The sequence below is a fragment of the Vulpes vulpes genome, chromosome 4, assembly GCF_048418805.1.
Source record: "Vulpes vulpes isolate BD-2025 chromosome 4, VulVul3, whole genome shotgun sequence".
In the NCBI taxonomy this organism is placed as follows: Eukaryota; Metazoa; Chordata; class Mammalia; order Carnivora; family Canidae; genus Vulpes; species Vulpes vulpes.
The window spans coordinates 42380535-42452623 of record NC_132783.1 but is presented as its reverse complement, the minus strand read 5'-3'; the positions used below and the strand labels follow the sequence as shown (position 1 = coordinate 42452623).

At 35.5% G+C, this 72089-nt stretch overlaps 1 protein-coding gene and 1 pseudogene across 1 annotated transcript; one reads left to right on the top strand and one right to left on the bottom strand.

Annotated features, from left to right (window-relative positions):
* Positions 1–11557: 11557 nt before the first annotated feature.
* LOC112908376 (small ribosomal subunit protein eS24 pseudogene) lies at positions 11558–19580 on the bottom strand (annotated as a pseudogene).
* A 5726-nt stretch (positions 19581–25306) lies between these two features.
* On the top strand, positions 25307–41820 carry LOC112908378 (small ribosomal subunit protein eS17-like). The gene is made up of 2 exons (XM_072757272.1): positions 25307–25315; positions 41443–41820. Exons 1-2 carry the CDS (start codon positions 25307–25309, stop codon positions 41818–41820), a joined length of 387 nt encoding a protein of 128 aa, XP_072613373.1.
* The last annotated feature ends 30269 nt before the right edge of the window (positions 41821–72089 follow it).

Below are 72089 nucleotides of genomic sequence, written 5' to 3'. Positions count from 1 at the left end.
CTTCTTCCTTTTACCACTAATCTTGTCTATTGCTGTTTTTTTTGTCATTCTCTATTTACTAACTGAAAGGTTCTCAATATAATAGTCATTTGTATCTTGTTACTTTTGATCCTTCTCTTCTGCCAAGTAAGAAAAAAACAGAACTCTCAGATGGTGTCTTTTCTCACACTATAGCTATTGCTCTGATTTAACTGATTACTGATAAAATTTAATAACCATTCCTTTAAACACTTCAGATGCAGATTCACTTTCATTGTTACCTCTTGGTACTTAGGTTTACTTCATATTCACAAACTTCAGTCTAATAAAAATTAGACTTGACTTCATGTCAACAAATGCTTCTGCCAAAGCTATTACCATCCTATCAGCAAAATCTTGTTCATTGGGAATGAGAGCTAATTTAGAGCCATTCTTTTATAGTCGTTAGTTTATTCTCTCACGAGATGCTACAAACTGTTTCCAGAAACCTTTTAGCTGTACTCAGGAATCTGCCCATCTTGAGGCAGAAATTGATTTCCTTCTTGTGTTAGATGATGTTATTAATCCCAATACAGTCTGTGTCCCACCGGATTACTACTTCTTATGCGGACATCAAGCTTACTCCCACCTGTCACACACTAACTTATGCTGTGTATTCCAGATGACTGTTCGAGATTTTCAAATGTTTATAATTAGCAATCTTCAGTGGATTATGTTTCCCTGAAAGAAATACTCAGAATCCTCAGGCAAACACAGGCTACTTAGGAAAATCCTAGGAGAAATGACTGACTCTTTATGCATACTACAGAATGATAAAGTTGGAAAAAATATTCTGACCCTGGAAGACAAAACAAATGACACAAATTCTGTCTGGAAGCCCCCCAAAATCATTGCTTCTATGATGCTACAGGTCAAGTGGAACAGTGCATCATAAACTAAAGAGAAACAAAACCACCTGGTTCTCTAAAACAGACACAGGTGGATTCTGGGAAATATCTTTATTGCCTGGGTTTTATAATTTTTCCCTGACTTTGAGATTTTTTTTTACAAAGAGTAATACCGGAGTTAGCTACTTTTAGAGGGAAAGAGGCTAACCCGTATTGTAATTGAAGCTGGCAGAGCAAGCCATAACAAATATAATTGTTACGAGAAATAAGAACATCACAAAGACACTTTAGTTTGATGTAGTGAGGACAGAAGCTAGACTGTAATGGTTTGAAGAGTCAAAGAGGAGTGAGAAAGTAGAAAGCAAAGCCTAGACCACTTTTCCAACAAGTGTGATTTTGAAGGAATGTGAAAGAGAGAAATCTAGAGATGTGAGTTGTAGAGATAAGAATGCCATCCAGTGCCCTGATGAGAGGTTAGGCATCAATAGGAATGGACCACATTTGGTAACACATGAGGAAAGTGGCCTAAAAGATGAGTGATTGTGTAGGCATGTTGTGGGCAAGATAAATGGAGCAGGAAGTAGGTATTGTAGGACATCAATGTTTTGTCTGTGAATTAGGAACTGAGATTATCTGGTGAGACTGAAAGTAAAAGTAAAGGGATAGAAGATTTAAAGAGTAAATGGAACACAGATGTTGAGGTTAATGGAAGAAATACATGAAGGCACATAGAAGAAATTTCTGAGGAGCCTCAAGTACTGTCTTCTATTGGACACTGAATTTGTAGGGGAACCAATGTGTAGGATTGTATAATTATCTCTAGTAGGACTCAGAAACAGCTATTGTTTAGGAAAAGAGAAATTAAGCTGGTAGATTGGCATAGCTGAGATTACTTTTTATACATGTGTAGTGAAATGACAAGGGACAAGGGAAGTCATCAATTAGACAAGAATGCACTTAACGAGATGGGACACCAGATCTAAGGTGTCAAAGGCACCCATCACTTGATGACTCATTTAGGAACTGTCGTATCTCTGTGAGGCATCCAGCAGAAATTTCCAGTGAATAAAAGAATGAAATTATAAAGTGAAGCAGAATTGAAATGTCTTTTAGACATTGAGAAACTTGAAGAATCTTGAATCCACCTTAAAAGCAATGCAAATATAGACAGGAAGGGAGAAAGAAAACAAAGGAAAACAGAGTTGATGGGAGAGTGACGTTTCAACTAAGGGAAAGAAGTATTAAGTTTTATGGTAAATTTTGTTCTATGAAACAAATATTGAAACTTATTTTTAAAAAAATTTGAAGAACTCTTAAGTTGTTTTGCTAATATTATTAAATATCTTGCCCACACACTGTGATTTTTAGAAAGTTAAGTAATTTCCCTTAGCCTCAGTTTCCTTATTTATAAAATAGGTTTAGGAAGAGGATTAAATAATATTGTTGGAAAGGGTATATCATAATGATGACCATAAAACCAATGTAAATATTGCTTTATCTTTTCCATAATAACACTCATACTGGTTAAGTATTTAAAAGTAGTTGGTCCTGAATTGGAAAATATTCAAGATCATCTTTTCAATCTATTGCCATCAACAAAACCATAAGCTTAGGTACATGATAGCTGAATGTGGGAATTATGTAACTTAATATGAAGATGCCAATGGCAGGAATAATTTAGTGAAATATGGTACTTGGGCTCTGCCTGAAACAACAGAGAGTAAACCCCCCCCTGAATTTCCAAACCTTTCTCATATCTCTCTTATACCAGGCACAGAAGTTGTGTGACTGTGTGGGTGTTTAAATCAGAGCTTTGGAGGGTTTGGGTTTAACTGTCACGTGTAGTATACTGATAACTTCCAAGGTATATATGTAGGCCAAATCTCACTTTGGAACTGCTTGCCATACTTCTTCACCTGGATATATGGCTGTACGTATATTTGACATTGTCCAGAAATAAACTCAAATCCCAAACATGCTCTCAGTCTATATGTTTCATATTGTTTGGGGAGACAACACCACACATTTAGTCACTCCAAGCTAAAAACATCTCAATTTCATTCTCAAATATCTTTTCTCCCTCAGCAAATAACCAATCACCTAAGATCTGAGTCTTTCTCAGTCTGATTCCCCACTTTTCATCCCTATTACCAATATCTTAGCTCTGAACCATTGCATATCTTTGTGACTCCAAGAGTCTGAATTCTATTTTTTTTCCTTAAGATTTTATTTATTCATGAGAGACACACAGAGAGAGGCAGAGACACAGGCAGAGGGAAAATCAGGCTCCCAGTAGGGAGCCAGGACCTCAGGATTATGACTGAGCCAAAGGCAGATGATCAACCACTGAGCCACCCTGGGGCCCCCAAGAGTTTCAATTCTAGCTCATATATGTAGCTGCATCCTTCTTCTCTGTAACACTATAAAACTTAAATGCAGGACCCTTATAAAGTGCCTGGTCCATGATGAGTTCTCTATAAACATTTGTTGAACAAAACATAATTGAGGGAAAATGGATAGTCTTTATGTGAGAAGATTCTGAGGGTTGCCATTGCCCATGAAAACTCTTCTTGATAGGCTGACCCCAGACTGTGTTTTCCTTTCTTTTTTTTTTAATTGAAGTATAGTTGACACATATTGTTACATTAGTTTCAGGTGTACACATAGTGATTTAACAACTCTACATTGTACTATTTTATCATAAGTGTAGCTACCATCTGTCACCATACAACACTATTAAGATAACATTGACTATCTTCCCTATGTATTACCTTTTATTCCCTTGACTTATTCATCCCATAACTGAAAACCTGGACCTTGCACTCTCCTTTACCCATTTTGTCCATCCCCCACACCCACCTGGCAACCATTGGTTTGTTCTCTGTATTTATAAATCTGTTTCCACTTTTTTGTTTGTTTTGTTCTGTCTTTTAGATTCAACATATAAGTGAAATCATATTGTAGTTGTCTTTCTCTGATTCATTTCACTTATCATAATACCCTGGAGGTTAATCTATGTTGTTGCTAATGGCAAGATCTTATTGTTATGGTCAAGTAATATTCCATTCTACACATCTTTTTTATCCATACATCCATTGATGGACACTTGGGTCTCTTCCATATCTTGGCTATTACAAATAATGCTGTAATAAACATAAGGTGCATATATCTTTTCCAATTGGTGTTTTCATTTTCTTTTCATTTCCTACCATATGCCATTGAGTGAAACTATTTGTTCCAATTGGTGTTTTCATTTTCTTTTCATTTCCTACCATATGCCATTGAGTGAAACTATTTGTTATTTTTTTTTTTATTTATGATAGTCACAGAGAGAGAGAGAGGCAGAGACACAGGCAGAGGGAGAAGCAGGCTCCATGCACCAGGAGCCCGACGTGGGATTCGATTCCGAGTCTCCAGGATCGCGCCCTGGGCCAAAGGCAGGCGCCAAACCGCTGTGCCACCCAGGGATCCCACTATTTGTTATTTTTAACTTACGAACGTTATTGCATTTTTCAATATGGAGCATGGTAGGTTACATGTGGCCACAAATTTTTGCAGCTTCTATTAGGAGGAATTTATTTCTTTATACATCTTGAATCTGAATTGACCTTGTGACTTTTTGGCTGATAGAATATGGTAGAAGTAAAAATATGTGAGTTCTGGAGCTTAGGTCTTGAGAGATCTGACACCTTCAGACTTAATCTTCTTGAAATGTTCCCACTACTATCTAATACAACCCAGAATAGCCTACTGAATGATGTGTAACCACACGAAGAGAGTGGCCCAGGGGACAAGCAGTAGTATTAATTCCCATACTATTTTGATTATCATACCTTTTTGTAAACAATATGTTTGTTCTCCAAAAAATTAAAAATAGAAATACCATATAATCCAGTAATTCCACTAGTGGGTATTTGCTGAAAAAATCAAAAGCACTTAATTTGAAGACATATGCACCCCTATGTTTATTGCAGCATTATTTATAATAGCCAAGACATAGAAGCAACCTGCGTCCTCAATCATATCATATCATTCAACCATAAAAAAAGAATGAGATCTTGCTATTGTACCAACATGGATAGAGCTAGAGGGTGTTATGCTAAGTGAAATAAGTCACCTAGAGAAAGACAAACACCATATGATTTCACTTACATGTTTTAGAAAACAAAACAAATGAACAAACAAATTAAAAGCAGAAACAAACCCATTAATTCAGGGAACAAACTGATGATCGCCAGAAGGGAGGGTTGTAAGGGGATAGGCAAAATGAGTGTAGGGATGAGAAGTACAGTCTTCAAATTATAATTCACTCATTGAATAAGTCAAAGGGATGAAAGATAAAGCATAGGAAATATAGTCAATGGTATAATAGTGTGGTCTGATGACAGATTGTAGCTCTACTTGGGGTGAACATAGCATAATGTAGACTTGTCAAAACACTATGTTGTATACCTAAAACTAATATAACACTGTTTTTCAACTATACTTCAATTCAAATATATATACATTATATGAATCTACATCATCATGATGAATAGACAAAGAAAAATGGTCTGACCTTTATTACCCAAGAACTATTTTTAACATCTCCAAATTTTAAATATTTCAACAGAATTGCTCGATTTATTGAAAAAAAATACAAAACACTACTTAAAATTTTAGTAATGCTTTCAAGTGCATTTGTAGTTTAATAACTATGATAGTAACATACATATTTAATAGCAACATATATACTTAAATTCATTTGTATATGAAGGAACACGCACTCACATATATATATATATAGAACATTAAAACCAACCTGTTTTGTGGTTAGGACACTTTAGATCTACTCTCTTAGCCAGTTTCAAGTATATAATACAATATCATTAACCGTATTTGCATTGCTGTAATTAGCTCTCCAGAACTTATTCATCTTGCATAACTGAAGCTTTGTACTCCTTGCTAAACATCTCCCCATTTTACCATGTGAGGTGATGGATATGTTAATTAGCTTGACTGTGGCTCTTATTTCACAATATATATGTATATCAAAAACATCAAGTCATATAATTTTTGTCACTTATACTCAATAAAGATGGGGGGGGGGAATTTAAAAAAACAAAAAAACAAAAATATCCAATGTAGGTGCTGCTGTATGAGGCAGTGGAAGGAGGTCTTAATTGGGTGTCCATGAATCTATGCTCTAACTCCAGCTCTACCTTTAGTTTATCCAAAGAAGTTGTTAGAGGTGTAGATAAAATAAAGCAGCTGATCTAATGCCAACTGAGTCTGCACATGGGAATTGTGCTAATGATTTTTCAGAATTCACTCCATCACCTTCCTTCCATGGGATGATTTCCTCTTTTGACTTTAGCCTGATCATAGGCTACTTGGGACTCTGGCAAGTAATCACCTAGGACATAAGATATTTCTCTTGTTGTTTTAGCAGTCATCTCTGCCTCCCAGCTATGTCTTTTTTTATTTCAGTTTGGCCCACCTTCCAGGATGCTCAAACCTCATTCCTTTGCTAAAAGTTATATGTAAAGACACGGCTTGTAACTTTAGATGAACATAAAATTTATGATTTTATTTTTCTATAATTATAAGTTTTCAACATCATACTGAATATAAATCACTTTTTCTTTGTTGAACATCATGTATATGAGAAGAAAGAATCCTTGTAGCTATAAAAAAAATCCTCTGAGGGGCATCTGGGCGGCTCAGTCAATTGAGCATCCAACTTTTGATTTCAGCTCAGGTCATATCACAAGGTCATGATCGAGCGCCTGTTGGCTCCATGCTAGGCATGAAGACTGCTTGAGATTCTCTCTCTCTCGTACTGTCCCTCCCCTCTACTGCTCACATTCTCTCTTTCTCTCAAAAACAAAACAAAACCCAACTACAATGAAAGGCAAAAAATAACAACTCCTCTGAGACTACACGGAGTACACAAATCTACTGTCTCCTTAGTTCTCCCACATGTCTTCTTTAGGTTCTACCTTTTAAAATAACCCCCAGTATTATCCAATTTACTTCTTACTTTTGAATTTAAACAGAAGAAACCAAGAAAAGGTTTTGTATGGCTATAAACAATAAAGAGAGGTCATAACAGAGGCACTAATCAATTACCTTTCAGTGTAAGAATGGGATGGGTTGTCATATGTAGAGAGCATACACTGAAAAGACTTCGTGCTTCAGCTTCATGTGACATAATTCTGAGGAAATGGAATCCATCTCACTCCAAATGGTCAGCACTGGCTGTAGTCAACTAAGATAAAGATGAGTGCTCAAGGGCACTATCTTTAGTAGGAGAAGAATCCCGGTAGCTATTAAAACAAACAAACAAACAAACAAAACACAAAAAACAAAAAACCTCACTCCTCTGAGGGCACCTGGGTGACTCAGCAGGTTACATATTTGACTCTTGATATCAGCTCAGGTCATGATTTCAGGGTCCTGAGATTGAACCCTTGGTTGCCCCCCCCCCCCCCCCCAGCCAGGAGTCTGCTTGTCTCTCTCTGTCCCTCCCCCTGCTCATGCTCTCTTGTTCTCTAAAATAAATAAATAAACCCTAAAAAAAAAAAAAAGATGACTGCTCAGTTATCTCCTCCCCTCTTTCTCATCAGCCCTCCTTCTCTTCTTTCTCTCTTTTGTGTACTTTTTTTCTCTTTCACTGTTCAAGGTTTATTTGGTGTTTTACTTGTCATAACACCTGGATAGTTGGTTGCATTGTCGACATGTAGATTTTTCTTTTTACAATACATGGCAATGCATGCTAGCTACTCTGAAACATATGGTACATAAAATAAGATTCTTTTGAGCAGTTTTGCACTATTGGATGTCTCTCTTTTCCTTCCCTACATATGTCTATCTTAGCATTTTGGAGATTTTTAGAGAAGGAGGAGTGCTGAGAAAAAAACTTGCTGAATGATAACCAATTTTAGCTGATGCTTGAAATTTCACTATTAGAAAACCATTCTTCCATGTAAGAATTTTTATCCAGTTTCTTCCTTTAAAATATTAAACTAACTTAACAAAACATTATGCATCGCTATTAAAAAATTAAATTAGCTAAGTTCCTGCTATGCTGCCAGTGACAACAAATGTTTTCTCTGGCAATGAGAGAATTAAACTTGTAATTAACTCTGCACTAATGGATTGTAGTTCCTTTCTTGAGGTAGCCTCAGGAGATACAATTTTTTTCCTATGTGATTGTGAATATTTCTTATAATATTAAATTTTTGTTGCTATAAAGTAAATCAATATCTTATTTAGATTTTGGAGGAATTATTTACTTGGTTTTCTGGTTGACTTCATGTCAAGAAGACATGAAAAACAGTATACAGTTGACCCTTGAACAACAGGGATTTGAACTGCCTTTAGACACAGATTATTTTTGAAGAAAAAAAAATAAGTATAGTACTTTAAATTTATTTTCTATTTCTTATGATTTTCTTAACATTTTCTTCTCTCTAGCTTTATTATAATACTATATATATGGGATATCCAAAATATTCGTTAATCAACTATCTATGTTAGTGGTAAGGCTTCTAGTAAGTAGTAGGCTGTCATTAAGTTTTTGGGGATGCAAAAGTTATACATGGAGGTTCGTAACCACTGCTGCACCACCATCACTTGCTGATGCCAGCACCACATCTAGCTCACAGAGCTCCAGCAGAAAGAGAAAGGGGGTAAGGTGGTCTCTGATACCATGGGTCAAACAAGCAGACTGCGGCAAATGCACCAGTGTGGCTACAAAAGCCACTCACGAGAATGCTTCTTCTATGGAGGGGTGAGGAAACCTCAACCTTATAGGCCTGTTACTATGACACTCCAGGAAATTAGACGTTATCACAAGATCACTGAACTTCTAACTTGCAAACTTTCTTTCTACCATCTGATGCTAGAAATTGCTTAGGACTTCAAAACAGATCTGCTCTTCCAGTGTTCTGCAGAAGTCAAGTTAGGTTTATCTGGTGGGCCTTTCTGAAGACACCAACCTGTGTGCTATCCATGCCAAAAGACATCCAGCTCTCACACTGCATACATGGAGAATGTGATTAAGCAGCCACTATGATGGTAAACATTTCATTCTTTAAAAAAAATTCTCTTCTTCCTGTTATTGATAGGTCTGAACATTAGACATTTTTTTTTCTCCATGGGGTCAAAAGATACGTAAGTATATGACTGCAAGTGGAAAGACAGGGATAGAAATCAAGTATTGGCAATTTTTCCATTTTAATTTGTGTGTGAATGTTTAATATAAATTTGGGGAAAGAAAGCATTAAGGCGTGTCAAATGTTTCTGTGAACACAGTTCTGCAGTTCAACTTTATAATAATTATGAATAAACCTGTTATATTTCTCTAGACAATGTCAGCATTTGGATTTTTTTTACAATAAATAAATTTCTTATTGACAGCAACTACTTGGTATTTATAGCATTCTTATCATAGAGTAGATTCCATCCATTCATTATATTTTTTGGAGTCCTACATGCAAGTATGTGTTTTTAATGTTGTCTGTCTTCTGTGCTATTCTTTTATGTTTATTATTAAAATACATTAAATTATAAAAAAAAAGTTATACATGGATTTTCAACTACGTGTGGGGTTGGCACCCCTAACTCCAATGTTTTCAAAGGGTCAATTATATTTGTTTTACAATCAGAGTTGAGTGTTCTACTTTATAACCAGAACTGATCAAACATAACTATGGCATCTATCACTATAATAATTTTTGCAAAAATTAGAAAAAGAAAGTTTTCTTTTTACACTATCTTGTCATGTTCATTTATATGTGCAAATATATATATATGCATTTATATATATATATTCATTTAATTTATTATTTAATTCCTTACTATTCTCCAGACTACATGCCACTCAAAGAAAGGAATCACGTTTGTTTTGTTCATTGCTTTATTCCTGTATGTCCGGCAGTATAATTAAATGACACAGTGATGTAAATGCCTCAATTTTATGCATATATATGTGTGTACACACATATACATACATCCACACACATTATATATATACAATGCATATACACATATTACATACATATACATACTATATATAGGTATATATAACCAACAACATATTTATATATATGTTTATATATATAAATATTGTTGGTCTGCATGTTTCAACTACACAATTTTTGGGAGTGTGGGAAGATAGAGGGTAAAAGGTATGGAGGTAGATAGGAACTAGTTCATAGCTAGGAATAAACATGATGTAATGAAAGTCATAGCTATTTCCCAAATCTTCACTGTAAGCAATAGCATCTTTTATCCCTTAATCTCTATTTAGAATATTTTAAAAATAGCATGTTTTCCAAATATTTCCACACTTTCTCTTAGAGATAAGAATAAGAACAGTCAGTTTACTGGAACAGTACAGTTACATATACTATCAGTAAACCAGCAGAGGGGAAGTAAGAACAAATAACCATCTGTGTACAGTATGTAGTAGATTATCATCCCTTTGGTAAACATTATCCAGGCAGGGAGGAAAGTGCATAGGCTGAAGAGTCAGGTAGATTCAGATTTAGATGCAGGCTAGAATGCACTTTCTACATGAAAGTGTTGGTCTAATCACTCTGACCTTCAGTTCCCTCTTTGGAAAAAAAAGGGGGGGGGAGATGATAAAGCCCATCTCAATGGATATTATGGGGATTAACTGGGATGAAGTAAGAAAAGCATTGAGCATAATTCATAACATATGGTAAAAGGTCAATCATTGTCCCTTTTGGTTTTTTTACCCTTGTCAAGAAGTGCTTTTCTAGATAGATTTGGTTACATTGTTCATCATTGTCCTGATAAATCCTTGAACAAAGAGGGTCACTATATTTAGCAGCTTGCAAAAATATCTATTCAAGTATCACTCTCTGCTGTAATTGTTCACTTGAGGATTGGCCATGAGTCTACCCTCGGAGCATCTCTAGGATCACACAATGTCCATTCATCTCTGTCTCCCGCCAGCTCCGTTTTTGGCACATGGTGGGTACTTGATAAATGCTTCTTAGGCAAATGTTTTATAAACAGAACATAAACTATATGAAAGGACCAAACCGACATCATTATAAAATTCACTAGGGTCCCCTAGGCTATGGTTTCCAAACTTGGCTGCATATCACAGTGATGTGAAGAACTTGTGAAGAATTGACCTAACAGCCACTTGCAATCCTCTATACCCAATAGGTTCACAGAATTTAAACTTGGAGGTTATGGGGCAAAATAACTCATTTGCATTTTTGTTTTTTAAGTACTCTGGTAATTTTTATGACCCTCCAGATTTGGAAGCCCACTGTCCAGTTACCAAATCATGCTTCTTAGGCTAGTTGTACTAAAACTATCTGCAGTGGGGGCAGCTTTGTGAAATGGAGATTGTCTAAAACCTCTGGGAATGTATCCTAATGATCCACATTTTTTATATACCAAAAAATTTGCATACATACCAGGAAATTTGTGAACCTGCATGCTATGCGATTGGAAGATTTCTCAATTTCTTAAAATCGAGAACGGCAAGTAAATTAAATAATTACTTATCCTAGTGAAGAGCAGAGCCCTTAGAATCTCCAGAGGAAGTTTTCTTTAGAATAATCTTCACCCTCCAAATTCTTTTTTTTTAAACGTCCTTAGTTTATTAATCCTCTCATGAAGAATCTGCACAATCACCACAGATAAAGCCACTGCAGAATCTTACCTCACTCTGTTGTAAAGATTCTCTTTTTGCCAGCACCAACGTTGGCTTTTGCAGTCCCTCTGACTTTCTTCATTCTGTTTTTGTGTTCTTTGCACTGTTTTCTTGAAGTCTTTTTCTTCTCATACAGGCCATGTCTTGCAAGTCTATGTTTGGGTTCATTTTCCTTTGCATAATCCAAGGAATCATAAATCATGCCAAAGCCAGTTGTTTTGCCTCACAAAAATGGGTTCTGAATACAAATACAAATATGACATCTGGTGTGGTCTTGTACATTTTGGCTAGTTCTTCCCGAATTTCTGGCTTAGGTACTGTTGCCTTCCCGGGGTGAAGAACATCAATGGTCATCTGTGTCCACTGAAGCAGTCAGTTGGTCATGAACTTCCTGGTCCGGATAGTTACTGTGTCGTTCCTGAAGGCGGCCGAGCTTCAAGCAGCCAGGGAGCAAAAAAAAAGACCACTCTCCAAATTCTAATGTGCTTGGATGGGGAGAGGAGAAAGTCTCTATGTCAAATTGTGAAGTGCCTTGAGAAGATCATGTTCATCTGCCCCACACAACTTTAGGAGTGTTTCACTTTAAGAGTGTTTCAGAATTTGAACACATGTAGGAAAATACCATGTGAGGCGTAGTTTAGAAAATATTGCTTTTTTGCTAATAACAACTTTATTAAAGAAATGTTACTTTATATTTTATTTTGTAACTAATGTGCAAAGAGAATAAATCAATAGCAAAATTTGTTTTGCAAAGAGTGATGCTTCATATCTTTAAAAAATGCTATCTTTCCTAATAAACAATGCAAAAAAAAAAAAAAGCCTCTATTGATTGAATCAAGAAAGATTCAATCTGTGTGGCTTGGTGGCTGGGCGTCTGTCATTGGCTGGGGTCATGATCCCTGGGGTCCTGGGATCAAGTCCTGCATTGGATTCCCTGTGGGGAGCCTGCTTCTCCCACTGCTTATGTCTCTGCCTGCGTTTCTGCCTCTCTCTCTCTCTCTGTGTGTGTCTCTCATGAATGAATAAGTTCAATCTGTGAAAAGGAAAAAAAAAAGTGTAATTTTTTATACCTACCTAACTTAAGCCTTCTAATTCTTCCCATTTTTTTTGTTTTGTTTTGTTTTTTGTTGTTATTGTTGTTGTTTTTACCCATTGGCTTAGTAATAAAGCCACTGTTAGTCTTTGCAATGAAAACTCAGTTCAGAGCCAGTGGAAAATGATGACTTAACATTATGCATTAACTTCCAAGGTTCCTTAGGATACAGGAATGATTGCCTGTTTCGAACACCATTGAAATGAAAATCTAAAAGTGCCTCCTAGCAGCCCCTTGGGAGAAGTGAAGTCTATAATATTTAGTAGGTTTCCTTAGAGGGTCAGAGTAAGTATGTTCCTCCAAATCTCTTAGAAGGAAAAGTCTTTTATCTTCTCAATTTTTCTCAAAAAGAGTTTAGAGGAGGAAATATGATGTTTACTATAAACAAAAAATGTTAGTGACAATGCATTACCATGGCTAATAAATTTAAATACACATGGTATTTCTTGGCATTATGCCATATTTTCAAGTCATTAATAGATGTATATATAGAAAGATACACAGATATAGATATATTGACTTTATATATATGAATATATATACAAATAATATATGTAAATCAATTGATATATACACATATATGTAGAACTTGGTATCAGCAATATATGTCACCAATATTTTTGGAATTGTGACTCTCCTTGGCCATTTCTTCCTATGAAGTGCTAAGTATATCACAAAGTATTTGTAAATATTGAAGTAGCTTAAAGTCATTTTTGTTTTGAGAATGTGACATTTGACAATGATCTCCTAAAATAATTGAAAGCATCCAGGGTATTCAAGATAAGCAATGACTGCATGGGAAGAACTGTGCCCTGGAAATTGTTCCTCAAACTAAACATACAAAGGAGTTTCTCAGCTCATTGCTTTATCTGGACTAATAATTCAATAGCAATAAATGTTGGAAAGTCCATGCAGTAAAATCTTGGTTTGCTGTCAGTCCTGCAGCCTTACTGTAAGACTAGTGTACAGTGGAAATATATTGAAAGAGGGTTTATTTCCAGGTTCTAGGGTAAAATTTACTAAATGGGCTTTAAGTAGTTGAAAGATGTGAAAGCAGATTATTTCTTGGAGAACTGTTTATACTTTTCCTATCCTTCTCTTTCTCTCCTTCCCCGTGCAGAATATTGACAGGTAAATGAGAGTTGGTGCTACATTTCAGGATCTGGGAAATGAAAGGCAGAGAGGCAATATCTAACCTATCACAGAGATATCTAGATACCTGGATGCTAACCAGGTATCTTTTCGCCTGGTCTGTAACTTGGATTTTCTTCCTCTCAGCAGGATTTTTTATGGAGCAAAGATTTTAGTTTTGATAAAGTCTAATTTTGTTAACTTTTTCTTTTATGGACCATGCTTTACATGTCACATGTAAGAAATCTGCATCAATCTCCACCTCCTAAAGATTTTTTTCCTATATTTTCTTCTTAAAGTTTTATGGTTTTACATTTTACATTTAAATCTATGATCCGTTTTATTTATTTATTTATTTATTTAGTTAGTTAGTTAGTTAGTTAGTTAGTTATGAGGGAGACCATGTGGGGGATTTTGCAGAGGGAGATGGAGAGTCCCAAGCAGACTCTGCACTGAACCCAACTCGGGGTTTGATACCATGACCCTGAGATCATGACCCCAATATCAGTCAAGAGCCAGATACTTAACCGACCAAACAATTCAGGTGCCCCAAATCTATGATTTATTTTGAATTAATTTTTGATTAAGCTGTTTTAGTTTAAGATCCCAAAGTATGTATTTGCCTACAGATGCCCAATTCCTATAGCACCATTTGTTGAAAGACTATCCTATGTCCATCAAATTGCTTTACATCTCTGACAAAAATGAGTTGGCCATTGTATTTTACTGTTGCTGTAAAAAATCACCACAAACTTGGTGGCTTAACACAACAGCAAATTATTGTCTTATACTTCTGAAGGTCTGAAATACAGCAATAGGTCTCACTGAGCTAATTCAAGTTTGTGGGGGCTGTATTCTTTCTAGAGGTTCTAAAAAAAGCTTTTTATTTAGCCCTTCCTACCTTCTAGAGGCCACCTGCATTCATTGGCTCTTGGCCTCTTCCTCTGTCTTCAAAGCTAGCAACATAACACCTTCAAATTTATTTTTGATTTTAACTCTTCTGCCTCCCTTTTCAATTTATAAAGACCCCTGAGATTACATTGTGCTCACTTAAATAATCCAGGATAGTCTTCCCTTCTAAAATCTTTAATTTAATCACACATGTAGTCTCTTTTTTTCTATATAACTTGCCATATCACAGTTTTGAGGATTGAATACCCTGGTGGGAGGCCATTATTCTGTTGACTTGTGTACTATGTGGTCTATTTCTGGGTTCTCTGTTCTGTTCTATGGAACTATCTCTCTGCCAGTACTAGTCTTGTTTACCTTAGCTAAATAATAAGTCTTAAAATCAAGTAGACTGATTCTCTCACTATATTCTTCTGTTTCAAAATTGAGCTTTTCTGATTCCTTTGACTATCTATATAAATTTTAGAATAATCTTGTCTATATCTATGAAAAATCTTGCTGAGATTTAGAAAAGGAATTGTGTTAAACCTCTATATAAATTTGAGGGAGATTTGACATCTTTAATATAATGAATCTTCTAATTCATGAACAGGGTATGTCTCTCTGTTTTATTAGATTGTCTTTGATTTCTTTTCCTTAGTATTTTGTGATTTAGCATTCAAGGACTTCACATATTTGTTAAGTTTATGACTATTTCATTCTTTATGAGCAATTGTAAATAGCATTTAATTTTGGTTTTCACGAGCACATTCCTTATATGGAGAAATACAATTAATTTTTTATGTTAATCTTATATCCAATACTCTACCAAACTTCTTAATAATTTTAAGAATCTGTTTTTGTTGCCAACTTCTTGGGGTTTTCAGGTCATCTGCAAATAGGGATAGATCGTTTTTAATTTGTATGCCTCTTATTTTCTTGCCTTTTTGCACTGGCTAGAAATTCCAGTATTGTGTTGAATAAAAGTGGTGAGATAGGAAATCCTTGTCTTCTTCCTGCTCTTAGGGTACGTTTCCCCTCTATTCCCAGTTTTCTGAGAGTTTCCATCATAAATTTGTGTTGAATTTCATAAAATTATTTCTCTGCACTAATTGATATAGTCATGTGATTTTTCTTCTTCAGTTGTTACTATGATAGAATATATTAATTGATTTTTTTCATGTTGGACCAGTTTTGCTTTTTGAGAAATTTGTTCATTTCATCTATATTGTCAAATTCATAGAGTTGTTGGTAGTATCCCCCTACATCCTCATTTTATAGTTATCTATGATATTTAATTTACTTACTTAGAATATATTGTTATACTATAAATATCTCCTTGGAGTATCTGAGATATGCATAATTTAGGTAATCATTCTCAAACAGGTGTCATGGAGTACCCAGTGTTGAATAGAAAAATGAAAAACTGTTTTATTCTATCTTTGGTATAGATAGCACAATTATATATGGCAAAAAGTTTGTTATAAGTCCTGACAGCAGAAAGTATTTTGCAAAAGCTTTTTAAATTACATTCTAATCCTTTGTGCAAAAAAACAATTGGATTCTTTGTACAATATACAATACATATAAATTTACTTCTACCTTGTATTCCAAATATTCCAAGTAGATCAACTCAATATCTCCCTCCAAAAATCTATAACCCATCTTATTAAAGATGAAAATATATTAGTATTAACAATGATTATGTGTAGCTATATTTTGGCTTTATAGGAATTCTAGTTCATAACAAATCACAGAGTGACATAGTTTCATGTTCTGTAGAGTTTTGATTTCTTATTATCATTTATCCTTATTTTCAGTGTAGCCTAAGGCAAAGCTGTTGCCTTGGTAGCACAAAAAGAAAATGTACACTTTTATTCTAGGCCAGAAAAGCTGAAATTCCTGTAGCTTTATACTATGTGCATTTGGATGAGTATCTCAGGATGGGGATGATGGGTATAGTGTATTCATGCTCCTGTTCACCATTCCTGTACCAATGGAGACATATCTCATTAACCAGCCAGGGCAGTCTACTCCAGAGAGTAAGGTAAAAGATTGTTATTCATTTTTACATAATCTTTCAGGCAATTAATTCCTATCTAGCCAGCTTACCTACAAGATGAAGCCCTCCAGTTGCCCTATCTTATATGCTTTATGAAGGAATTATTTAAAAATAAAAGAAAATAAAAAGCATGACACTCTGTATCCACCATAAACTTATAAATGGTCATTGATAGCTAGCTTTTAAACAAAGGATTATCTGGAAATGAAAGTTCCTGTTAAAGTGTGTAATACTGGATGCCTGGGTGGCTCAGCGGTTAAGCATCTGTCTTAGGTTCAGGGCGTGATTCTGGAGTCCCGGGGTCGAGTCCCACATTGGCCTCCCTGCATAGAGCCTATTTTTCCCTCTGTCTATGTCTCTGCTTCTCTCTCTCTTTCTCTGTCTCTCATGAATGGATGAATAAATATAAAATAAATAAATAAATAAATAAATAAATAAATACAACTTTAAAAATGAAGTATGTAATAGACTGATAGCAGAAAAATATTGGAACCACTATTTTTATAGCCATACTGAAAATTGTATGCTGCTAGATTTCAAATTAACCTGTGATTCTCTATGGTTCAAAATTTATATTTTTAAATAGTAAAAGCACTGTTTTATTATTGTAATTGTTATATGATTATGACTACTATAGTATAACTTTAAAAAGGTTTATCTTAAATAGGATACTGTAGGAATCATATTTATTCACTCATTGCACAAATATTCTTTGAATGCTTAATAAATGTCAGCCACTGTTTTTGGCTCCAAAGATAACTGGGAAACAAGAAAGCCAAAGTTCTGCTCCCATGAGAGACAATAATGATAGCTAGAAATGTACAAATATTTATACATAACTATATGCAGAGTACTGAAATAGGGTGGTGAGATAAAGAACACTCAATAACTGATTTAGATTGAAAGGTGAAAGGTGGCTTCTCAAAGAAGCTCATAATATGATCAGAGACATGAATTACATAAAGAAATCAGTTTTGTGAATTTGGGAGAGGGAAAGAACATTCCATGCAGGCAGAGCTGACCACATAATTTGTGCGGCCCCTTGCAAAAAGAAAATGTGAGACTCCTTGTTCTAAAAACAAAAAAAGGTACCATTAGATGTACTGAAATACAAAGCTTTCTCAATTCTTCTATGATCTTTCTTTGGATATGTCATAGTGTTTTTTGTTGTATCAATATTATTGATATATTGTTATTCTAAGCAAAGGAAATTAAATTTCTAATTATTAGATAAATGTTACCATTCATCTTTATATTGTGTAGTGCCAATTTTAAAAGCAAAAGTAAGAATTTAACCCACAGGCATTACCTCACAGGTGGTATCATGAATATTACACAATTTTTTATTTCATAGTTTGTATACACATGTAACTTTAACTCATACCAGAAGCCTGGTATAAAATTGACTCAATTGTTTTTCTCTGCTGTGTTTTTTTTTTTAAATTCTTGACAGGAGTACATTCTATACATATTCTCTACTTTGAACTTACTTATAAGTAAGGAAGGACTAAATAAGATAAGCATGGGTTGGTTACCCTATTTTTCTCTTTCTTTCTATATCATGAATTTCAGTGTAGATGATTAGCTAATACTGACTGGGATGATACACGAGCAAGAAAGGTAATGGATAGGGCTCTTTGATTATTCATCTTCTTAAAACATCACTACTTCCTTTCTATTCTTGAAGCAAGTTCTGGTTCTCACTAGAAGGTGTGCCCTCTTAAAGCTGTCAGTGTCCCTGCCTACTCAGTTCTAGACATGCTTACCTTGTACTCACTTTGAGTCATCATGAACCTCTACTACACATTAAAGGTCTACCAGAATTCTGTGCTCATGGGGCATTGTCAGTGCTATATGCAAATAAGGTGGCAATGAATGATGGAAATATGGTATATATTTCCTCCGCTCACTCATGTGTTCCACTCTGCCACTAAATTTCACTTACAAAACACAAGTTAGAAGATAAAATTATTTAAAAATTGGAGATAGTATCAGTAGAACATTAAACTAAGTATGGGGCCTTTTTGATAACAGGGCTTTATGTGATTGCACATAAATTTAGTGCAATCTGAATTTAGCCTTCCAGGCAGATCAAGAACTGATTTCGGAAAGCAGAAATGAACTTGTCACTTTTTAAATGAGAAAGAAGGCCATAAAACTTGGTGGGTGGAGAATGGAAGAGATGAAGTCAGTGAGGAAGCAGGTAACAGATGACATTGAGCTTTGTTTGACAGGCTGTCTGATGTTTACTCTCATTTTGATTGGAAGCTATTGGAATGTTACAAACTAGGAACATCATGATCTGATTTACATTTTTAAATGATCACTACTCTCCTGTGGAATATGAAGCAGTCCTAGAGAGGTGGTGATTTGAACTATGGTGGAAATGATGTAGATGAAGAGATGTGCAAGATTTAGGATGTTTTAGAAGTTGAGTGAACTTGGCTTCTGTTGTGTTGGGTGTATGGTATGAGGAGAAAGAGCAAGAAGAGACTATTGGTTTTTTTAATCCTTTGTTTAATGAGGTGAGGAAGATTAGTGGTAAGGCAGGTTTGGTGGACACAGGAAATTTATTTTGGTCAAGATCAGTCTGATCTTCCTGCTAAAACTCCAAATGATTTTGCCAAATTGATTATTTAGAATGAAAGGCCTAAGAGTTTATGAATAAATAAATATACACTAAAGCAACATATAGAGCACACTTACAGACAATTATAGGTTATTTGCCATTTTTCTAATTATCAGAGGTAACTGGCTTTTTTTCAGATGGTCAGTTCCAGGGCACAAACTAACAAGGTCACAAATAAAATCTTCCTTTTCTTTCCTTCTCTTAGTAATGGGTCACTGTACATACCTCATCCATTAGAGAAGAAACAAAATCTTATTAGCAGCAAATCACATAGATTCTGAGATTCATGAAGATGGTATAAAATTTTGTTTTAATAATTACTAGCAGCTCACATATTAATCCAACATAAATAGCCTCAGATGAGGTTCCAGAGGCCCTTTACTTTTGTTAGTCTTCTTTGTATTTTTCTCTGCTTTTTGATCTCATTTAAATGGTCAAAATCAATGGTTAAAGCTGACTCAGAGAGGTCACTACCAGAAGACTACTATCTTGACTCCATCTTTAACCATTTGTGCTGTGGTTATGCATGCTTAGTGAGAGTTTGCTTGGGCTGTTTTGGATTTGCAGAAGTGACATTAGAAGAGTAATGTACCATTCTCTCGCTCAAATCTATCACTTCTCATCCCACAGCATCTATGAACTCTTGTGTGAAAAATCATTTTCCTACCACAGGTGAAGATGTGAAAGGTGAAGGAGTGACGAGAGAGAGAGCATCCTGTTATGCCTCAAATTGCTACTGTGAGAGCATCTATCAAATGCTAGCCATTTATATACTGTTTTAAAACCTTAGTTACTTATGCAGGATAAGTGATTGATTTCCGCATTTTACAGATCATATAGCTGCTAAATGTTATCTTTGGGAGTCAAATTCATATTGTCAAGTAATAAAATCTGTGTTCTTCCCATTATACAACACTGCCTCTGTAAAAAACTTTGTCATGTGAAAGTTTCCTTTTTACATACCAAATATCCATCTGCTTTTGTGTTCTAACTTGGCTTACCAGGATGTTACTTTTGTAGACTAATTAAATATCTAATTTTACAAATGAGAAAACAAAGCACAAAAAGATTTGAGGATCTATCCAATGCCACATAATAAACACATTTAATGATAGTAGCTTAATAGTGTTATATATTAATTAATAAGATTTGCAATTTGTCCTGGTTAATCAGCAATAGCTGTAAGAAGGGATTAAAAGTTGAACTTCACTCTTCCACAAACCTCTATGTAAAATACAAGTTTTTAGTTTGCATCATTTAAATGAATCTTGGTGGTTAAATGCAATCAGAGATAGAACTAGATTGTAGTGAGTCTTCTACTCAGCCTAATTCTACATCTACTTGTCCTTATTATTTATGAAAATTGGTTCAAGTGTAATTTCATTATGTTTGTTCTCAAAAGGAAGCAAACATCAGAAATTATACATCCAACATGCAAATGGCATTTTCTTTCTGAACACGAAGTAAGGAAAGGATACCACAGAACTTTCTGTAACACAAATTAAATTGACATGATTTACTTGGGACCACAGCAGGATCCGCAAGGATTTGGATATTTTTTAGCATCTGCAATTAGATATAATGTCAGTCACTGTGTGAATGTGACAAGAAAGGAGGGTTTTTCAGATATTGTACAGCCTGAAATAGAATTTGCTTCATTAAGGAAAGAGGTTAAAAAAATCACCTCTTGTTGCTTCTTTTTCTCTTTCTTTCTTTTCTTTCTTTCTTTCTTTCTTTCTTTCTTTCTTTCTTTCTTTCTTTTCTTTCTTTCTTTCTTCTTTCCTTCTTTCCTTTCTTTCTTCTTTCTTTCTTCTCTCCTCTTTTTTTTTTAGTGTCTCCAAATATCTCTGAGACCTCGATAAGCTGTTACCACTGTTTCAAAGTTTCATAATATATTAGGTGTTAACTCTATAGGATGGGAACTACTTGGTTGGAAAAACAGGAAGAATAGGTAACATTTTGCAGCACTGTGAAATTCATTTAGGACCAGAATGACTGAATGCAGCTAAGCATAACACAGTTTTAATGACATATGTAAAATATAGCTAATTTGTTCAGATCTTAATTGGAAAAAATCTACTCTTCTATGAGAGAAATGATACTGTTAAAGCCAGAATTCAAAAGGTAGATGGAAGATCAAGGAATGATGCCTATTCGACATGCCAAGGGAATGGTCTAAAGACTACAGGGTAAGTAAAAAAATTGGAAGAGAAACCTGTGCTCCTACTGGACTCTTCAGTGAATAAAGGCTATATGTTTTTATATGGAGAGACATGTACGAAGTACTTGATACCTCCACTAAAAGTCTTTAAATAAGCAATTAACCAACAAATATATCTCAGGAATCTGTGCTCACAACTGTGATTTGTCCAATGGGAAATACTATTGACTATGAATGCTTTCTACATCCAAGGAGTGCCCAGGGAAGTCACAAGTAAAAGATGCTGGAACAGTACCATAAATGGTAAACCATAAACCAATATAAACAATAATACTTTCCCATTAAGCTCAAATGTGCTTCACAGAGCCATTTTGTATTCATCTTTATAATCTTTAACATGGTAATTGTTTTAGAAAATCCTTTTTTTGTTGTTTTTTAATTAAATTTTTAAAAGATTTTATTTATTTATTCATAAGACACACACACACACACACAGAGAGAGAGAGAGAAAGAGGCAGAGATACAGGCAGAGGGAGAAGCAGGCTCCTTGCAGAGAGCCCGACATGGGACTTGATCCCAGGTCTCCAGGATCACACCCTGGGCTGAAGGCGGCGCTAAACTGCTGAGCCACCTGGGCTGCCTAGGAAAATTCTTTGATAAATAGATAGAGCACATTGTGTGGATGCAGTAGCTGTGCGATTGGAGCAGAGGCATATTCTCTCTGTGCTTTGCAGATGTAAAATGGGGATAAATAACAGAACCTTCCTATACAGTTGTGAAATTGGGGGAAAATGTACAAAAAGTGCTTAGCCTGATCATAAGTCCTCTCAGTTGTTGTTGTCACCATCATCATCACACTGTGAAACTTGCACAGACATTTTGTTAATGGGTAGAGCTGAATGAGAATAAGAATAGAATTGTCCTCCTGTTTTGCAGCAGTATCTCTTCTGGGGAAAATTGTGATTGTGTATATATATTAATAGGGACCACCAATACCTGACATTGCATTCACTCAAAAAAAAAAAAAAACTCTTTATAATTCAGTTCAGTAAAAATCACTGAGTATGTGAGTATTACAAGCATGGTAGTAGGCATGAGGATATGAAGTTAAATAAAATACATTCCACTTTCAAGGACTTTAGAGGTAGATTCCAATAAGTAAAGACATTTAGTAGCTTGTGATCAGCGCTCTGATAAAGCCATTACAGGGTGCTATGGGGGCAGATTGGAAGTAGGCCTCTCCAGTCTGGAGGAGAAAGGAAGCATCTGTTAAGATTTTTTGGAAGAATTATGCAATAGATAAGTTATATTTAGATGAAGGGGATTTTAAGAACAAAGCAAGGAGGCTTGCATAGGCATTGTGTTTTGAGAGAACTCTAGGTAGTTTTGAGAGCCTGGACTAAATAAAGTATACTGTAGCAGACTTGAAAGGAAAAGAAGCTATAAATGTAAGCAGGGCCTAGGTCACTAAAGACCTTTGATCAGACTAGAAAGGCTGGTCTGGATATGGTGGTTGAGAAGAATTACCATTCAGCTCATGTTCAAATTTCCTTTTACTTCAATTTACTACCAATCTCAGCAAACAATTCATGAAAGGATACGTGAATGAGGAAATAAGTGAGTAACTAGGTTCTGGTTCCACACTGATCTATAAGTGACAGGCAGTGTGGGCTATGGAGTGAAAAGTCAGATAGCAGAAGAACTATGGAGGCTTCTAGCTTTTATCAGATTGGGCTGAGGGGGAAACTAAGTCACCACTGAAAGATCCTTTTACTCCCATGTAAAGCAATCCTAGCTGAAGCCTGATGATATTCTTTGGATCTCCATTTCTTATTTAGTCATCCCAAGTAAAGACTGGCTATAGCCTAACATAGCCTTCTATACAAGGTCAAGGAATTTTTACTTGACCAAATATAAACTAATCTAAAGTAATTAAAAGCTTAAAGTATAAAAACAATATGATTCCTTACATTTTGGAAATCCCCCCGCCCTCAACCAGCATGTTTCCAGAAACCCTGCAAATGTATAGAAGGTTGGGTACCTGGGTGGCTCAGGTGGTTAAGTGTCTGCCTTCAGCTCAGGTCATGATCCCAGGGTCCTGGGATGAACCCAGGGTCCTGGGATGAACCCCTGAGACAGGATCCCTGCTTAGCTAGGAATCTGCTTCTCCCTCTCTCTCTGCTCCTCCCCCCTCCCGGCCCCCACTCATGCTCTCTCCCTCTCTCTCTCTCTTTCTCGCTCTCTTTCTCTCTTTCTCTCTCAGAGAAAAAAAGAAAGAAAGAAAGAGAAAGGAAGAAGAGTAGCAACTGTTAATACTCTGATTTGATACGTCTGGACTGGGACTTGGAAAATTTTATCTTTGAAAAAAAAAGCTTCTCAAATAGATCTTATGTGCAGTCAGAGTTGGAAAGACAGTTTTCCTAGATAAAGTCCAAATTCCTTACTATGCCTTATATGGTCCTCTATCACCTTGATCCTTGCCTGTCACCCTAGTCCCATTTTCCCATTGTAGTCTGCTTTCCATCTATACCAAACAGCTTGCAATTTCCAGACATATTAGACTGAGTTGTGCCTACCTGCCATGTCTGCCTGTATAATTCAAGAATACAACTTAAAATTGCTGACTAACTCCTTTGGCTTCTTGTCTATTCTATAAGGGCCCCTATGGCAGCATAGGAGCACTTTACATCGGGATCAGAAATATGCCATTTGAAAGTTGCCTGCAGGCTGCAGCTATTGTACCAAGATTGTTGGCAAAATTTAACACTCAGAAAAACTGCTCCTATGTGTGAGGAAAAACACTTTAGCAGAACTTCTGTTTATGCAAAGAAAAGATCCAGATTCTACTCTGAAGGGGAAATGGTGAGTGAAAGGAGAGCTAAAAGCGTGAAGATAATAAGGGCTGTAAGGAATCCTGGTTTTCTGGGGGAAGAGATATTCTGACAAAGACAGCTTCTGACTGACAGAGAGGATAGTCTTGGATTTCAGAGTTCTTAGTGTGTTTCAAGGCAGCAGACCGAATTCTGATCCTAAAGCAGCGGCTCTTAACTCTATTGTCTGACTTGGTGCTGACTGATGGGTCTAAGCCGGAGGGGGTTATTGGAGAATGAAGGAATTTTGAGACTTCCAGGTGCCTCCTGCTTCTTGTCATAAACAACAGTACTAGGAGTATTCAAATAAATATTCACTCTCCTTAAAAACTGTGAAAGGTAAGTGTTATTATCATATCTAAAGCCCTTGAAGTTCCCTGGTGTGGAAGATCTAGTAGGATCTGTAAGTACATGATGAATTGGAAGTAGAGACATGTCATAGGGTGGGTTTGTTTGCATTACTAATCAATAACTTTTATTGAGTGTTGAGTACCCTAGGTACCGGATGTGTCTTGGTTCACGTAATCCTCACTACAACCTATGAAATTAGTTCTATCCTAAAGTGAAATAAGGATGTGGAAATAGAGACAGAGAGAATTTAGGGTCAAAACATCTAGCAAGTAGCAGACTGAGTTTTGACTCTTCTCTTAGTCCACCTAGAGCCCAGTCTTTTAAACACCATGTAACTTAATGGAGCGCCTGGGCGGCTTGGTTAGTTGAGTGTCTGCCTTCAGCTCAGATCGTGATCTCAGAGTCTCAGGATCAAGGCCCGTATAGGATCAGGTCCCAAGCCCCGTGTCTGGCTCCCTGCTCAGCGGGGAGTGTCCAGCAGCCCGCTTATGCACTCTCTCTCTCTCTCTTTCAAATAAATAAAATCTTTAAAAAAACCCCACACACTATGTAACTTAAAACAATGTAGTCCATGATGGCGAAGGTAAGGAAAACCTACTGAAAAAATTTATTATGCATAGTAAAGAAAAGATGATGGGAATAGAAATTTTACCAAGTATACATTTAAGTACATCCCTGGCTACTAAAGCAGCACATATGTGATACAAAACAAAAACAAAAACAAAAAATAAAGGTTTTATTTAGGACCTATTTCAGTAAAAGCGATCTCTTGTTCTCTTTGTGGCCAAGTTGTTTTTTCAGTAATGAATTTAATTTTGATGGAGTCAAATTTCTTCGTGTTTCACCTGTACCACTATAGATTTTCATTTTGTTAAGATATTCCTTATCTTATTCCACTATGTTCCATTTAATGATATTTCTCAGCTTTAAATGTACAAAAAACAAAAACAAAAACAAAAACAAACCCTCCTCTACCCAGTTAAGTTAAACTTGGGAGTTTATAGAAGAAACTCTCTTTGCTTCTACTATTCATTTTTCTATTTTTAGAAAAGGAAATATTTTACCAACATTTTTAAAAAGAATCTACAATGGGATAGAAATTCTGATTTTAAGAAAGGTAAGTACTTTTCCCACTGAAAATAAAAAAGCCCCATAAACATGAGACAGTACTGATAAAGCCACATGATATAAATCCAGGAACATAAAGTGTAGTCACCAAGCTCTTTTAGCATTTCTTTAAGAGATATTCCTATTGAAATACCTATAAGACAACCTAAAATACCCGAAGGACTTTTGTTTTTTCAATTGTATGATGCAAATTCAATTTGAATAATATTGCATTATGTTTCATATGAGTTTCAGTGGCTGCCGCTAAGCATTCACAAGGCAGTAAGCTTCATTTTGACAAGGTAGTAAGCTACAGGGTCTACATGTGGTTTTGGTGAAAAAAAAACTATTAGAAGGTAAAGGGCTACCAATGGATTTGAACTAATCAAATCAATAAAAGCTATTCATGCCCAACTCAAAACTGCTGGAAAATGGTGTGTAGAGTCCTAAAGAGTAGGATAAGGATAAAGTTTTTTCTATTCCTTACAGACCAAGATGGTGTTGGAGTATTCTCTGCCAGTATAATACTCCGAGGCTTAGCTTTTGGTAATTAAAACCACTCACTCTTATTATTAAAGTTTATCTATATTTAAAATCTGAAGTCAGCTAGCATGAAGAGCTAAGTCGTAATTAGTTTAATAAAACTATCCAGGGGGTTATGTGGTCTAGCAGAAAACACGGAAAGTCAGTGAGATGGGTTTTCGTCTCAGCTTTGTGACGGAGACCTAACTGTTACTGTATGCCTCAGTCTACCCTCTGTAAAAAGAAGACAATAAACTTCCCTTTTTCACAGTGTGGGCAAGACACCAGTAACTCAGCCCTGCTATCTTTACTAATGTCTGACTAATAGTCAGTGTGTCACTGACAGTATGTTTTCTTCTGCTTCCCCTAATGCTGGTCTTCTAAGTTTTCCCAGGGATGCACTACCTCCCTGCTTGCCTGCATCTTCCCTTTTCTGTGTGGGTCAAACTCAAATGCTGGCATGAATCATTTTACTGTTGGGGAAAAAGGTTTGATTTACCTTTCAAGAATTTTGAATTGTTAGTATATGGTCTAATGCTTGACCTTGCATCACAGAGCTTAGAGCTTGTCATGTGTTAATGCTTTTGGGGGAAGCTGGACACTCTCAGGTACTGATGCTTCATTAGCTATTTGAGTTCTAATTTTATTATCCTTCCTAATCATGTATGCCCAGATTAGTATTAAGATAGATTTGCAATAGATTACCTTCCCAGATAACCAACTGCTGGGCAGATACAGAAGGTAGCTGAGATCACACTGAGTAAAGAGTGGCAAATTTAAGGCAGACATAAATAAAGTAGATATTAAGAATAGACTTCAATTCTCAGACCAGTAAATAATGGCTCGGTTTTTTAAAATCTCATTTTTATTTCTTTTAGGTGTTTTTTAATAAACTTGGATATTAAGTGCCTATAAGCCTCATTAGTGGAAAGATCATTGATTTTGAAGTCTGATTTCAGTTTGAATCTCAGTTTTGTTGTTTATTAGCTATGAGAGCTGGACAATCTATTCTTGCTAATTCTCATACCTGCCATTGGTGAAGTAAGGATAACAGAAGGCCGTGAAATTTAATGTTGACATATAGAGTACCCAGCACAATGCAAGCATCACATTAGTTGCTACCCTACTCCGTCTGCACTCCTATCCCTCACCCCACAACACACTAAGATACCAGGGAAACAAAAATGAATGTGACAATAGTCACCACACTATAAGTTCTTCTAGGGCAGATACTGATACTCTTTCCTTTGTACTTTTGTTTCTTCAGACCCTGGCTCTGTGCTTAGCATATTGTAACCCCCCCCCCCCCCCAAAATGTTTGTTGGGAGAATATGCCGTCTGTATATAGGAACTCACAGTTTCTACTGGCTCAAAGTTGACATTCTCAGAAAAGGGTAGGAAAAGTAGACTAATAACCACATAGGATGTACCACATGTAAATACCTAGTAGAAAGAGGCAGATAATGGAAGCTCAGCTTCTCTGAGGACTGGAGCTCAGATAAAGAGACTATAAGAAAGATTAGAAGTTCCTATGAATGAAATAGAAAAAGAATAGGTCGTCCTTTTACACTCTCTGTCAGATCTTCATAAGGCTTCAGGAGAAGAAAGATCTTTTGAATTAAAATTTTGGCCTCCATAGGGGAAAGGTTTTTATTATGAATTTTGGGTCAGTGCTGAGAAAGATGTTTAGGCTAAATAACACCAGACATTGAATCTAGGGAATCAGTGGGCTGGCCCAGTCTTGAAGTAGCCAGGATATATTCTTGAAATGTCCGTAGTCTTAGGCCTCATTTTTCCTTCTGTGAGTAGAGCCCAATCATTATTCATCATTCATTCAAAGTTATTCCTTCATTATTTAATTCTTCACAATAATTTTCTCCAAAAGTTCAAACAACTTTACCTGTTCAGAGCTCTGAGAGGTTTGGGGTATTTCTTCCAATTATTAAAGGACTCAAAGGTACCACGGAGAAGACATACTCTGTAAGACTACACCAAGCTTACCTGCTTTAATTTTTATGAGGATAGGATTTATTTGAAATATGTTAAATAATGTTTGCAAGTGGATTCTGTTATTGTGAAATAAAAATTAGGATTCTTTTCCCATATGGTCCTAGAACATAATTTAGCAAAGCTAAATTATTACTAAATCATTCGAGAATAAAGATGTAACATGTTTAAAACTGGGAGCTATTCCACTTGGTACCTTCTATTATTCATTTTTAAATAATTCTCCAATTATTTGGAGTACAAATACTCCAGGCATGGAGTACAGCACATGCATAGAAGTTGCCCACTTCCTACCACCTTTCCTGCTATTAAGTTGTCTAAGGCACCTTCCTGCTTTATGTGGATTTCTGCAAAACTGTCCTTAATCGGTCTTCTTTTCTCCACCCTTACATCTCCCTAGCCCTACTGCCTTCTCTATGTAGCAAATGGAGAAATAATAACGAATTGTGAGTCATGTCACTCATCTGTTCTAAACCCACAGTGACTTCCCTTTTGGTGCTTCATAAAAAAAACAAAGGCCTTATGGTGGTCCATATAAGAATGTATATAATCTCCCAACTCGTCTCTGCTATTCCTTCTCCTATTATTCTCCTTCTCATTCTCTTCATTCCAGCCATACTGGTTTCTTGCTGTTTCACAAAAATGTCATGGATGTTCTCACTTAAGGATTTTGTTCTGGCTGTTCTCTCTGCCAATGATTCTTATTCTTTAGATTTTCATATGGCTCTTACCTTCACTTCCTTCATGTCTTTGTTCAAATGTCATTTTCTGTTTGAGGTCAGCCCTGACTAAAATCTATTTACACCTGCAAACCATGTAACTCTATCCTTCTAAATCTTTGTCCTCAGTACCCTCCATTCTTCCTATTTTGCTGTTTTTTCTTTTTATAGCATTTATCACCTTATAACAAACAAAAATTGTTTTATTTACTATGATTATTATTTATTTCCCTCTAATCTGGCATAAGCTCAATGAAGGCAGAACTTTGATGGCCACTGAATTTTCACTGCCTGTAACAGCTCTTGGCGTATCATAGGTGATCAACAAATATTTTAAATAAATAATACATATTTTAATATTATCTGTGAACATAGTAAATTTACAAGTTGTATAATGCCAATAGTTAAAGAAAATGACTATATATTCTTTACCAATTGTATGAAACAATAAGTGCATAAGGATCTAGAGAAAGAAGTCAGGGTAAGATCCCTTCTAGTATGTACACTTTACAAAGACTGGGGTTTTTTTTGTTTGTTTGTTTGTTTACTACTAAGAGATTGAACATACAAATGGAAAATGGTCAGATCATATATAAAAATAGAACTTTGACCTAAAATCTGCAGCAACATACCCAGGGAGCCAATCCTCTTATCTATAATAAATAACCCAGGAAGCCAGCTTGCTGTAAGTCAGACTCACAGGAAGCCAGGTTGCTATCTCTAGTGACAGTCTAGGAAGCTAAACAATACCTTCTGCAATCAGTCCCAAATCACCAGAAATTCATTAATAATTAAGAACTTGTCTAATTTTTGTCCTCTTTTCCAACTTAGGACCAACCAGAGAAAGCTAAATATGTACCCCTTTAATCAGTCCCATAGGAAGCCCCACTTCTAGTTAGCCTCCTTATAGCTTCCCCTTCAAGCAGACCTGAAGCCTTCTCTACCTTCCACTGTAAAGCTTTCCATTTTCCTTTGAATCTGTGCCAAAATGTAAATGACAGTAGCTGATTCCTTTACTATAGCAAACTCGGGGTAAATAGCGTTTGCTTTTCTCATTTGGTTGGTCTTTGTTTAGTATGTCTAGTATGTCCTGAGCTCTTAGGAGAAGGTGTAACACAGTAGGTGTTCAGTGAATATTCATTAAATGAATGAATGAATGGAGACTAATCATCAAGGAAAATTGCACTTGCTTTAAAGGAAAAAAAATAGGAAATTGTTTCCCATGTACACTTACATCTTGAGGCTGTTTAGGGCTATCTTAACTTTCTCTTGAAGAAAAAGAAAAAACTGGGCCATAGTAGTAGAAGATAGATCTTTTGATGTGACTCAAGAAAGGATAATAAATATAGGATCTGAGGGTAAGCTTTCTTCTACATTCTGCTCCTTGATTTATCTTTGGTATCCTGATCTTCAAAGATTGCACGTAGTTTATGTGGTGAAAAAGTATCTCCTCTTTATTTCTTATCCCATCTCTCAGAGGAGTTGTCATGAACTGCACGTGGTCCAGGGTAGCTCAGCAGGAAACTAGACGGTTAGAGTCAAAACCCCAGTTAGTAGTAGGTTGTCACTGTTTGCCTCTAGTCCCTGTATGCCCTGGCCAGAGAAGTGTATAAAAAGGGCATCTGTGACCATAGTAGGTGGCTGGTAGGAGTCTAAGAGACTTCAGAATATTGGCTTCCTTTTTGTCCTCTTCCTCTAAAAATGCATCTCCTGTTTTTCCTAATAGAATTTATGGAAAGATACAGGGCTCGAAATGGAGGTGACTGGGTGTGAACATTGGGAGCCACTTAAAAAATGTGGTCTATGGATAGCAATCAGAGTTTTGAGAGAAGTTTAGATATAACACAGGTACAGTAGGAAGAAGAAAAACAGTTCTTAAAAAAGGAAACAAGACAATATTGTGGTGTTTTAGGAAGACTAGCCTGGAAGCCAATGGCATTTGCCAATAAAATTAAATTGCCAGATTTCAGTAAAATTAAGGTGATGTTACCTCTGTTTCATTTATTTTAAATAACTTTCTGGTAACTATTTTGGATCAAGAAATTTCGAAAAAAACAAAAGTAAGTATCTTTTACTTTTAATGTTGATCTATTCTTATTGATTCATTTTGTATCACAATGTAGTTCAATTCATTGGTAATGAATTAGGACAGGCAACTAATGTTATATGCCTAGGAAAAAGTTAAAGTGTATTTTAGGCTATTAAAGAGTTTATGTGGTACACACAGTGAGCTTTTCAAATATTAAGCTTAGGTATGTGCCTGTGTGTGTGCACGTGTGTGTGTGTGTGTGAGAGAGAGAGAGAGAATGGGAGAGAAAAGGAGAAGAGAGGTGAAAAATGCATCACTGTTTCTTCTGAAAATTCAGAGAAAGTTAATGACAAGTTAATGGCTTAACAGGAAATGGAGTTTCAGATTTGAGAAACCAATATAACTCACCCACCATATCTTTTTATATACACTTAGGAAATGTATGTAACTGAATTTTAGGATCTCTGTTCATATTTTTAAGACACATTTCAATACCAAAATAGAGACAGTAGCTCACTAAATGCCTCAGCAAATCTAATTGCATTAAGATTTGGAGTTGGATTCAAAAGATAATTACAGGTGGTGATTAACAACTATACTCATAAGTGAACCAGAAACTCAACAAGGTAACTTTCTTTATAAATGTTTTCTGGCAATACTATTATAAAAAGGAACATTAATTCTTTAATCTACTACAGTTGATTTTCAGATATTAAATTGCTGCTCTGAGCTTTTGGGCTCCTGGTAATCAAAATACTAAGAACTGCAAACAACAGCATTCTCTGTGCCCAGAACCACTCAGCAACTAGCTCTTCTATGATTGAGAAGAGTATTTAAGACTCATTTGTCAATATTCATGGTCAGGCAGCATTAAGTAAAAACATTTTAATGATACTAGAGATTATATTGTAATAAGAATTTCTTGGGAAACCTGAAGTTATGTGTGGTATAAAGCCTGTTAAAAAATATAGAGAGCTGCTATAATATCCTCTACATTTTATTTTTACTTCAACATTTATGCTACACATTTCTAGGGACTTTTGACCAAAAGAACTAGGTTTAAACTAAACCATCTCACCTTCTAGCTGTGTGATCCTGATTATATTCCTTCTTTTATTGAATTTGTTTGTTTTTAAGAGTAAGACCTGTGACCCAGGGCAGTGATAAACATGAAATAAAGCTTTTTTTTTTAAGTACTAAGAGAGTATCTAGTACATAATAGTGTCTTAGCAAATGAACTGAAGAGAGTAAATAATACGAAAATCTGAAAAAAGAATGAGTAATAAAAATAAGTATTTTGTAATGAAAACTGGATAGTGTCAGATTCCCCTACTTTATGACTGTTTTTACTGACACCACCTAAAAGCCTCACACTAACGTTTTAAAGGGCACAATTTTAGGACTCTGTTACTGACTAATTTATGTTCAATCATTTACTAGCTATGTAGACTTGAACACATTTCTTTATTTCATTATCCTTCATTCACGCTGTCTGTAAAAGAGAGATAAAGTCCCTATACACAGCCTTGCAGGATTAACTAATATAAAGCAAAGAAATCACATAATACCATCCTTGGGGCATAGTATTTGCTGAATAAATGTTAGGACATGTTTCCAAGTCTGCAACTTGGGGCATGGTCTTCAGATCAAATATATGCACCTCTTGGGGTATATGAAGTCTTTCTAAAGGTTACATGGGCATAGAGAGTTCATTGAAGTGACCAGACATATCCTGGTCTCTTTATCATAGTCCCCATTTATGCCTATTATTACTAACTTATTGTTAAGTATCACTCCTCCTTATCCTTAAAGTGTGTTGCTTTGATTAATAAATGAATGGTCACTCTGGTTTGAAGAGAATCACCTCCCAAATTCTCAACTTCCCTATGAACTCGTTCTTAAAATAATTTCTCTAAAAATGCTATTGCTAAAAATAATTTATCTAAAAATGGTCAAAGTCATGCCAATTGTTCTTTCCCATATTGCCTTATTAAATCACTCTTCTCTCACTTTATAAAAGTAAAATATACCTTTTCCTTGTCTGAGGTTTTGGAAAGAAAAATTTGAGAGGGCAGAGCAAAGAGGGCATTGATAAGTGTTATACCCAGATATCCAGTCTATGTCCAGCTTCCAGATTTATCTTTCTTTCTTTCTTTTTTTTTTTAATTTTTTTTTTCAGATTTATCTTTCTTAAAATCGGAACTCAGAGGTCAAATGGCTGTCATAGAGATGTGTATTAAAACATTAACTGAAAATCAAAGCCATACTCTACTTGACTGAAAGTATATTTTATTGGCTAGATAATGAGGATGGGCTTTACCTATTAAATTTATAGCAAACATTTTATAATTTTAATGAGCTAAGTTTGCAATTCCAACCCTTTTGAAATAAATATATTTAAATTACAAGTTAAGTAATTTCTTTAAAAAGTAATGCACTGGAAAATGCGTATTGAAATTAACAACATCTTGATATTTTCAACCTTTTCTAAACAGATCATGGTAATTCTAGCAAAAGAATTATAATTAGCAGTCATTTGGTAAGTCTTGATAAAGTTTTTTTGGTGTATTTCCCAGAAACTGAAAAAGTGAATGATTCACAGTGACTGGGTAAGAAATCCTTTAGTGAGTCAGATGGTTTCTACTTTGCTTTAAAAAAAAGAATTGGGTTGCCACTGGTAAATCATTACAAATATCTTTTGGTGAATGCTCACTATGTGATTTGTGATATATAACTCTGAACTAATTCAACAATTTGATACTGCTATAAAAAACTTCTTCCATTTTCATCGACTTAATATGTCACTGTTTCTCATTGCCTATATAAATCTGAAATATTATTGTAGTAAGAAGTAACAGTAACATGTCTTCACAAACTCATAAATTTTAAAAAGCCCCATTATGGGTTGAATTTCCAATAAAAAATTACTTTTCATATTTAATATATTTCTAAAATTAGAAGATAGTCTCACTTGAATGAATTTATATTAGTGATGATTGCAATAGTATAGTCAGAAGATTGAATATATTATTGCAATAAGATAAAAAGTAAAACATTTTTAACTATTTAAATTATAAAGAAAAATTTTAGATGTATATGTGGGAAGAAGTTTAAAGGTTGTTGATCTAAAGAATCTATCCTTGTCCAACCCCATTTTTGTAACAACTATCCTAATAATTCATAAACATTATTTTTAAAGAATAAAGTATATGTACTTCATGCATAGCATTTTAACTTCTAAGTGTGCTATTAATTTTGTAATTATAGTACCTAAAGGACCTACAGAAAAAAATGGTTAATTCTTTACCATGGCATTTATGATTTCCCTAATCCTATATTAATTTTTCTCAACTTTCCCTTCATTGTTTTGCAATACAAATGCTAGGGGCCCTCTTAAACTCACTCTAGGTTGGCCCACTGCCTGTGTCTTTCTATTGGTCATTATTAGAATTCTATTTGCCACTTGCTCTATTCAAAGCCTCCTCTCATTACCACACAACCTTAGTCTCACCTTCTTAATAAGACCTGTTCCCACCAATTTCTCTTCTGGGTCATTCATTTTATCTTCAAATGTCCTGCATTCATATTTCTCTATTCCACTTATGCACATCTTGAAAAACAATAAAACTCTCACACATACATTCTTCCTCCGATCCTACCAAGCATCTCATGTTCCAACTATGTAGAGATACAAGCTATTATTTCTCTAATAAAACATTGTTTCCTCCATCTAAAATGCCCTTTCCCCAATGCCATATGAATTCACTGATATGCAGAATCTATACAAGCAAAACAAATGAATAAACAAATATATAGAAAGCAGATTCAGATCTATAAATACAAAGAACAAACTGATGATTGCCAGAGAAAGAGTTGGGGGGAATGAATGAAGGAGAGTGGGAGATATAGGCTTCCAGTTATGGAATGAGTAAGTCAAGGGAATAAACGGCACAGAGTAGGGAATATAGTCAATGATATTCTAATAGCGTTGTATGATGACAGATGGTAGCTACACTTGTAGTTGAATCACTATGTTGTACACCTGAAACTAATGTAATATTGTGTGTCAACTATACAAAAATTTAAAAAAATAAATAAATAAGGGCAGCCCAGGTGGCGCAGCGGTTTAGCGCCGCCTGCAGCCCAGGGCGTGATCCTGGAGACCCGGGATCGAGTCCCACGTCAGGCTCCCTGCATGGAATGGAGCCTGCTTCTCCCTCTGCCTCTCTCTCTCTCTGTGTCTCTATGAATAAATAAATAAAATCTTAAAAAAAATTAAAAAGATAAACGTGGTATAAAGAGGCAAAGAAAAAACCATACAAGATATTAATATTATTTTACTAATCAATAAATACTTTTATTAGGTTTTAAAAAAATAAAATAAAATACCCTTTCCCTCTGGTTTCCATTGCTCCAGCTACCAAAATTTCCATTCATTCTTTATTTTTTTAAAGTTTTTATTTATGTATTCATGAGATACACAAAGAGAGAGAGAGGTAGAGACACAGGCAGAGGGAGAAGCAGGCTCTATGCAGGGAGGCCGACGTGGGACTGGATCCGGGGTCTCCAGGATCGGGCCCCGGGCTGAAGGCGGCGCTAAACCACTGAGTCACCCAGGCTGCCCACCATTCATTCTTTAAAGTCTAGTTCAAATATTACCTTTTTTGAGAAGTCCCACATTTATGATCTCATTGAATAAATTAATATTTGTATAACTTATGAAATATGATATCTATTTATTTATATTATTTCCGTCTCCAATCAGAATACCAAAAAAAGTATTTTTTTCAAAAAAAGTATTAATAAATAATTATGAAGTAAAATATCTTATGACCCTGATCATGGAGCATAGTTTGAATCAGATAGTAGGAGCTAACTGGATACTTATTGAATTAATATCTCTCTGGCAAATAGTAATTAACTGAATGAATAAACATTTTGTTGTGTATTTATCCCTAGCATATTAACTAGTAAATATGAGCAACAAAAATATTGAGCTCTATCTAATGATATATATAGAAATTTAAATCAGGAGAATTTCTGATTATCTCTCTAATTTCAAAATATTGGGAGCATCCAAACAACATTATATGAATACAGTGAAATTAATTTAAAAATAACAACAAAATATAAATAAAAAATTATCTTTAAAGTTAAGAAAAGTTTTAATTTAGGAATTCCTGGGTGGCTCAGCAGTTGAGCATCTGCCATTGGCTCAGGGAGTGATCCCGGTCCAGGATCGAGTTCCACACTGGGCTTCCTGTAAGGAACCTACTTTTCCCTCTGTCTATGTCTCTGCTTCTCTCTGTGTCTCTCAGGAATAGATAAATAAAATCTTAAAAAAAGAAAAGTTTTAATTTATAAATTAAAGATCATAATGCCTAGTAGAAAATATTTATATGCAAACTATAATAAAAAGGCTATATATAAAAATCTATGGGATACAATCAAAACAATTCTTATAGGGAAATACAGAGCCTTAATGCTTATGTTACAGGGGGCAGTCCAAGATGGCAGCATAGTAAGACCTTGAATTCACTTCCTCCCTCAGACACATCAAATTTACAGCTATATATGGAAAAATGTCCTCTTGAACTGAAAAGTAGTGAACTATTCCTCTATAGGAAAGGATAAGTGGACCACACTGAAACAGGAACATAGTCTGACAAAAAACCTACTCCAACCATGATGGCAACCCATAATAGGGAGGGATCTCACAAGTCTAAAGTTTCTCCCAGAGAAGGGAGGGACTTAGGATCTACACTGGAGATACAAGCATCCAAAACATCTGGCTTAGAAAACTAACAGGGCTTACCTCTAAGAGACCCTGGAGGGAACTGAGATACTCCTATTAAAGGACTATCATGCACTGTCACTTGCCCTGAGACCCAGAGCAAAAACAACAGTTTGAAAAACATCTAAGCTACATATAAAGGAGACTCATTTGCTAATCCTAAAGCATCTGCCATTTGAGAATTTCTCCAGAGGTGGAGGTGCCATTGAGTACCATTTTTACATTCTCCCTCTACTCTGCTAATTCTGGCTAGTATGAGCAGATGAGATATTCCCCAACTTGCTAAGGCCAGTGGGGATGAGCAGCTGCACCATTGTCCTGCTGCTGTGCTGGAGCTGAGGATCTCATGGAGACACAACACTTTCCTGTCACCTTGCTGAAGCCAGCAGGTGTGCACAACGAAGGCATTCTACCAGGCCCTTGCTAAAGCTGGCAGGCATGTCCTAACCCACAAGCTAAAACTGGTAGATGCATGCAGTCCACACAGGGAATACCCCTTAATTGCCTGGCCTTGTGGCCAGGAGGGCTTGTGTTCTTGAGATTAATGAAACTATAATAATTGGAAAGGAGTTCTTGGTAGGCTACTATACACAGGGTACTGCACAGAGTGTAAAATGAAGCACATTCCCAGTCTTCTTGTGAAAAAGGCCTATTTACTTATCCTGGTGCTTCAGCCTGAGGAACAGCCTTCAGGTTTTCCACACATCTAGAGACTACAGTGGAGCTCTCAGGGAACATTGTCAGGGAAACACCATCCTTGTATTCTCCCCTGGTGTCACTACAGTTCACTTCCCAGAAAGGAGCTTATATACCCATTTAGAACCCTAAGTTTTCCATCTGTCAGCTAGGGAACAGTTCAGATCTCCTGGTCTAGAAGCCAAGAGGGCTTATAATTGTGGTCCCACAGGACTATATGCATTTGCATATTTTAAAAGCTGATGCCTGAGGGTCTGGCTTCTAATCAGCATGAAATTAGGTACTGACTGAGTCCATTCCTCTTGGAAAATATGGGTCTTGGCACACTCTCAACAAGGACTTGTCCAGAATAAATCAGGCTGCTTAGACAACCACAAAGATTTGAGAGACAACTAAGAGCTAGGGAAATTTGAACAATGAGTTTCATCACCTACATGAGCCCAGTTCTTCAAGACCAGGAGAGGCAACTGCTTTGCCTAATACACAGAAACACACATAGACTGAGTAAAGCACACTGAGAAAATAGATGAATATGATCCAAACCAAAGAACAAAATAAGATGTCAGAAAAGACTTCAATGAACTCAATATAAAAAAATCTACCTGATAAAGAACTTAAAGTAATGCTCATAAAGATGTCCACCAGACTTTGGAGAAGAGTGGATGAACATAGTGAGAACTTAAACAGGAGAGAAAATAGAAGAAAATACCAAACAGAAGTCATAGGGCTAAAGAATACAATCACTAAACTGAAAAATATACTAGAGGGGTTCACTAGCTGACTAGAAGCTACAGAAGAATGGATCAGTAATCTAGAAGATGGAGCAGTGGAACTCATACAGAGCAGCAAAAAAAGTAAAAGGATTTTAAAAAGTGAAGATAGCTAAGGGGCCTACAGAACATCAAGAAGGATGAAATCTATGTTGCAGAGGACCGAGAAAAAGTAAGAGAAAGAGGCATAAAACTTACTTGAAGAAATAATGGCTCAAGATTTCCTTAACCTGAGGAAAGAAACAGGCATTCATCCAGGAAGCCCTCAGAGTTCCAAACAAAATAAACCAGTCAGATCCACACAAAGACACATTACAGTTAAAATGTCAAAAGTTAAAGATAAAACCTTAAAAGCAAGCAAGAGAAAAATAACTTGTTGCATACAAAGGAACTCCCATAAGACTATCAGCAGATTCTTTAGCAGAAACTTTGCAGACCAAAAGAGAGTGGCATGACATACTCAAAGTGCCAAAAACAAAAACTTACCAGCCAAGAATATTTTACCTAGCAATGTTGTCATTGAGAATTAAAGAAGAAGTAGAGTTTTTCAGACAGACAAAAGCTAAAAGGATTTCACCACCACTAAACTAGTCTTACAAGAAATGCTAAAGGGAATTCTTTATTTTTTAAGGGAATTCTTTAATAGAAAAGAAAAGACATTAATTAGTAACAATAAAAAATATAAAAATAAAAGTCTCAAAGGTAAAGGTATATATATAATGAAGTTAGTGGATTAATCACTTATAAAGCTAATATAAAGGTTAAAAGACAAAAGTAGTAAAATTAACTAAAGTAATTAGTTAAGCAATACTCAGAATTAAAAAAAAGATATAAAATGTGACATGAAACAAAATGTGGGGGGAGGCAGTAAAAATGTAGTTTTAGAATGCTTGCAAGTTTAAGTCAACAACTTAAAATAGAGTTTTTATATATAGGATGTTATAGGTGAGCCTCATGGTAACTACAAAAGCAAAAACCTATAGTAGAGACACAAAAGATAATAAAAAAGCTATCTAAACATATCACTAAGGAAAGGAAACATCAGACCACAAGACAAGAGGGCAGGAGAAGAAAGGAACAGAGACAAACTACAAAAACAGCCAGAAAACAATTAAGAAAACAGCAACAAGTACATAGCTACCAATAATCACTTTAAATGTAAACGGACTAAATTCTCTAATCAAAAGGCATGGACTGAATGAAAAAAATAAAAACAAGACTCATCTGTATGCTACTTATAAGAGACTCACTTCAGATATTAGGGCATGCGCAGACTGAAAGTGAAGGGATGGAAAAATTATTCCATACGAAGGGAAACAAAAATAAAACTGGTGTAGCTACATCAGACAAAATACACTTTAAAACAAAGACTGTAATAAAAGACAGTACATATGATAATGAGCTAAGTATATAATTTAAGGAATTAGAATTTAATAGAAAAAAGCATATGAAAGAAAATAACAAATACAAGCTTTGAAATTAATGAATAAGAAAATATAGAAAAGATCAGCAAAACTCACAAAATAATGAAATTGCCATCTTTGTGAAAAGATAAAGAAAACACATTTTTAAAATATTAAGATCAAAGAAAACAAAAAATGTGTATGCTGTGACAAGATATGGAATATTATGAACATTATCTGTCAATAAATTTTAAGTCATAGATGAGATATACACATTTTTAGAAAAAGAGAACTGCTAAACTTAATTCAAGAAATAAATATTTGCAGCATTTTTTATAGAACTAGAACAACAACAAAAAACCCCTAAAATTTATATGCAACCACAAAAGACCCTGAATAGCCAAAGCAATTTTGTAAAAGAAAAAGCTGGATATATCACAATTCCAGAGTTCAGGTTGTATTACAGAGCTGTACAAATCAAAACAATATGGTACTAGCACAAAAATAGAAGTAGATATCAATAGAACAGAAAAAAAAAAACCAGAAATAAACCCACAATAATGTGGTCAACTAATCTTCAACAAAGGAGGAAAGAATATTTAAAGTAAAAAAGACAGCCTCCAACAATAGTGTTGGGAAAACTGGTAAGCTACATGCAAAAGAATGACACTGGACCACTTTCTTACACCATAGACATAAATAAACTAAAAATAGATTAAAGACCTAAATGTAAGACCTGAAACCATAAAAATCCTAGAAGACAGAACAGGCAATAAAGTCTCTGACATTAGTAATGGTTCTAGATATGTCTCTTGAGGCAAGGGAAATAAAAGCAAAAATAAACAGTTAGGACTACATAAAAATAAAAAGCTTCTGTACAGTGAAAAAAACAATCAACAAATCCAAAAGGCAATCTACAGAATGGGAGAAGATATTTGTAAATAACATATCTGATAAAGGATTAGTATCCAAAATATATAATGAACATATACAATTCAACATCCAAAAAACAAACAATCCAGTTAAAAATGAGAAGACATGAACAGACATTTATTCAAAGAAGACATCTAGATCGCACATGAAAAGATGCTCAACATTCATCATCAGGGAAATGCAAATATAATAACTATAATTAAATATTAACTCATACCAGTCAGAATGGCTAAAATCAAAAACATAAGAAACAACAAATGTTGGCAGGGATCTGGAGAAAAAGGAACTTTCTTGCACTGCTGGTGGAGATGCAAATTGATACAGCCACTATGGAAATCAGTATGGAGGTTCTTCAATAAGTAAAAAATAGAACTACCTTATAATCCAGTAATTGCACTACTGGGCATTTACTCAAAAATACAAAAATATTAATTCAAAGGGATACATGTCTATAGCAGCATTATTTACAATGGCCAAATTATGGAAGCGGCAGGTGTCCTTCAATAGATGAATGGATAAAGAAGATACAGTATATGTGTGTGCATATGTGTGCGTGTATATATATACACACGTACACATATACATTATGTGCACATATGTCTGTGTGTATATATACACACATACACATTATGTGTGCGTGTGTGTATGTATACACATATACATTATATATACACACATATACATATACACTCATGCAATACATACATATATATATATATATACCGTGAAGAAGGCAGCCCGAGTCATCATCGAGGAGTACTACACGCGCCTGGGGAACGACTTCCACACCAATAAGCGCGTGTGCAAGGAGATTGCCATCATCCCCAGCAAGAAGCTCCGCAATAAGATCTCAAGCTATGTCACACATCTGATGAAGCGGATTCAGTGGGGCCCGGTGAGAGGCATCTCCATCAAGTTGCAAGAGGAGGAGAGAGAAAGGAGGGATAACTACGTGCCCGAGGGTTCAGCCCTGGATCAGGAGATCATTGAGGTAGATCCTGACACTAAGGAGATGCTGAAACTCTTGGACTTTGGAAGCCTGTCCAACCTGCAGGTCACTCAGCCTACAGTTAGGCTGAATTTCAAAACACCATGGGGAGCTGTTTGAATCTTTCTGCTGTGCTGTAATATCTTCAATAAACCTTGGACAAAAAAATTTACATATATTTTATGCACATATATATATGTGTGTATTGCATGAACATGGATAGAGCTAGAAAGTATAATGCAAGCAAAATAAGTCAGTCACAGAAAGACCGATACCATATGATTTCACTCATTGGTTGAAATTAAGAAACAAAACAAGTGAGCAAAGGAAAAAAGAGAGAGAGAGAGAAAGAGAGAGAGAGAGAAGCCAAGAAACAGACTCTTAACTATAGAGAACAAACTGATGATTACAAGAAGGCAGGTGGGTGGGGGGATGGATGAAATAATTGATAGAGATTCAGGAGTGCACTTTTGATGAGCACCAGGTGGTGAGTGGAAGTGTCGCTACATTGTATACCTGAAACTAATATTACACTGTATGTTAACTATACTGGGATTAAAATTTTAGAAAATAAAGCACAAATAAATACATAAATAAATAACTGGGGCTTACATTGTCGGACTCTGTTATTATTATTCACAGTTGATTCATACAGTACACTAGGACTATATTTTCTTTTACTTTTTTGTTTTCTTAATCACAGTATCATTTTTTTTAGTTTGCTTTGTTTTCTGTGAAATTTCTAATTCATCTCTGACCTCAAATAAAAATGCGAATAACTTTAAGAAAAAGATATATCTGGATGGTCCTATAATCTTTAAAGAAATTTAGTCACCAGCTAATCTCCCAAAGCAAAATCAAGGAGAAGTGTGGCTATCTGAGAGGATTCTACCAAACGTTCAAGAAACAAATAATCCTAACACTGAACAAACTGTTACATAAAAGTGAAAAAGAAGGAATTTTGCCAAATATAATAGTTAATAAATGCAAAACAATATATTTGATTTGTATATATATATATATATATTTGTAAAGCATAGTAATAACCATCTGTGAACATATCACTGCACTTAAGGCCTTGAAGCATTCCAATACTGTGTATCACTTACTGCTTCTATCTTGGCCTATCCGGTTGTCTCTTTAAGAGTTAAAGAGAACCCTGAATTTTGTGTTTTCATAACAGATTTTTAAAATTTGAGGCACTTAGTAAAACACACAGATCTTAATACATTTTGACAAATTATCATACATATGTAAATAAGATAATTCCATTACACCAAATAATTCCCCCTCCTCCCACCAAGATAACCGTTGTTCTCTACTTTCCTGATTTCTATCACCAGAGCTGAGTTTTGTCTGTTTTTGACCATTACATAAGTTGACTTATACAGCATGTATTCTTGTGGGCATGTGTTTCTTTTGATCCATCCATCTTATCACAGTAATTCATTCTTCTTTATTGCTGAGCAATATCCCAGTGTATAAATACACCAGTTTGTTTATATATTTTCCTGTTGATGGAATCTCAGACTGTTTCCAGTTTGAAGTTGTTATAATAGACATATAATATGACCAAAATATTGCTCAGCAAAACCAAAAATAATATAAACACTCTTACATACACTTTTGTGGACATATTTTAATGTTACTTGTGTAAATACTTTTACATAGAATTGGGTAGGTGTATCTTCTTATTATAAGAAGCTTCCAAACTGTTTTCCAAAGTGGTTTTACCATTTTACACTCATACTAGAAATTTATGAGATTTTTAGTTGCTCCTCTTGCAAAATGAACTTTGAATGTTGCCAGTCTTCTTAATTTTAGCCATTTAAGAGTGTGAGAACTGGTTCCCACTAGAGTTTGTCTTTGCAGTTTCTTAATAAATAAGGTTGAACAACTTTTTATGTGCTTAAATGACTTGGAAAAAAGATAGTTTCTGAAAGAAAGTTTTGCTCATTTTGAATCTACAATTTAAAACATAATCCTGAACATTTGGGGATTTAAGCAGTGGCTTCTAGCTTGTCTTAATTCGTTTTTAAAAATCTACTGATTGCTAAGTATAAGATATTCCTTTCTCCTCTCTTCAAAATAAGGAAGTCCCATTGAAATATACAAATCACTTGGATCATGATGTGAGGGAAAGCTTCACATGCAAACAAAAAGGAATTAATAAACTTTAAATTGTACTCAGCATGACCAGTGTTTTATAGTAATACTCCATCATGTGATTTGAAAGATTTTGTAAACAGAATGATACATAACTGACTATCTCCAAAGACAAGCTGATGGGTTAGATTACAAATTCACTTAAAATGAATAGAGCTCATGTTTTTATTGGGTTATTAAGACTAATAAAGCCTATGTAAATTTAAAATTAGAAAATTCAGGGGTGCTAGGGTGGTTCAGTTGGTTAAACAGCTGCCTTCAGCTCAGGTTATAATCTCAGAGTTCTGGGATTCAGCCCCACATCAAGCTCCCTGTCCAATGGGGAGCCTGCTCCACCATTCTGCTTGTGCTCTCTCTCTCTCTCTTTCTTTCAAATAAAGAAAGAAAGAAAAGAAAAGAAAAAGAAAATTTACAAACTTTCATAAATCTGAAAAAAACTTTGAGTACTTGTTGGGCTATGTAACTGAAAAGGAAAAAAAAAGAGAGAGGGAGAACTTTAAAATAAGGACTTTGATAGTTTACAAAATAAGAAGCATCGAAATGTGGTTGATATCAGACAAATATTAAGGGGATTTTTTTCCCAACTAAGAACTTCAGAATTTTTAAATACTCTTCAAGGGTGAAATCTGGGGACCCCTGGGTGGCTCATTTGGTTTTGTCTCAGGTCATCATCTCAGGGTCATGATGTAGATAGAGCCTTATGTCAGGCTCCACACTCAGCATGGAGTCAGTTTGTCCCTCTCCTCTGCTCTTCCCCCTGCTTGTATTCCCTCTCTCTTTCTCTCAAATAAATAAATAAAATCTTTTTTTAAAGGTGAAATCTGATTACAATCTATAATTTAGTTAATAGTAATGTACCAGTGTTCATTACTAAGTTTTGACAACTGAAGCAAAGCTATGTAAAATGTTAACAGTAAAGGGAACTGAGTGAAAGGTGTACAGGAACTCTTTCTACAATAGGATTCAACTTTTCTGTAAATCTAAAACTATTCCAAAATAAATAGTTTATTTAAAAATATATATACTTAGAAAGAGATAAAGCAAATATGGCAAAATGTTAACAATTGGTATATCTAGGAGTCAGTTTTATATGGATGTTTACTAGCCAATCCTTTCAACTTTTCTGTAAATTTAAAATTTGTCACAATAAAGTAATAAAAGAAAAAAATCACATTAGGGAAAAACAAAACAAGATGCAAGAATTAAATATATGTGTTTAGTATATAAATGTTGAAAATAGTTAAGACAATATTCCTTATCTAGAACAAAGTATACTTCTTTAATAATTTTGATTTAAATAATATATGCCACCTCCTTGATGTCATTACACTGTGAAAAAAAAAGTTAACATATTTTTTTATTTTGCTTAATTTAGTAATGTTTTAACTTATATAAGACGTATTTATTTGTTCATAAAAAGCTTATTTCTTTTGAAATTTCTAATTTCCAAACTGATTTTATGAATCAAATACTTTATAATTGTTTCCACAAAATGTTTGGGGAATATTTAAATACACAACTAAACTAAATTATAATAACATTTTCTAAAATAGTTTATTCTTTAAACTTACTATGCTACAAATCAATGTTAGTGCAGTGTTAGTCCAAATACACTAAAATTTGCTAAAAATAGGCTAAAAATTTTATATAGTAACAAGTGGCTATCAGCTAGTAGATTAAAAAGGATATAAAATACTTTTAGTGTACATGTTTCTTACTAACATTCACAAATGTAAAAAGCATACATATAACTATGTCATGATTCAGTCCACAATAATGTTACATATCTAACTACCTCAACTCCCTCAAGTCAATGGATTGAAAGAATAAATATTTATTTCCTTGCTTATATGTCTGTGGGTAGTCTGCACATTAGCTGGGCTGGGCTGGACTTCCAGCTCTGGGATTTAGGCTCTAGACTTTGTGGTGCAAATGTATTTCTTCTAGGGTATAGTCAGAAGGGCGTCAACTAGCTGGGTCATGTTTCTCTAATGGTAGATCACTGGAGCATAAAGGACACGCCCTGTAATGAAAGAACATTTCAAGCCTCTGCTCACCTCATAGTCACTAACATCCCAATGGCCAAAGCCAGGCAAATGGCCAATCCCAAATGAAGGGGCAAAGAAACACACTTCATCCACCATGAGGCCATGGCAAGTGTGTGAAAGTAAAATAATACAACAGAGCCGTGAAGGATTAGGACCAATAACAGTCTACCTTATGTAGGCATGTATAATGGTGTGCAGTGTTTTCTGGAACTTTGCTACTCTGCTAACATGTTTGTATGTGACAGAGAGTTCTAAGTTTATTTCCTAGTAGCCTTTGGTCTGTGACAGAAGTCAGCAACTTTGCTTGAGTTGAAACTAATAGGGGTGACTGAGATTCTAATAAATTAAAAAACTGCAAAGAAACAAAGTTCATGGAAAATAATGGGTTTGATTTTTGTCTATGAAGGAGAAAAAAGGGTAAATAAGTAAAATGGTTGGTTACAGTAGAGTATGAAAGACAATAAGACAAACTGAGGCTTAATAGTAAAATTTAGAGCGTCTGAGGTAAAGTGAACTACCTTTGTCTTGGTTTATAGTACCTGCAATTGTGAGTTTAAAATGAACAATAAAATGTATTCAACTTTGACAAAGTGTTAATGATCTTATTTTAAGAAAGTTTTGGTTCTCACTCACAACTAGTATCATTATTTCCTTCCTTCATCATCCTTCCCCTAACATGTTGCCTGCTACTGGGTGACACATCATTCTTTATTGATTCTCTTAATCCTGACTATACCTCCACATACGGTACTGTCATTTAATTTTTTACAGTTTGAACCCTTTAGAGAGTGACATCTGTTTCCTTGTGGGATCTTAACTGATATGTATTTATTTCTTTGTTTTGTTTTAGATTAGCACATGTTAATGTTTAGGTGTTACTTTATATCCATTGTGGCTAGTTGTCTAAAGTATAAGAAAAAGTTCAAAGTGTAATCTAATGTTATCTTTTAAATTAAAAAATTATATCCTTCGATATTATTTTGAGACATATATCTATTTAATAAAAAGCTTCTCAATGCCTTTTTTTCCCCCATCTTGTCACACGGAATGGTATTTCTGAGGAAAGAAACATGTTAAAAATGACTCACCTTTTTTTTTTTCAGAAAAACAAATAAAACTCCCAGTTTCCTCACAATTTTGGATCTTTTAATGAATGTACTACTAACCTAATCCCTTTCTTTGCAATGTATCTCTCTAGTCTCGTACATTATGGTATTTGGTAAGAGGAGCCCATAGAAATACTCAGGCTTGATGGAAAGAGAAATCACACTTACTAAGCTTGCAGTTTCACACATTTTGTGAAAACTCTCAGACCTAAAGCTAGCACTGTTCTTAGGCATCCATGTCTATGGCGCAGAATATATTTCTGCATTTCTAGAATATGCTTTGATAGACTTTCACTCCCTTGCTTTGGAGAAAGAAGTCCTTAAGAGGAATATTTCTTGAGATCATTGCTATCTGTCAGTTGGAAACACAAAAGACTAATGAGCAACCCTAATTTTCACAAATTAACACAGTGGGAAGGGCATAACTTCATAACGTAAATGAACCTGGGTTTAAAACCAACTGGAACAAGTTACTTGTTGGAGGCCATAGGGGGAACGTGAGCCCTGCTTGACTGCAACCTTATTGGCAATAAGAGGCTCCTCACCTTCTCTCTTGCACCTTGGAACTTACCTTCTACCTACCATTATTGTAACTAGAGTTATTGCAAGAACACACCTTTGAGAGAATGGATGAGCTACAAGCTGGATGGATGAGGACAAGCCTCATATGCAAACTTCCTTCTTATTAAAACCCTCGCCTACCAGTTTGGGGTGATCTGCTTCTCTCTTCCATTCTCCTTATAATCTGTGTGCCGGGCTAGTTTGTGAGCCAATGTAATTTCACCCTTTCCAGTCTCTTCTTTTGCAGAGTAATACCTACTTTCACCCACCATGTATTGTAGAAAAGGATACCAAAGAACATTTTGTCTAAACCTCTTTTTTAGAGAAGAATTTATATTAGATTGTACTGAATAAAGCATAAGAATTCCTGATTGTCATCAACCTTTCCTTTTCCTGACTACCTTATAACCTTGAGCAAGTGGGTTAAACCTGCATTGCTTCGGTTTCTTGACCTTATAACGGGGTTTACATGTGCTGTGTATCCAGCACATTGCCTGGCTCATGGGAGCACTCGATAAAAATTATTATTACTATTTTTTTTGTTATTAGGGAAATCCCATGTGAGTGATATTATTGAAACAGTAAGGACAAGGAAGAGGAGACCCTTGAAAAGAACTCATGAATAAAATAAGCCAAAGAAGAAACATTGAGAAAATAAAAAGACTGCATTCAGCCTAGGTGTAATCATTTTTGTTTCCTCTTTTAAGTTTCCATTGTGCTACCTCAACACTAAGTTCACCTTGATGAAACACCTACAAGGTGGAGATTGCCTGCCTCCAAAATACCTAAAGATTAGTTTGTACTGGACAGTCAATGGTAGGGGTGGCATGCGTTTTACTTTGGTAAAATATTTGCCTTCCTTCTATATTCGCTATGTTAGCCTTCTAGATAATGGAATTAAAATATTTATCTACCTCATTAAGATGTTGACAAAGTAAATTAACTTCTTTCTTCATAGAAGTACAAATTCAAATGTAAGTTCTAAAATTATTTATTGCAAGAAAATCAATCTCTTCTGCTGTGAACAGACAAAAAGATAGATTTTCCTATATTTCTTGACAGTGATTTTTGGGGTTTTCATGAATTTTGAAAGCTTATGAATAAAGAAAAGAGTATAATCCCAGCAGTGAGTAGGAAGTTTATGATGAAGGATGACATATGGATGGATGTCAGCAAGTATCAAGAACATTCAGGCAGAGATAAGGGAAGACATTGTGTGGGAGGAGTTGGCTCAGCTGTCTCAGGGTGCCAGAGATAGACCATCTTAAGTATCACCAAAATCCTGGATCCTGCCATAAATTTCTCATATATTAGCCAGGATTTAAAAATCTCTTGAATAGTTTAATGTAAAAGTGTTTTTCACTGATAAATTGATTCTCCCACCTCAAGAGGAAGAGTTCCAGGACTACTATGAATAATAATAAAAATAATAACAAAAATAAGAGTAACGGTATCACATCAGTAAAATTGCTCTTTCATGCCAGGCCCCAGTCACCTCACTGAATACCACGGCAAACCTGAAAGGAAGGTATTAATTATCCTTTTTTCACGTATGTGGCAACAGAGGCTCATGTAAGTTAAGAAATCTCACCACAGTCCCATAGATCGGAAGGAATAGAACTGGGATTCAGACCCGGATCTATCACTTTTCAAAGCTGAATTTTTAATACTCCTATAATGGCACATGCAACTGGTTTACAGTTTCCATTGTATAGTTGGCATTCTGAATTGTCTATCAGTAAAAGAGAATGAACGTTAAACTTGTGAACTACATTGGCTTTAATTGTTACTCACACTTTATCCTTTTGGAAATATTCCAAGAAAATACACCAAGATAGCCAAGCTGTACAAGAAAGAGTTTATACACTATAAAATATTTTCTAAGTATCATTATGAAGCATTTCTCTATTATGATAAAGCCACAATTTTTTTAGATGGCACAAATTGTAAATATTTTTAAAATAAGTTGCTTTTAATGTTTCCTGAAGTATACCCAATTTATAAAAATTCTGATATAAGCCCCCGGATTTTAATTAAAAGATAGAGGATATGCTGACATGACATCAACAGGTTAAATTATGAATTATCTTTAAGATCTTTTCTTTCTTGTTTTCCTCCTAGCCCCAAATACTCCCACTTCTATACTTTTGGTTTTTAGCTTTTATTTCTAAATACTTGGTTGTGATTTGCCTTGATGTAGAGAGGCAAGCTTATAATGGGAAGATACTCGGTTTGGATCTTGAATATGCCAAGTACCTATAAGCATATGCACAGTGAGTGAAAAATATTCATAAATAATTTTGATGTTATTATTACCAGTACCGGATTTTTTTTTTTTAGTTGTAAAAACAGTTAAGATATAGAAATAGCCAAATTAGTTAACACACACTTTCCTTGTTTAATTCACAAATACATATGAACAAAGGTTATGAACATTGATTCATTCTCAATTAAAATCTTTAACCTAACAGATAACAGCACTTACTTGATACCTTTTAATTATACTTTTTTAATATTTAGAAAGGTTATTGTCACCATAACTATGTGCACAGAATAATCTCCCCTTTAAAGAATTACTCTCAAAAATATTCAAATATTTGCCTTATGTCAGATTTTCTGCTAATACTTCAGAAGAGATGTCCCTTTTGGTTATTTTCTTAAAAATGCTTTTAAGATGATCTAAATGAACTTTAATCAACTGAACAAATTTATTTTTGATTGTTGAATCACTTAGGCAAACTACCTCAAAGTGCAAGTAAAATACAAAGTGAAATAAATTTGAATAACAGAATGTAAGGCTCTCCTTAAAATATCAGTCTTTTAGGGAAAAGTCACATTGAAGCTATGTTATTATTGTGGTTGGAGGCCAACAAAGTTTACTGGCTGAAAAGAGGTGACGCATTTTATAGATAACACAGCCCATGTTCTATTATATACTAATCCACAGCTATAGAAAAACTTCCTTACTTAAAGTGAGGATTAGATATACCAGCTTTAAAAATGGCATGCTTTGGGGCACCTGAGTGGCTGAGTCGGTTAGAACATGACCTTAGGCTCAGGTCACGATCTCAGGGTCCTGGGATTGAGCCCCACATCAGGCTTTCCGCACAGTGGGGAACCTGCTTCTCCCTCTCCCTCTGCCCTTTCCCGTGCTTGTGCTATCTCACATACTATCAAATAAATAAAATCTTAAATAAATGATATATTTTAATGACTAATTTGCCCCCCAGTTTTAGGCAGACCATATACATTTTTGGCAATAATGATCCACGGATACAAACATGCATGTAAAGTAGTGATTCTCAACCAGGGCCAATTTTGCCCCTCAGGAGACATTTTTTATTATCATAACTTTGGGAAGTGCTCCTGGCATCTGTTGGGTAGAGGCCAAAGATTTTTTTAATATCTTAAAAAGCACAACTCCCTACAGCAAAGAATCATCTGGTTCCACATGCCAATAGTGCCATTGTCCAGAAGCCATAATGTAAAGGTATCTCTGATTAATGTGATAGAGTATTAAAAGCATTAATAAGTAGGATGTCTTGAGTTAAAGATTTAAAGTTAGTATATTTTGGGAGGATTGGAGTACAAGAAGATGTGTGAGAAGGTAAATGGTACAATCATTTTGGAAAACAATTTGACTTCTTAAAATTTTAACATTTATCTACTTCACAATCCAAGAGTGATAAAAGTATATATCTCTGTAATGACTTGTGCTCGAACATTCATAGCAGCTGTACTTGTGATAGCTCCAAACTGGAAACAATTCAAATGTTGATGAATAAACAAAATGTAGGCTATCTAAACAAGATAATATCACTTATCGATTAAAATGAAAAAATGCATTACAACGTGCAACAAAAATGATATATCTGAAAATGATAATGGTGAGTGAGAGAAGCTAGACAAAAACAGTATATGCTCTATGATTTCAATTCTGTAAGATTCTAGAAGAAGCAAACAAATAGATCACTGGTTGCCTGGTGACACAGGTAGAGGAACAGATGGATTGAAAAAAGAGCTGAGGAAACTTTGGAGACAATGGAAATATATGAATTGATAATTATGGTAAGAATTTCATTCATATATATATCAAATTAAAATATATATAAATTATATATATTATATATCAAATTGATACATATATATCAAATTATTTGAAATCTGTGGATATTGTATATAAATTATCTCAATAAAGTGATGAAAATTTAAAAATTCCACAGGTATCTTTTGACCAGTGTAGTAGAAATGGTGGTGAATAAATGCTTCCCAGTTCTAAATGTAGAGCAATTCCCAGACATATTCTACGTATTGAGAGTTTTGAGGTTCAGGTACCCAAGCATGGGTCAACTTGATAACATATACCTGAATATTGATTTTCTTTCTTTCCCTGTTACATTCTTTCCCATCCCCTACTCCTATTCAGGGGACCAATTCTGGAAATAAACTACCTAGCCTATCTTTCAAAGTCTGCTTTCTGCTGAGTATTCAAGGAAAGGCATATATCTTTTCCTCAAAATCTCCATACTGTTAGTATGGCTGATGCCAAAGATGGCAGAGGTCTTTAGGATCTTTGAATACAGATATTTTTGAGTGATGCCTTCAGGGAAGGAAGATCTGTCTTCTGTAGATTCCTGAATGTGTTCAATTGAATTATTCATTTGAAACCCCTCCAATTTAGAGTTGTTTCACAACTTTATTTTATGTAAATGTAGCATGATGTTAAGAGATATTTCTAGCCTATCCTGGTGCAAGGATTCACTTGAGCTCCTCTGTTGAACAAAAATTTGCAAACTTGCAACCTACTTTAGTGCCAAATGAAACTGAGATGTGTTTTGTGCATTTCATTTAGGAATATTAGTTTGCACTTTTATTTCCCAAAGGCTGAAACAAATGGGTACTGTGTATCTTCTCATCCAAACAGGAAAATGTTCCTGAGGAAAGCTTTGATTTGGTTTGTTATTAAGGTATCATTTTAAAGTGATAATAGTGGGGGGCACCTGGGTGGCTCAGTGGTTGAGCATCTGCCTTTGGCTCAGGTCATGTCTCTCTGGATGTTTCTCATGAATAAATAAAATCTTTTTTAAAAAGTGATAATCGATGTTTGTTCTCTAAAGCTTGAGGGTAAGCTTTAGATCTGGAGAATGGAGTCCAATGGGTGCTGGAACTTGATTGTACCAGTTCCTGAAGACCTCAATTTACGTATCTCTTCCCAACCTTGTGTTTAGGGACATCACATAGGCAACTTAAAATTGGCAAAGGTGAGAATATTCACACCATAGAATTTAGCAAGTGCCATGAATGAGAGCTTTTCCCCTCCCAACTCGTCTCCCCCCTCCCCCAAGCTTAGTTTCTCAACCCATCACTGATACAATCAACAAGGAGCCAAATGATACACTGTGGCGATTACCCTCAGTTTATGTCCTCCAACTGGATGATTACTGAGCTGCCCATGCGAAGTAATCGTAACTTAGAGGTAAAAGGGAATGGAAATCACTCTTAAATTTCTTACTTTGCAGATGATGTGTAGAGAGGTTAATTGATCCAGTTCACATGATCGGTTTCAGGGCTTAATCAGTTTCAGGACTTACACTAGAGTTCGCCTAGTGAATCTTAGCAGCCTGCTGGGAAAGCAACTTTCTAATTACTCAAATTTACAAGGAATCCCTACAGTTGTGAGGACTCAACTTAACCTTAGGGTCCCAACCAAAGCCTTAAACGTATTTGGGTCCCAAACCTATATTCATGCTATTCATTATGGCAAATCCTAAACAAGCTTATGGAGATGTTTCTGTAGTTTGTTTTATTGGCAACTTTAAGTCTTTTGAGAGTTAAAGCGTCCGAGTTAACTTTAGGTGCTAATGTACATACACAGGCTCAAGTGAAAGTTGCAGTGTTGCTTTATACATGTCTTGAGTTTAGTTATTTTTAAACTCATATGATTTATTGGATCTAATGATAAAAGAAAGCTGTGAAACAGCTGATTTTTTCAACATCTTAATGCTCATCAATGATGTCAAATGTAATGATAAAACATATCTAAGACCAGAAGGACACATTTGTAAATATTTATAAACATAAAAGCAAAATATATACAAAGTATTCTTAGAGTCTTGGACTCACAGTTCCTAAAGAATTTTGAAGAGACCCTTAGCACATCTTTATGGGTGATTTACAAATTGGTATTTATTGAATTAATTGACCCCAGAGGGCAGTCTAGATCTTGATAGAGCAACTTTGTTAGCAAATTCCACTGTTTCTGAGTGTCTTACAGACCATGAGGAGTCCTTGAATTGTGAAATGAGAATGTTGATTCTATGTCTAAGGATATGGAAAGCATATCAGTAGTTGGGGAAAGACTTCCTGAAGAAGTAGTTGTTTCTCCTCCTTATCTGTGGACTATGGAAGTTCTCCTCACTGTTAGTTGGAAGGGTTTGAGAGGTCAATGTCTCCTACCCTTCTGTGGTAAAGTTTTAAAATGCAAATGCTTCTAGTTACGTCCTGGGAAAAATATCCAACATCATTCACTAACTTTACAAAGAATTCTGTGAATCCCCCAAAGATGAAAGCAAGGGAAAAGCTAATTAATTTTTATTTGGTTTCTGTTATGTGCAGCACTGTACAATGCATTTAAATAGATGACTATGATACGGGAGAGCTTGGTTCTTGTCTCATGGAGTCGAAGAATGAGTCTTGTGGAAAACAGTGAGCAAAGCGATTGAGGTTTACTAGGCAGAGATACAGAAAAAGTTCTCAGAAGTGAGAGGGGTCCCAAAAGGGTTGCCACTGAGGGCTTTCACGTCTGTCTTCTATAGGGAACTTGGTAAATTTCTTGCCAATATCAGGGTGGATATTTAGAACACATGGTGGACTTTTAACTATCGTAATAACAAGATGTTTTTGTAAATATCACAAGCCCAAACAAGGTGTTCCCTGCTCCCTTGTTAGTATCTCCTCCATAATATTTCTCTACATCTGGGATTTCTGTGAGCCTAGTCAGGTAGTCCATGGCCTTGAGATTCTTGTGCCATCTTGGTTTGAGCAGGGACTATTGATCACACCTTAATGACATATTTCTTTGGGGTCTGGTGAGTTCTGTGATTACTTCGTAGTCATTAAAGGTGCGCTAACATTTTAGAGACAGGGAGCCAGGTTTATTTTTTTCTGTTTTTACTGTCTTATCTCTGTGTTCTTGGGATGGGTAGGATCCTGACTCTGGGGCCTTTCCCTTATCTTTCCCTGCCTAGCCCCATCTGCCCCTAACTCATTCCTACATCTATTGCATTTATTCAGCTTTCAGAGTTTGAAGAAATAATATTTCCTGGCTCTGATCTGTTGGACTTGGCTGTCTGATCTGCTCCAGCATATCCTTAACCTCTTAACCCTCAGAGTTATCACTAGTGGATTCTAGAGTTAATCAGGTGAATCAATGTGCAGGATGGTAAATAGCTATTTTATTTATTTTACAAATCTTTATCATTGCTTCCTTGGATTTATCATTATTTACCCATAAATTTCTATATGATATTGGCGTCTTCTATCAGGAGCTAAAGAAAGGAAACATCTTCATGTATATAAAGATAAAATATTCTATAAAGTTTTTGTAACTTGTCTATGAAATGAACATGCAGAATTCTATACATAAGTGGCCAGTTTTCCCTTTGAGAATTCAGTACTTGGGTTTTCTTTGTTTGTAGACAAAATATGTGGCTGTAGTTTTCCAACATTTATTTGAAGGCTTTTGTCTGGACACAAACATCAGTAAAAATATGTATTCTGGTTTGATCTGAAGTTTTCATGAATTGAGCTGATGAGAAAGCAGATGGTTACAAGGAAGCAGGACAAGGTTTATATTGCTGCAGGCATGACTTATTATAAAATACAAGTGAGCAATATGTAAAAGGAGCAAAGAATTGAAAGGATAGAATAATTTCATATTTCTACACAAAAAAAATTGCCTAGGATTCTTTCTTATTCAAAAGGGGAAATATGACCTCCTGTCCTGGCTCATAAACAAATCTATTCAACATTTCTCAGTATGCCTACTTGTTCCTGCATTGTTGGCTATATTCCACAGCCTGGGGAGAACACAGGGAGTTTAAGCCTAACAAATACTCTAATTCCTCCCCAATCATTTGAGAACTTGAGATCCCACAGTTTTACTCTTTTTATTGAGGCAGTTTTCAAAACTCAACTGAAAGCAACAGGGTTTTTTTACAAGGAAAAAATTGTACCGAGTGAGATATGAACACAGAGGGGGATTTTCAGGCTGTTAATATGCCTGAGAAACTGTGAGGCAAAGAGTAGGGACATAAGTATGCTTGGTGAATTGAGTTACATCTTTCAATGTCAGGCCATTGGATTCTTTATCATGCTTAAGACCCTTGTAATGAATTGGGTCCTTAGGGAAATATGCTATCTTAATGACCTTTGTGATCGCAACAACCTTTAGAGATTTACAGGCACCTCACCATTAGTGTGAAGAAATTCTCATGTGATACAGCGTAGGATAATTCTTTAACCAAGCCAAGAACTTTGGAGTCCAAAGGCCTGAATTCACAAGTGACTCCATCACTTGCTAGGAGGTGACAGAGCTGTGATTAACTATGTTAAAAAACAAGATATATAATATGATCCCATCTTTTGGAAGAGGAACTATTTTATGTATATACATAAACTGCATTTTACATACAGTTGACCTTTGAACAATATGGATTTTGACTTTGCAGGGCCACTTACATGTAGATTATTTTTTATAAAAATAGGAGAGTACTGCAAATGGTTTTTCTCTTTCTTATTATTTTCTTAATAACATAATCTTTTCTCTGGTTTACTTCATTGTAAGAATACAGTATGTAATACATATAACATAAAATTTGTCTTCATTGGCTGTTTGTTATTGGTAAGGCCAATCACTAAGGTCAGTGGTAGGCTATTGAGTTTGGGGAGAGTCAAAAGTCATACACAGATTTTTGACTGGGCAGAGGTCATTGCCACTAAGCCCATGTTGTTTAAGGGTTAACTGAAAATATAAATTGTTATTCACACATGCACAGCACACACATACTGTACAAAAGAAAATTCAGATAGCTTTAAGTGATATGAATATTTTATTGAGCAGGAAACAAATCTTTGGTGAATAGGGAGACTTCAAATCTGAATGTGGGATAAAGCTCAAAAGGATGATGTTATAGGATGGCTTATAAAGAGAGAATGAGGAAATCGTTTAACCTTTATAGTGATTGATTGTTATAATGAGAATTTCCAGACAGCAGTAGATTGGATAAAAATGATTATATTAAAAATGGAGGACAACTTAGGTTTCATTTATCAGAGGTATTTACAAGGAATAACCTAAGTTATATTTCACTTAAGTTCATGGAATATATTAGATTAAGTTTTGTTTATATGGCTTAACCAGTTTTGTTTTCTCAGGGGATTTTAAGTCTGGTCTCCATTTACTTTATTTTAATTATTCCTCCCTTTTGGTCACTCCTTCACCAAGCTGACAGTATGACCAAATAAGATACTATTCGTCTCAGGTATCACTATTGACATAGTCACTGGAACACATGGTTACTTAGTTGCTGTTACTGGGGGATATTCTCCAAAATGTTAAAATCTGGGTACCTGGGTGGCTCAGTCAGTTAAGCATCTGCCTTTGGCTCAGGTCATGATCTTAGGGGTCCTGGGTTTGAGTCGCATGTCAAACTCCCTGCTCAGGGAAGGGCTTTTCCCTCTCTTCCCCTCTCCCCCCCCCGCTTGTGCTCACTCTCTCTCCCTCAGTCCCTCAAATAAATAAATCAATCAAACTTTTAAAAAATGTTAAACTCTTAAAAGGAAATGCATCTAAGAGGTGGCATTTAGGGTGACCTTACATTCCTTATCTTTGCTTGATGACATTTCTAATCTTTCTATAGTAAACATGTTACTTGAATCATAATTTTTTTTTTTTTATTTATGATAGTCACAGAGAGGGAGAGAGAGGCAGAGACACAGGCAGAAGGAGAAGCAGGCTCCATGCACCAGGAGCCTGACGTGGGATTCGATCCCGGGTCTCCAGGATCGCGCCCTGGGCCAAAGGCAGGCGCCAAACCGCTGCGCCACCCAGGGATCCCTGTTACTTGAATCATAAAATAAATTGTATGCAAAAATAAATGAGTTAGATTACATTAATTTTTTTATTCTGTGATTCCACATACCAAAGAAATATGGTAGTAGAGAGGTTTTTGCAATAGAAAGGTCGACACTAGCCACCCCCCAACCCTGGCCTCATTTATCTTAAAAAATTCCAGGAATATATCTCTTCAGGGAGTATGTCACCATTGCCTCTGCTGCTGGCATCAGAAGAACTGCTGGTAGGAAAAGACTTGAGTGCAACATCATGCTCAATGGTCTCTCCTCTGTACCAGTTTCCAAAGCAGCAGTAGACTAAGGTAACAGAAAGAGCTGGGGGAGACAGTGCCTGTGGTGGGTTTGGGAGAATCATTACACAGTGAAACACAATTCCATTCTGTATGAGTCATAAAGTATGCTTATATTAGGTAATTCAACTGTTTCTACTAAAATGATTGCTGATCAAAATGTTCAAAGAAATGAGGGGAGAGGAGACAGAGATGAAATGTTAAAGTCTGGTGCTACTTGCAGTGTCACGTTTGAGACATAGTCACTCTGGAACACCTAGGTGGCAGGTCAAGGCTATGCATAGGTGACAGCAAATAAGAAAACCAAATTTTGTTGAAAATTATTTTATATGTGATATTTTTAAATTTTTTTTTTATTTATGATAGTCATACAGAGAGAGAGAGAGAGAGGCAGAGACACAGGCAGAGGGAGAAGCAGGCTCCATGTACCAGGAGCCCAACGTGGGATTCGATCCCAGGTCTCCAGGATCGCGCCCTGGGCCAAAGGCAGGCGCCAAACCGCTGTGCCACCCAGGGATCCCTGTGATATTTTTTAAAAAATCAAAGTCACTATGGAAAAATTTAGAGACTTACTACAATTTCTGATACTACTTTTTTTTTTTTAATTATTTAATTTGAGAGAGAGAGAGATTGTGTGCAGGGAGGGGCAGAGGGAAAAAGAATCTGAAGCAGATTTTCATTGAGCTGGGAGCCTGACGTTGGCTTAATCTTCCAACTGTGAAATCATGACTTGTGCCAAAATCAAGAGTGAGACACTTAACTGACTGAGCCACCCAGGTGCCTTACTAATAGTACTTATTTTATGGTTTAGTAATAGTCATGGCTTGAATGTGTGTGCGTGTGTTCTTTTTAGTTTTTAGGATCTCTGAAGGTCTTAAACTAGCTCTTAGCATCATCACATCTATGATTAAACTATATGATTCTTTGGAGACAGGGAATATAAAATAATGACTAAATAATCAGAATATGAGCTATTGCAAATATGTCTAAGCTGATGGCTATTAAATTTACTTAAGCATAAATCACTGATTATCAAACATTGAAAATTACTCTTTCCCAAAGACAAATGCCCTTTCTCTGTTGGCCTTGCTATGAATGTGACAATAGCTGAAAGTATGATTTTTATGTATTTATATGAGTAGAACTTGAAGTTTCATTTCTTTAGAACTGAGTGAAGAGGAAAGACACTTCTTATCCAGATTAAAGTTATTTGACTGTTTACCGTTTTAAGTCCCATGACCTCTCTTCTTTACCATCAAAGGATAATCTAACCCAGAGGATAGAGCCAAAGGGGTCATCTTAGGTTGTTCTAGAGAAAAGAGTAATTTTTCCTAAAACCACTTTAAACACAGAGTATTCCTCTTTATTAAGTAAATAATTTTAATTCTAACTTTATGTATGCAAACACTAAATATTTCCCATCTGAAATCCAGTTACTCTATATACAGTATGTAAAATCTGCTCCAATTGTTTAACAAAACAAACATGATCTATTTCTTTCCAGAAGGAAGTAAAAGCTTAATAGTCAGGAGACATTTTGAAGCAGGATTCTAAGAAATAACAGAATCCTTAGGTTAGAAGAAAATGGATTCAGTTCTTCTGTTTCCTTCCTCTTGTCTAAAACAGTTAGGCAAAAAACATGGAGCAAGTAAGTCATAATGCTCAATAGCCATCTTCAAATATGAAAGGAGTATGTGCCAGTAGAGAGACCATCTTTAGGCAATTCAGACTAAATAGCTGATGGAACACCTCACAAATGTTTAAGGGTTAATAAATAATGACAGAAATGGAATCAATTAATTTGATTTAATTTGTACCATGTGAAAAATTTGCATGAATTTTGGAGGAAGATTCTGAGCTCAGCACTATCCTGGGCTTCTCTTCATTTTTACTCCTTGCAACAGTAGCTGAGTCAAAGTCATAGAGTATGGAGGTCTTGCTTGCTTGAGAGAGAGTCCCTTCTTATTGCAGCATCCTATCCTCACCAGAATTTAGAAAGAACACATTTAAGACTACTTAGCCAGAGATTGCAAGAGTTGACAGAGGAAAGTCAATTAAGGTAAAATGGACTGGCTCTGTCAATGATACTGATGGCTGTTTATTTTATAATGGAGTAAACCCCAATATGGCAATTCTGGAGCACCAGATCCTTGTCTTTTAGGTAATAACATTGAGGTCTCAGTTTCTGGTTGTTAGCAATTCTTTGGCCCTGCTCAAGTGAAAACATAACTTTTGAAAATTTATATTAAAAAATTAGCATATCTTTTATTCAATCAATAAATATTTGTGGATACTACATATATGTCAGGCAAATTAGTATGCTCTAATAAAGAATCAGGGGAAAAAAGTGAGATTAATATATCTCTAAATATGGGGTACACATTCTTACCTCTCATTCGGAGGAACATCTATATTTGCACTTTTTTATATATGCCCAATTAATGTCTGCCCAATTATTATTTTTTTTTTAATTTTTTTATTATTATTATTATTATTTATTTATGATAGTCACAGAGAGAGAGAGAGAGAGAGAGAGAGAGAGAGAGGCACAGGCACAGAGGGAGAAGCAGGCTCCATGCACCGGGAGCCCGATGTGGGATTCGATCCCGGGTCTCCAGGATCGCGCCCTGGGCCAAAGGCAGGCGCCGAACCGCTGCGCCACCCAGGGATCCCTCTGCCCAATTAAATAATAAAGTTAGGACAATTTTTTGTAAATGTTTGACTCAGATGCAATACAGGAATCTCCAAGCCTCAAGTTTTTTTTCAAATATTCACTATTGATTAAATATGATTGTGATTTTCTTCTGAGAGACTCTGAGAAATTCACCAAATAAGTGAATGTCCCAGAAACGGGATGCTTTGCAGTTGGTTCACAAAGTAAGATTAATGACACCATGTAGTTGGTGATGACAAGGCCATGCTGAGCAGTCATGGAAGATTAGGTTGTAACCATCTGTTTTCCATGTGATGTCTTAATAAATACTACCACCTACATTGAGGTGTTATTACAGTCAGTCTCCTGGGTATTTGTAGATCAGGGCACTTGGGCACAAGGAAGGAATTGTTGCATTTCTTTGAGTTACCACATGGAATATTTGTGGCCTACATTAAAACAGCAGTTCCATTTTGACGTTTGTATGTGTGTGTATATGTGTGTGTGCATTTTACTGCAAAGAACATTTGGTAAAGGGATGCTAGGAATGGAAAGTTAGGATGAGAGGTTTGCTTAAAAAGAAAATAGAATGAAAATTTAGGAAAAGTAAGACAGAAGAAAAGGTATCTCTGATTTTTGCCAAGAAAGAATTGAATTGAGAAAATTCTGGTTATGTGTTATACTTGGTATGAATGCCCTAATAAAAATAATAAAGAATCCCTATGATTATTTTCTAATTAAAACTGCCCACCCATGACAGCAATAGATAATATGTGTGTATGTATGTATATGTAAATCAGCAGAGCACTCATTCATTCAATAAATATTTATGCTATTTAAGGGAACCTACTATGTGCCAGGTAAATCATTTTTTTCTAATAAGAGAAAAACTTTCATATGCATATAAAACTTGTGTTATTATTTATTAAAGTTAATAGTAAACTTAATTGTTATATATAATGCATATATTAAACCTATTCTTAATTACTATTAATTAAACTTATTAAACAAGAATATCGGGATCCCTGGGTGGCGCAGCGATTTGGCGCCTGCCTTTGGCCCAGGTCGCGATCCTGGAGACCCGGGATCGAATCCCACATCAGGCTCCCGGTGCATGGAGCCTGCTTCTCCCTCTGCTTATGTCTCTGCCCCTCTCTCTCTCTCTCTCTCTGTGTGACCATCATAAATAATAAAAAAAAAATTAAAAAAAGCAAGAATATCATTAATATTTATTAATAATAGTTTAATATATCTATACTGATTTGTTTTTATTTAAAATGCAATGAATGTATAGGATTCTGCTTTTTTTATAGACATAGTAACTCATGAGTCTGAAAACAAATTATCTGGAACATTACTAAACTGGTGAATGCCGATGAAAAACCAAACTGAATTGAAAAAGAAAACAAAGACCTGCCTGGAATAAAAGATATATATTTGAGTTTAAACTCATGGGCCATTCTACTTTATTCATAGAGGAATTCTCCAAACCTCCACTGATAACATACATCTATATATATATTTTTAAAGATTGATTGATTTGATTGATTGAGAGAGAGCAAATGCCAGGAGGGGGAAGAACAGAGGGAAAGGGGAGAGAATCTCCAGTGGACTCCCCACTGAGCACAGAGCCCAAGGCAGGTCTCAATCTCATGACCCTGAGATTTTGACCTGAGCCAGAATCGAGTCAGATGATTAGCTGCAGGTTCCCAGGGGCGAATAGAGGGAGAAGAAAAGGAAAGGGCACTATTTGAGTAAGATGTAAATCAGAACAAATAGACTGACAAGATGGAGAGGAGAGAACATGGTTATAACAGTCAAATAAGTACAGTGAAATTAATCTTGACCCATGTAGTATAGGGGTAATAATCTTGCCTACCTCAGTAGTACCAGGAGTAGGACTATTTTTCCAGCACTGTATTATACTTGCTGCTTTTAGTAATGAATTTGAGCCACCCACAAAAAGTTGTTAGGTTTAGGGGATTTTTTTTAGTAAGACAGGAAATATGGATTCATTTTAGCAGTATTTTCAACTAAAATTGTGAAGAAAAATTAAAAGTTTGACTCAAAAACTACTTGTGAAATTTGCTTTTATGGAAAATCTTATCTCTGACTATGCAGGATGAGTTTTTAACTATGTAATATTTAATCATTAAAACAGACTCAAAAACTGTTCTTTTGTAATCTATCTCATTCTTCTAGATTAAATGACTTTAAGGCACTACAAATTCAGACTTGATCTTGCTAGCAAACATCCTCTCACACTGGCTGAACATAAGGTAGATCATATCTTGGAGTTTATTTGAAGAAAAATCTATGCTTGGGGAGCCAGGGTGACTCAGTTGGTTGAACATCTGCCTTTGGCTCAGGTCATGATCCCAGGGTTCTGGGATTGAAGATTCTGGGATCAAGCCCCATGTCAGGCTCCCTGCTCAAGTGAGGAGCTTGCTTCTCCCAACCTCTCTGCCCCTCCCCCCACTCCTGTGCTCTCTCTTGTTCTACTTTTTCTCTCAAATAAGTAAATAAAATATTTTTTAAAAAGCTCTTTGCTTATGAGGTCCTGGATTTGGAGATGCTTCAGTTTCATGCCAAATTGCCATTGGCATTGTATATTTCTTGTTCCAAAAGTCCATTTCGAATTGGGAGTGTGGGGAGAGGCCAGTGACAAGTGGAAATTTTGCTGTATCACTACCTATATTTACAGATATCCTGTTTCTTTTTAAGCCATATTGCTTTCCACCAACTTCACATTTATTCACCTGTCTTTTTTCTACCCAATTTAATATCTAAATAATGGCCTAAAATGCTTTAAGTCCATTGTTTTAAAGGACAGACTAAATTGATTCATGCCCCAATAAGAAAATGCAAAATCCTTTGCTGACATTCCGGGCCTTGCCTTCCGCATTTTGTCACAGAGCCTAAAGCATGAAGCTCACTTAGGGGATTGAGAGAATGAGGTCTCCTTCCTGATTAACAGCTGACTAATTATGAGTTACTGTTAAGCCTGAGGGAAATTGCCCCTGTTCTGGCTTTTATAAACTCAGCATGTCTATGTGCCATTTTGAAAAACCTCATCCACATTCCAAATTCCACAAGTAAATCGCCTTCTCTATTAATCACTGCCCAGACTAGTTCAAGTGGGAAAAGGAAAAAGCAAAACCAAACCAACTGGAACAACAACAAAAAATACAGTGGGTTTCTTGAAGCTTTGAGATAAACTGGAAATAGATCTTCATGCTATCCATGTATACAACACACAAGAAAAAAAAAATAGAAAAACGAAAAATTTTAAGTCTTTTTTCTTTGAATATTCAATTTGTATTCAAAGTTCTTAAGGCACAAGAAATACTGGGAAGTTCTGTGTGTGTGTGTGTGTGTGTGTGTTCTCTCTTTTTACATGTAGTTTTCTAATAGTCTAGGAAGTAAACTACCCTCCTTTGCTGTCTCTGTTGTGTACAACTGCTTTCCTCAAAAGATTAGCCACAGATCCATTTGAGAAATGGGTAGCAATCTTACTCGCATTTATGCTAACTTCTGCAAGGACACTGACAACCACAGCTAAAAATCTGACTTTGTTGATGTCTAAGGAATTGCCTCCAGTTTTGCTAGGATTTTAGCTCTTTCTGCTGATTGTTTTCACCCTTCTCTACTGGGTAATTCACAGTACTTCTCTAGAGCATTAGAATTCTAACCCTCTCTAAAAAGACAGAAAAAGACCTGATCCCATAAAAAAGTTCACAAATTCAAAATGTAAGGACAGCCTACTTGTTATTATCTTTATGAAGTTATTTCAATAAACAAAAATCACTGTGCTTTTCTATAGATAATTCAAAGTGCCTTGTTTAATGTGTATTCTTTTTTTTTTTTTTAAGTTGGCTCCATGCGCAGCATGGAGCTCAGTGTGGGGATTGAACTCATGACCCTGAGATCAAGACCTGAGCTGAGTTCAAGAATCTGACATTCAATCGACTGAGCCACCCAAGCACCCCTATATTTATTATTCTTAAGAATCACATTCAGAGGCATATTATGAAACAAAGATACCAATGCCTCAGTATTTCTAAAATCTGGAATAATTTTTAAAAATATCAAAATATTCCTACTGGTTTGGTATTCTGCAAAGTGACAAACAAGAGTGGCAATTCAGATTTTATTTTAAAATTATTGGGAGGGCAGCCCGGGTGGCTTAGCAGTTTAGTGGTTTAGCGCTACCTTTGGCCCAGGGCCTGATCCTGGAGACCTGGGATCGAGTTCCTCGTTGGACTCCCTGCATGGAACCTGCTTCTCTCTCTGCCTGTGTCTCTGCCTCTCTCTCTCTCTCTATCTCTCTCTCTCTCTCTGTGTGTGTGTGTCTCATAAATAAATAAATAAAATCTTTTTTAAAAAATAAAATTATTGGGAATCATTAGAAATAATTGTGGAATGTTGATTGCCCAAAAACTATAAAACATCTTGATTATTTTCAATGCAACAATTTGTAATAAATTTCACGAGTTTTGTTTTTAAATCACTTTATGGTTTTTAGTTCTAAAGTTTTAGCAAAATATAATTCAATAGCAAGTAGTAAATACAGACCACTTAACAACTTTTTCAGATAAATTATTTATTTTCAAAAGTGATTGGCCTTAAATTGTCTTCCCTTGAATCTTATAAACCTAAGATAGAAGCAGAACTTTATATAAGAAAAAAGTGAGTAAAATTAAACCAATAGTGATGAAAGTCATAAAAAATAAAATATTTAGGTTAATCATGTTGTTGCATATTTTATAGGATATCCTTAGTTCTGAGTCAGTTACTTGTTAAAAGAATCATAATTATCATCAAGTATGTAAGTAGCTACTATGTGTATGGCTTGTAATAGAAATGTATCTAAGCCCCTGAACTTACGTTATGACAGAAATAAGGACAAGTTCAGTATCACCATTTATTTTTCCTGGAATGTTTACTGAACCCAATCCTGTAGGCTGTTAAAGGTTATAAAAATAGAGTTCTCTGGTCAAATAAAATGGAAACGTTGGAAATGTGTAAAATTCAAACTGGTACTTTAATATAAAACTTGTTCTATTAATGGGTTAATGTGAACTATAGATCGACAACAGAAATTATTTATCAATTTTGTTAGACAATTGTATTAGTCAGGGTTCCCCAGGGAAACAGAACCAATAGGAGATATAGAAGGGATTTATAAGGGATTGGCTTACATGATTATGAAGGAAGTCCCATGATTTGCCATTTGCAAGCTGAAGGTCCAGAAAAGCTGATGGTGTAATTCTAGTCCAGACCCAAAGGCCTAAGTACCAGAAGAGCCAAAGGTATGAATCATTAAAATTAATTATGGAATATCCCTGGGCCCAAGAACCAGGAAGCCTATGGTATAAGTACCATAGAAGGCTTGAGAACCAGAAGTACCAACATCTGAGGGCAAGAAAAGAGGATGTTTCACTCAAACAAAGAACAAATTTGCCTTTTCTTGACCCTTTTGTTCTGTTCAGGTCTTCAGTGGATTGGATGTCTTCTGCTGGCACTGATGAGGGAAATCTTTTTTTATTCATCCTAGTGATTCAAATGCTAATCTCCTCTGGAAACACCCTCACAGACACACCAAGAAATAATGTTTTACCAGCTATCTGGGCATCTCACAGCACTGTCATGCTGACACATAAATTCACCACCACAACCTTGAATGTGATGAAAGGTCTAAACTTTGCCATTAAAGTGATGGGAGTTTTCAATTATGACATTTTTAGATAAAAAAATAAAAAATATATCACTTCTTTATTTTTGGTTGAATATTTTTATTATATTTTATGTCATAAGATGTCTTTTCATTCAACAATTGTTTGTTGATCACCTATTTAAAAGTATCTGACCTAGATATCAGAGTATGTTTTTCTGAATTAAAAATATAACTCTTGTTCAATATCAATTGATCCAAGACCAGAAGACTAATGTACTGAGCTAGCAAAGCTAGGTTTATTAGAGCCATTGCAGTTAGGGAGAATGCCAACTTGACAGTCTTCATGAGAAAGAAGACTGTCTACATCAAGACATAGATGTTAGCGCTGAGAACTGAGATGACCTGTGCCAATCTGGCTTTTTCCCAAGAAATCTTTACTCAGGAAAGATAAGACTATACACCAATAAATGTTCTCACGATTTGCTTCAGAAAATTCATATAAATTAAGTTTTCTGAGATAACAATCTGCTCACCTAGGTCAACAGCTCACTTTTCAGATAGCAATTTACTTAGGAAGACTCACGTCAAAACCTTTCACTGCATCTATCAACACCACATTTTCACAAACTTTACCCATTCCCAGTACATTCCATTCCCTAGAAAACTTTGAAAGACTCACCTTAAACTACTTGAACTCAGATCAAAGTCTATAAATCTCTCCCTCTAACTCCTCTCTGCTAAGACACTGCTAACATGGTGTTCTGCTTCACAACAGTTTACATAAACCCAGCTGTATTAATTTGTTGTTTGATGATATTTTAGAGAATTCAACACTAGGGTCTCAAATAGGATAAAGTAAGTGAGAATATTTTTACAGTTTTAGATCTGAGCAGGGTGATTTTGTAAGTCAGGGAACAATCTGGGATTGGGCAGAGTTTATACATAATAGTTTTGGGTTGGTGAGAACAGCAGAGCGAGAATTTTGAAGTAAATCTTGGTAAGCAAGCTATGAGTCTTAATACGAACACTCTTCTCATTGGTTTATAGTCTTATCTTTTAGGAGCAAATATATTTCATTAAGCAGGTAGAACATTTTTTAACTTGATCCCAGTGTTGTTCAACACAGGAACAGAAAAATATGCCTCATCCTTGCATTTAACAAAAGGACAGGAAATTATGTTGGTTGTAGTTCTGTCATGCAGATATAGGATGAATAAATATTTATTCAGTCATTGAATAACTCATTACAAAAGCATTTAGAGGATGTTCAATTAAAAGAAGATTGCTAGGTTAGCTATAAAAATTTGCTAATGTCCTACAGGAAAATAAAACTGTAATATTTGGGGTTATCTTTTCTATTGGACAGAAATAATGTAACTTCCCAATAACTGAATTTTTATTCACATAGAAATAGCAAGTTAAACAAAGATACATTAACCTAAATAATTAAGTAATTCTTGGCTGGGCTTTAAAAAAATGTTCCAGTATGTATTAAAAGTTATTAAAAAGGTACACCGCCCTCAAGCTCGAGAAAAATTTTAAAATATTAATGATGTGTCACTGCAAAATAAATTCCCTCATTTAAGTATCCACTCCACAAAACCAAGGGCTCTGTCTCATTAAAAGTTTTAGACTGGTGTACATAGTGTGTTCAAGAAATCTCTGCTGAGTTGCCTTTCCCTCAACCTCTAAAATTCTATGGTCCTGTGCTTTTAAATATATCCCTGTTGAGTCTGAGGTTTGTGATTCGAGGTATTTACTATACACTGTCTCATTCTCATTTCATGCTTTGCTTTCCCTCTTCCCAACCATTGCCATTACAGCTATTATAATCAGAATGCTTTAGCATAAACAAGTTAAAGAGAGATGAATGAATGCTAATGGTACTTAAATGAGGCAATTTTCATAATGTCATCTGAATAACTAAAATACAATTTTAAATAAGGAAGACTACAAATTAAGTGGACAATGATATAAATATTTGAAATTGAGAAAACACACTCAGTTTGGGTTTTTTTTTTTTCCCCAGGGGGTAGCTGCCCCTGGAATGGGTACAAAGAATATTGTATGACAAACAACTGTTACTCAAATTAGGAAGAAAGTGAAGCCTAGAGATAAACATGGCTGGAGAAAGGAGAGTTTTGTTTTGGATAGGATTTTGATATATAATTTTAGTCTGAAGATAATAATTACAAAAATCTATGAAACAATAGTGAGTGTGGAATGGTTGTATATGATAGTAGTGGGAGGGAAATATTAGGCAAAAGTTGGAGGAAGTGATGAGAAAACATAACTGGATAGAATTTTATGTTTCAAAGCAGAAGTTTGGAGAAGTAAGTGAAACCACTTTTTCATAAACTAAAAAGCCAGAATGAAAAATTTGATTTGTATGCGTTGAATATAGGACTGTCATGTATTAGAAAACTAAACTGAACACAGTGTTCAGGTTGTAGAAACAAAAAAGACTGAAATTAGATTGACCAGTTGAGAAGCCATGGCAGTAACTCAGACAAGAAGCGAGGAGAGTTTGAATTAAAATGAAAGGATACAGCTTAGACAGTTTGATAAATATGTTTGCAGAATTTTATGACTGATTGGAATATAAGAAATGAAAAGAAGATATGAACCAAAGATAAATCTAAAATTTTTAATGTTCATCTCTTAAATGAAGAGTTAGGTGTGTGGAGGAGGAATGGGGACAGGATTATGAATCCAATTTAGATATGCCGATTTCATGGTCTGCGATATTCAATTGAGACATGGATGCTGGAGCAAAAGGCTCAAAGTTGAGGAAGAAATCAGAGCTTAAGATAGAGAGTTATGAATCTGGCATCATTCAACCTGTGAAAGTGGGTGACATTTCTCATGAAAATGGTATAGAAAATTAAGAGCAAATGACAAAGTTCAAGGCCATAAAAGAAGATGCAGAATCAAGAAGAGATATCAGTTTTACAAGAAGGAAAATTTGGTGAGAATAAAGCCATTCTTGGCCTTAGAGATCGAGGTTTCATTTAGGGAAAGGAGATTGCAAATAAGGAGAAATGGAAAGGTAAGAAAATAAAAGCAACAAGTAGAGCCCAGAGGGTGTATTTCAAGAAACTGTACAGGAAGTAATGATAGTGAGGGCACAGCTGTGCATAGAGAAAATGATGTTAAGCTCAGCAGTTTAGTGCTGTCTTCAGCCCAGGGTATGATCCTGGAGACCTGGGATCGAGTCCCATGTCAAGCTCCCTGCATGGAGCCTGCTTCTCCCTCTGCCTGTGTCTCTGCCTCTCTCTCTCTCTCTCTCTCTCTCTCTCTCTCTCTGTGTGTGTGTGTGTGTATGTATGTGTGTGTCTCATGAATAAATAAATAAAATCTTTAAAAAAAAAGAAAATGATGCTAAATGCAAACATATTGCTGACAATCCAAACCAATGAAAAGAGGATTGAAGAAATGCATTAAATTAGCGAAAGAAGGACCGAGTTCCCTCAGCAGTTAGGAAAGAGTAGGATCTAGACAGTAGGATTAACTTTGGAGAAAAGATAATTTTCAAACTAGGTGGAAAGATAAAAGGATCAATAAAATTTTATATATTGGTGATACATACCATACATATGATAACAGAGAAAAATTATGTAGATTCCTATAGGTAAGATGGGATGTACACTTATTTTGGAATGATGCCATTTTGAGAGATGAAAGGAAGTGGGAGAGAAAAGTGAATTTTTTTATAGCAAGAGTGTATATAGATGTATTTAGTAAATCAGCATGGAGAAGTGACCTAATGCCCTTTCTTCCTACTCATTGCTATGGGGAGCTGGGAGTTCTTGGTGAAAAGCTACAAAGATTTGTTTTATGAGTATAGAGATCTTTTGGGCAGGAAGGGGTCAAGACCTAAAGGACTTTGTTGTGAAGGAAAAAGTTATCCAAAACTTTAGAATAGATCAGGTATCTTTTAACAAGGCTGTAGGGTAAAGAAAGTAACGAGGCTGCTGAAGTAAGAGTCAGAGGAACAATACACTGGTGCCTGAACTATAAGTTGGAAGTTTGAAGCTCCTTTAGGTGACTTCCATTAGAACTTGCTCGACTGAACTGTCCCATTGGCAACCTTGTGTCCTAAGCGGGAGTCATGCAAATGAGTACACAAAAACCCAAATGATAAAGACCTATAACATTCAGGCTAGACCTATGGGATGGTTGTTGAGCATAAAGTTGAAGACAGGTGTACCCTCTCTAGCACCTGAGGAAACACTGAAACACCAGCAGAGGCACTGAGAGGGCCTTTTGCCAAACTGTTGGACTGTCCGGGGTCAGCAGTGACCAGTGCCCTGTTCTTTACAAGTGTTGGAGCTACATTGTGAGAAACTGAGGTAGGCCAACAGAGGGTGCTGCTTAAATATCAGCCCATACAGAGACTAGTCACAATGGGTACATCTGATTTATTGCACAGTTAAGCCCTAGAAGAATTCATTTGAATGATTAATTTGGGGGGAATCTTTCTTAATACTTGGAAGAGAAAACTCCATGAAAGATTATTCTTCCAGCCAGTTTGGACACATATAAGCTGGGTTTTTATACATTAACATCAGAAGACTTCTGACCTGACTTTGTATCCCACCATGGAGAACTGGGAAAAGATACAGGAGTTTGTCATATTAGAACAAAAAGCTTATATAAATATGTATTTATGATGGATCACAAGCTTTGCTATGACAAATTATGATTTAAGTTCTGGTTCTATTATGTACTATCAAGTTGTGCAATTTTATTCCAATTACTTAAACTCTGTGAGAGGTGGGGCACCTGGGTGTCTCAGTGGTTGAGTGTCTGCCTTTGGCTCAGGGCATGATCCTGGGTTCCTGGGATCAAGTCTTGCTGCGGGCTCCCTGCAGGGAGCCTGCTTGCCCCTCTGCCTATGTCTCCGCCTCTCTTTGTGTGTCTCTCATGAATAAATAAAATATTAAAAAAAAAATCAAACCTCTCTTCCTTAAAAAACAAAACAAAACAAAACAAAAAATTCTGTGAGAGGTTAAATGAAAAAAGAAAACCTGCTCAGAGATATTTTACTAAGTAGTACAGACAGAGGATGTAGCTCAGTGTCTGTCTCAATATATGGTAGTGGTAATTGCCATGATGACTATTATTGTTACTGTTAACTCTAACACCAGGTCAATTATCTACCATACTGAGTACATTTCTATTTCAAAGTTTGGAGCTGAATAGCAAAATTATTATTTTTTAAACTTATCTGTGTTCAACTAAAATGTGCATACCAACAAGGTGTTAGTAAATCTATCAATGTTGAGTGAAGGAATGGTTCTTCCTTACTCTTGGTGATCTCTTTTTATGTGGAGAAATCTTCAAAAGTGATATTCTCCTAGCCTTTTTCCACTTTTTGCACACTTTGCTTCATGGAGGATGAATGACTTAATATGATCGGTGAGTTTGAGAGCAGGAATTGTTCATGCCTATCTCCCCAATTTGTTCTTCCCAGGAAGTGAGTTGGATACAAGGATCATGCATTTGCCTTTTTGCATCCTTCCTGTATGTACAACCTATGGGTAGCCCTGGAGGTGGGGCAATCTAGTCAGTACCAGTGCTGGGCTATTGGCTTGGCAAGCCTAGCTGATTCTAGATGTCCATTTTAAGTAGCCCACTTGTCCACACATCTAAACCACATTTTTCTACTTTTTCTTTCTCACAGAAATCTTTATTTCCTCTTAGACGTATTCACCTTCATATGGGAGACAAATAATAAGTGGTTAGTTATCA